Consider the following 72,089-nt stretch of genomic DNA (forward strand, 5'->3'; position numbering starts at 1 on the left):
ATACATATGGATAATCATATGAAGATGCACTGAACAGCTCTCCCTCGAATTGTCAAAGTAGTTATCACTTAACGAGTGGAATATTCCTCGGTTATGATTGTTCACTATTAGTCATTTGACCCGGACAAAGCAGAAGCTCTACGTACTAGCATTTACTTTGATATGTTTACAAACTCCATTGAGTATCATCAGGTGACGAGGTTGGGTGTAGTTTCGAAATACGTAGGAGTCAATACATTGTAGTCGGCGATTCACCGTTTGTCTATGGGTGAAGATATCTTATGTGATCTGATGAGTTAATAGTGCAAGAAATCACTAGTCGGACTAAGACATTTGCATTTCGGAAAAGTGTTTCCTCAGTTACACTTACCATTTCACTATGCCAATGCTTATTCGATAAGGATAATGAGTTGAAGGGACCATATTTTACGCTAACCATAACTTAAGATTTTTGCAAGTCCTATCAGTGATACACAGAGGATCATGGGGCGATACTACTAGATGCTCGTACCATGATCCGATGGGTGCAATCAGACTTAAGTTCTGATATTCTTGATCACGAGGTTGATGAAAAGAATGTGGCTAATTAGAGTAAGCCCGAATAAAAATAAATATTATTTTAAATCACAATAATTTTTTAAATCACGACTAGCTGTATCTCTGAAACAATGAGGCCCACACAAGTATCGGATTTTTTGTTCCTGTTGAGATAGTCAAATTCAAGAAGTTGAATTTGATTAATGTAGCTTGATGGATTGGTTATATAGAAGTTTGTTGATTCCCTATGATGGAAGATATGAAATGGAACTGCTTTTTTTTTTTTGTAAGGGGTTCACAAAACTCGCAACTACAAAAATATATCACTAGAAATTTTGGTCTTCGAAATTTTCAATTCTCATTATCTGAACAAGATTTGTATTATCGGTACATCAACGATGTCTGATCGTCGATCGGGGTCTTAATGAGTTTACAATTGTTTATTTAAAGAATTTAGAATCTACTAATTAAATAAATTGTTAGTAGTGGTGACTACTATATGTACATTATTCTTATGGAATATTCAAGAGTAGTCTGGAATTGATTAATTAATTCTGAAGATAAATAACGATTATTTAATTTTACATATATGTCTATATATGTATATATATGTATATGTATGTATAGATGTATTAATATAAAAATATATTTTTGTAGATACTTACATATATATAATGCATTATCAATAGTTGACTTTGCATGATATATAACATGAGAATTTTAACTAATTAATGAAAATAAAAATCCTAATATGATTAGGATTATGAATCCTAATATGAGCGGGAATCTTGATGTAAACATGAGTCAAAGCTTATAAATATTTCATTAAGAGTTACATGAAATAATACATTTTTTCACACACATAAATAAACTTAGGTTGTGTCTTGAGTGCGAAAAATGGTGTTCCAACAGTGGTATCAGAGCGAAGGTTTCTCTATCATATGATTTATTCTCTAAATCGTATTCAATAATTTATTTCTAACCACATAAGAGTTTTTCAGAAAATCGCACCCCCTGAAAAATTGTATTTTGAAAATAATAAAAAATATATGTGCGCTGCTTGGAACAGTTTCGAGCAATCTCTCCACATCTGAACAGCGGCGACTGCCTAGAACCATTTTTAAAAAAATGATTTGTCCAGCGTAGCACAGACCTGGGCGTAGGAGCAGATGCCCGCAGACGGCTACCCAAAATACTAGGGCAGCAGACGGGCGGGCAGACGGAAGATGGGCAGGGTGTCTGAGAGTGTCTCGAGCAGCCGTAACCACTAAGGCTAAAATTTTTGCGCTTGAGGAGATTTTTGAATTTTTTAAAAAATTTTTGGGTCAAATTAATATTTTATAAAAATTAATCAAATTAGTCCTTGAAAAGGAAATTTTTAAAATTATGGAATTTTTCTTATAAAATAAATATTTAGAATTTTATATTAATTATTTATAGTAAAAGATGTTTTACGATAAATTTAATTATGGATGAATTCATTGAAGTTAAATAATTATGTTTATTTAACTAATTAATTTATTTCAAATTATGGTGGTTAGTGATAAATTTATAATATACATGATTTGTTGATAATACGTTATATTATGGATTTAATATAATATTTGATATTATATGGTAAAATGATAATTGAAAACAATGACCAATTTGCTAGGTGTATGTTATGATATTTTACATGTTGTGTTTTAATTATTTGATAATTATATAAAGTGGGCCTGGTTTAAGTCCAGTTCCGACCCCTAAATTTGTTTATAATGTGTCATGGAAATTTAATGTAAATATTAGATTTAATGAGAGATCAAGATTTGAAAATAGTGGACCCATATTTTCAACAGTTTTAAAGATCGAAGAAATGCAAAATATTGGAAGCGTATATAATATTATATTTGCATCTCTGCATTTACTTAGGTTTTAGACATAGATCAATATATGGCTCATATGGATCAATTAGCTCTCGATTATCGATAATCTTTTATTATTTATAATACAAGTGATATATTATAAATAATCAGTATGTGCATTAATATAGATATAATAGCAAGAGTTGCATGAATTCGGAAAACATACAAACTAATATGGTATGAGATTTTAAAACTAATAATGAGACAAATTTTTAAAATTAAAATATCTCATTTTTTATAAGATCCAAAATTTTAATCAAACCCACTAAAAATAAAAAAATAAATTTTAGTATTTATTTGTCTTCTATAAACGATGGTGGCATGATGAACGCTACCGTGATTAGACCTTGGCCTGGATAATTGGGTAGATCTTGACACCAAAAAGTTGTGACTTCTACTGATATGTTTTATGTGAATTATGTGGAACTCCCATTACTTTGACTTAGATAATTGAGGATCTCATGACGACCATCTCATGACGACCATCTACTAAGATTCAAGACTGATGGGTCGTGCTCGACAGCAAAGATAAACAACACAATATTAGTTGACCCTTATCAAACATGAGACGAAAGTTTGTAAGGATTGCAAAGTGTAGCAATTGGGCTCTACCTATTAAAAATAATGATTTGCCAATATAATTGAGATGATAATTTACTAATTGGGTCTTGCGTACTCACTAAGCAAATTGAATTTCCCATTTTTATTGGAGGTGGTGAAAATATTAAAATAGTGGGAGGAAATTCATATAAACAAAAGTTCTTATTTTTATCTTACAAAATATTTTAAATTAGTTAGCAGCGTTTATTCTGTTTCTATTTCAGTATATTTACGATATTGTCGTGAAATACGATGTCTGTTATACTCTATCAAAACAAGCTAACCGAAACCAATTACTTAGATTGGCTAAGAAATTTAAAATGTTTCAAATTCTTAGAAAATAGCATATGTGCTTAACAAAGCGCCTCCGAAAACGGTTGCTAGCAATGCCCCTGCTGAGGAATTGGCTAAGCTTGAGAAATGGTGGGATCATAAACTAAAAGCTAAGAGCTATATGATGGCTTCTATGTCAAAAGAATCGTAGATGTGGCTTGAGAAAGCTGTAAATGTTGCTGACATTCACAATCATCAGCAATAGTTGTATGGTGAACAAACATGTCTGTTAAAGCATGCTATTGTCAAGGAGCTCATGATATCACACCTACGAGAACGATCCATGAACATGATGTGAAGATGATTGGGCTCATCGAAAAGCTAGTGGGCATTGACCTTGTTATTCCAAACAAATTGTATTTGGAAATTCTACTACTGTCTCTAGCACCATCGTTTGATGTGTTTGTTGTAAACATCAATAGGAACAAGTTGGAGGCCAGCCTTGAGAGTTGGTCAACATGTTTATTGGCTATGAAGCAACCATCAAGACGGAAAACATGTTTTCCTAGTGGACTCCTCATATGGAACGAAAAAAGGCCCAAAAGAAAAGGGAAAGAAACGTTCTGCATCTTCCAAGAAAAACAAACCAAGTAAGAATGAAGCTTCAAACATTTATAAAGGGCCCACAAAGCCCGATAAAGTAGAATATATTTACTTCCACTGCAAAAATCTTTGACATTGGAAGCGTAATGGCAAGGAATATCTAGAACAGAAGAGTTCTGGAAATGGTGTGTTTTATATTGAAGTAAATGTCTCAATTAATTCAACTTCCTGGGTATTAGATATTTGATATGAATCTCATAAATGCAATGATTTGTAGGTGATGACAAGAATTAAAAGATTAAGAAATGTTGAGACCTTCTCGAGGATGGGGCAATGGATCACGAGTTACCAGGAAGGCCGTAGGAGACATTTACTTAGTATTAAAAAATAATTTACTTTAAAAGACATTTTATATGTTCCTAACTTAGTTTTCCATTTCTATACTTGATAAAGATGGATTTTCTTGTTTATTTGCTAAAGGTGTTTACAATATTTACAAGAATGAATGTTTAGTTAAAACGGGCGAATTACAAAACAATATTTATAACTTAAAATAAAAGATATTCCAATTAACGATTTTCTAATAAACATGATATCAACAACAAAGAAGAAAAAACAAGATAGTCTAAATCAAGCACACTTGTAGCACGCTAGGTTAGGACATACTTCTCAAAGAAGTATGCACAAGCTAGTGGGAGATGGAATATTTGACATATCAGAGATTAACTCTCCTGAAACATACGAGTCTTTTCTGAAAGAAAAGATTACCAAAACATTTTTCTAGGGAAAGTGCAATGTGCACATGATCTATTGGATTTGATCTATTCAGATATGTCTGGCCCGCTAAGTGTTAGCAAGATATATGACCAATCCTACTTCATTACCTTTACTGATAAATTCTCGAGGTATGTGTATGCATATTTAATGAAATACAAGTTTTAAGTCTTTGAAAGATTCAAAGAATTCAGAGCTGAAGACGAGAAACAATTAGGAAAGAGTATTAAAACACTTTGATCTAATTGAAGTGGAGAATACTTAAGTACTGAGTTTCAAAACTACCTTATGAAGAATGATATTCTCTTACAGTGCACTTACCTTGCCACACCCCAGTTAAATGGAGTGTCATAACGACGTTATAGAACATTGAGGCACATGGTTCGATTTAAGATGAGATTCACTGAATTATCGCCATCCTTTTGGCCATGTGTGCTTGAAACTGCAACAATGTTATTGAACCAAGTCCATATAAAAGAAGTGGATAAAACTTCATATGAGATATGGATAGGAAAACCACCCATATATTCTTTCTTAAGAATATAGGGATGTCCTGCTTATGTGAAGTTGGCAATGAGATACAAATTGGATAGTAGAGCCAATTTGTGCTACTTTGTGGGATATCCAAAGAATTTCATTGGATATCATTTTTTTAATCCCAATAAAAAAAAGATGTTTGTTTCTAGGAATGCCATCTTCTTGGAGAATGAGTTTCTATTGGATAAAAAAGGCGGAATGATAGAACTTTAAGAGATTCGAGATCCACCCACTTCTGAAATAGTAGAACTTGCACCCTCAACATCCAGTTTAAGAAACCCTAGCTCCTAGGTTATCTGAAAGGGTTTTAAGGCTATTTAAGAGGATGAGCCTACTTCTTGAATGAGCTCCTTCCTAGATATGATCCAAGTAACTTCAAAGAAGCATTGTCTGATGCCGATTCATCTAAATGTCTTGAATCCATGCAGTACGATATGAATCCTTGTATTCAAACAAAGTATTGTGCTTAGTAGATCAACCTTAGGGAATTGTTCCTATAGGAAGCAAATGGATTTACAAAAGGAAACTTGGAGTGGATGGGAAGGTAATGACCTTCAAAGAAAGATTGGTAGCAAAAAAATATAGTCAAAGGCAATGTATTGACTATGAGGAAACTTTTTCTCCAGTTGTAATGTTTAAGTCCATTAGGATATTGCTAGTCATGTAAGAATGTTATGACTGTGAAATATGGAAGATAGATGTGAATTCATCATTCCTTAATGGTCACATTAAGTAATAGATTCATATGTCTCATCCTGAACAATTTACATCAATAAGAAGTGAGCATAAAGTATGCAAATTTCAGAGGTTCTTCTATGGATTCAAACAGACATCAAAGAGCTGGAACCTCATATTTTACGACACTATCAAAGAGTTTGATTTTGTTGAGAACCCTGAGGAACCTTTTATATAAAAAAATGTTAGTGGGAGTGCAGTGACATTCCTAGTACTTTATGTTGATGACATATCTACTCATTGGGAATGATTTAAGGATGTTGCAGTCAACTGAAGTACGGTTAATTAATAAATTCTCAATGAAGGATATGGGTGAAACATCCTATATATTAGGAATATTGATCTATAGGGATAGATCAAAGAGGATGCTAGGGTTCACCCATTCCATTTATATTAATACTACACTGAGGAGATTCTCTATGAAAGATTCCAAGAGATTATATCTCTAAATGTGTCATGGTGTGACTCTATCTAATTCTATGTGCCCTAAGACCGACGATGAGATAGAAACCATGAGCTATATCCCTTATGTTTCTGTCATAGGCAGTATAATGTATGTTATCATATATACTCGAACTGATATAGCCTTTACACTGAGAGTTGCAAGCAGATATCAGTCGAATCTCAGACCATTGCATTGGAAGATCGTGAAGGACATTCTTAAGTACTTTAGAAAAACTAAATTTTTTTCTTGGTTTACGTGAGTGGATAGATAAATTGAAAGTTTATATTGATTCTAGCTTCCAATCAGATGTTGATTATTCGAAATCAACTTCTGGATTAATATTCAAGCTCAATAGTGGTGTTGTCTCTTTGAAGATTTCAAAGAAAGACACAACAGTTGATCCATGAGGTCTGGCTCTAAACGTAAGATCATGAAACTCATTATGAAGTATACCATATATTCTAAATATGTTTCTAGTCGAATCAACCACATAAAATAATGATAAATGTTTCTTGAGGTTGAGAATAACATATGTGATGTAAAACTTTATGTTTCATTAGTAACAACATGAAGATGTCCTTTCATACAGATGGATGATCATATGATGATGCACTGAACAACCCTCCCTCAGATTGTCAAAGTGGTGATCACTTATCGAGTTGAATAGTCTACGGTTATGGTTGTAAACCATTAGTCATTTGACTTGGGACAGCCTAAAAGCTCTATATAGTAGCATGTACTTTAATCCGTTTACCGACTCCATTGAAGGTGATCAGGTGTCGAGGTTGGCTGTAGTTTCAAAATACATAGGAGTCAATAGATTGTAGGGGGGATTCACCTTTTGCCTACGGGTGAAGATATCTTATGGCCGGATTAAGACATGTGCAATTTGGAAAGGTGTTTTCTCGGTTACACATATTATGTCATTATTATTACTCAAAGATATATCATATCGTTATTGAATTTATTTGCAACTCTTTATATACAAATGGTTGCAGATTCGATTGGAATATATGAGCTTAAGGGGTCGTATTGTACATTAACCATAACTTATAGTTCTTACACGCACTATTATTGATACCTACGGGATCATGGGGCGCTGCTACTAGACGTTCTTACTATGATCCGATGGGTGCAATCAGACTTGAGTTATTATATTTTTGATTAAGAATTTGATGAAAAGAATGAGACTAATTAGGATAAGCCCGAATTAGAATGAATATTATTCTGTATCACAAGAAGTGGTGAACTCACGGTTAGCTATATCTCTAAATCATTGAGGGTCACACAAGTATCGAATTCTATTTTTCCATTGAGATAGTCAAATTCAAGGAGTTGAATATGATGACTGTAGTTTGATTGAGATCAAACAGATTTCTTTTAAAGGAGTTTATAAGTTGATTACATATGATGAAAGATGTGGAAGTTAGCATAATTGTTGATTAAGTTAGGAGAGTGTGACTGTCTATTTTGATGAAATAGTTCACAAAATTGGTAGCTACCAAAAATGAATCAATGAAAACTTTGATCTTCGAAATTTTCATTATTTGAACAAGATTTGTAATCTCGATACATCGACGTTGTCTGATCGTCGATCGAGGTTGTAACGAGTTTACAATTATTTATTTAATGAATTTAGAATCTACTAATTATATAATAATAATGTTAGTTGTAGTAGTGACTACTATATGTACATGATTCTCGTGNGATTATGAATCTTAATATGAGCGGGATTATTGATATGATCATGAATCAAACCTAATAAATATTTCATTAAGGGTTACATGAAATAAGACAAGTTTTCACACCCAGATTTTGACAGAGAAAATTTTTCCATCCCTCTCCATTAAGGAAAAATTCAGCCACCCCTATAATTAATTCACAAGAAATTTTCGGCGATCCAGTCTTGACGCAATGTTTGTTTTGATCTCTAATACGTTATAAGCGAGGAAATCTAGTCTCCAATCTTGGACTTGATTGGGCGATCAAAGGAGGGAGATCCGTTCCTAGAGATTTACAAGAATGACTAATCCGCTAATCTCGGATTGGTTTGGTATCAAGCGTCAAATACCCAAAGGCAAACAAATATAAACACCCTGTTAATTTTTAAATCATATGATGCCCAAAGAATGTTTAGAACATCAAAACTAAAATTTTTTAACTTCCTCTGCATTTTGGGAGCGAGAAAACGGTACTACAACAACATTAGCATTTGAAAGGAACAAATTGTAAAGTGCAATCACTTGGTAACCAAATTTAGTATATGTACTTAAAATAACTGTATTAAAATTTAATGTGTAGATACGAATCACACGTGAAACATAGCATATATAAAATAAACAAATAAATAAATAAATAAAAACACAAACTTTTCTTCCTTCAATTTATTCACGTTTCTACAGCCACTTTTAATCACGACTTATGTTCTTAAAAACATAACCAACAACAGAAATCAACACTAGATTTTTTATTTTTGTCGGTCGGGATTCAATATAAATACATAGCCAAAACTTCGATTCTATACAAAATATCAACATTCGATCGTTTTTCTTCTCTCTTTTCTTTTGCTTAGGTCAAAAATGGTGGAATTACTTTTGATTGTTGGTGTCATAGGTACATATAAATACACACATGATCTCCAACCTGCATATATANAACATAATCTCAGTTCTTATGTTTCTTTCTCCAGTGTAAGTTTTTTTTTATGATTATACATACAAATTTGATTTAAGTACTAATTGGTGTGTGTGAAATGGATGGATTGATATATATGTTGTTTCAGGAAGACATTTTGGAGAATAGTGAAGAACAGATCAACAGAGGAATTTGAGAGCCTTGCATACATTTGCACGCTGTTGAATTCATCTCTCTGGACATACTATGGAATCATAAAGCCTGGAAGTTATCTTGTGGCCACCGTTAATGGATTCGGCGTGGTGGTTGAGACTGTATATGTCTTTTTGTTTCTTTTATGTGCTCCTCCATTTCAAAAGGTGAGTATTATTATATATATAAATTAACATTTATTAATCTTTCATCCATGCTATCTATTTTATATTTTTTTTAAAAAAATCATTATCTATTTTATAATAGAATAAATTTATTATGAAACATCTCACGTGTCTATATTCATTATACTGACCAACCCAATTTAAACCTACAGTGAAAAGTAATATTTTTTACATAAAAAATGATATTTTTTCACGGGTCGTTTCGTATAAGATATCTGTCTCACAAATTTGGCCTATGAGAAATTCTCACAAGAGTTTTTTTGTTTATATATATAGCGAACTATTTTGGTTATTTCAAGTAATTGCAGATAATAACGTTCTTTTTTCCGTTTTCATAAAAAAATTATAATTTTGTATAGGTACCATATTTTCTATACTCGTATTTGCCATAATTTTCAAAAAGTACAGGATATATTATTTTAAATTTAATTTTCTATACTCTTATTATCCGTAATTTTCAAAAAGTATAGGATATAGCATTTTTGATTTTAATCATGATAAATAATTAATTATAAAAAATATTTAATTCAATTGAAAAATATGTACAAGAAGCGATATGAAATTTACAAATTGTACGAATGAATAACTATGTGATTGTTAGTGGCTTTATTATAGTTAACGTTAATTATGTAATCATTTTTTTTATAAATAAAAATAAACACCACATTTCGATAATAATGATTTATTATAAAAAAATTTAAAATTATTTTGATGGTCAATTTTATTTTTAAACAGGGTAAAACAGCAATTTTGTTTGGGATTCTCAATGTTGGATTTTTAGCAGCTGTATTATGCGTGACATATTTGCTGTTGAATGGGGAAATGAGGATTAATGCGACTGGCTACATGGCTTCTGGACTAAATATTGTTATGTATGGTTCTCCTCTTGCAGGCATGGTAAGTGTGTGTGTGTGTCTATATANTTTTTTCCCCTAAAAAATATTATCGAACAAGTAAACAACACAATTATATATAAATTTTTTAGGGGTTTTTATGATTTTATTTTAAAATTATCTTCTGATTGATATTATACCTTTTAAATTTTAACTCGAGAGTGTTTTAACTAAAATAATATGGAGGGAATTATGACAAACGGATTTACTGTGAGTTTTTTTTTAAAAATAATATTGGCATCTATATAGAAAGTACAAAAGAGATTATTAGTTGTTGGCTGTAATAATTTTTTTAGTGAGTAAAACAATAAAAACGTGGTGTTTTAAGTTTATGTTGATGTTTTTCGGACCCAAAGCACAGCGAAAGTTTGAAATTTTTAGTTTCGACGCTCGAAACTTTCTTTGGGTTTCGTATCAATTTAAACACCTCGGACTGGTTCGATACGCTAAACACCGAACCAGTCTGAAGATTAGCGCAGTTGGCACTTCTTTTATATCTCTTCGAACGGATCTCTCTTTGATCGTCAAATTTAGTCAATGATCGGAAACTTTGTTACTTGTTTGGATTGTACTAAAAATCACAAACATTTTATGCGTTGAGACTATGACACACAAATTTAAAAAATTCGAAATCGTTGCGGCGGCAACGGTGGAAGAAACTCACGGCCGAAATATCTTATTTCAAAAAGCTTATGATGAAAATTCACTAAATGAATAATTGTAAACTCATTATATCTACGATCGACGATTTGACATCGATGATATATGAAGGATACAAATCTTGTTAATATAATGAAAATTGAAAATTTCGAATATCAAAATTTTCATTTTCCAATTTTGTGAGTCGATTATCAGTTAAGCTAATTTTCATTTTTTCCATCCTATGGAATCAACTTATAAACTCTTTTATAGGCATTCTGTTTGATCTTAATCAAACAACAATTGCCAAATTTATCTCCTTGAACTTTGACTTTCTCAACGGAAACACATAATCTGATACATATGTGACGCTCAATGGTTTAGGGATATAACTATCTCTGGGCTCACATGTACATGTGATTCAGAATAACATTTATTTTTATTCAGGTTTATCCTAATTAGCCCTATTCTTTTCATCAACGCCTTGATCAAGAATGTCAGAACTCATTTGTATTGCACCCATCGGATCATGGTAAGAGTGTCTAGTAGAATTTTCCCATGATCTCCTAGGTATCGCTGATAATGCCTACAAGAACCTTAAGTTATGGTTAGCGTATAGTAGGATTTCTTCTACTCATATATCTCGATCGAATCTGCAACCATTGATATATCGAGATTCCTCCCTTGGTATGTAAAACTTAGGAAACACCTTTCTAAAATGCACATGTTTTACTATATCCAGAGAGCTGTACCATTAACTCATCAGATCATAAAGATATCTTCACCTGTAGGCAAATGATGAATCCCCTAATACAACGGATTTGCTTTTATGTATTTCAAAACCACACCCAACTTCATCATTTGATGACCCTCAAGGGAGTCGTAAACGAATCAAAATAAATGCTAGTACGTAGAGCCTCTACGTTGTCTCATATCAAAGGACTAATTATATACAATCATAACCGCAGACTATTCCATTCAACAAGATATAACCACTTGGACAGTTCGTGATCACTCATCTGTATGAATGGAAATCTCAATGCACTTACCAATGAAAACATGACGTTTACATCACAGATGCTAGTCTCAAAATCGACCTTTATCCTTATTTTAAGGGGTGACTGATTCGACTAGGAACATGTTTAGAATATTTGATGCAATTAATTCCTAATGAGTTTCATTATTTTATGTTGAGAGGCAGACCTCATGCTGCTCCATTTTATATATTCAAGGATTTTATCTATACAGTTTACATGGTATCTAAGTAAATGTCATTTTTGGATAAAATCGTAAAATATTATTAAAATATAAAACGTTTTTATATTAGAGTCAATGAAGCTCAAACCACAAGTTGGCTCGCTGGACAAGTACACTAACAATCTCTCACTTGTCCTATAGCCAACTACCCATTGATCTTAGACACATTGCTTAATGATGTTTCTCAAACAATGGTCTTGGCAGGGTGTTCGTCCGTGGATCAACAACGTTACCTGTAGGGACGACTTTCTCTATTAATAGGTCTCTTTTTTTCAACATCTGACAGATTATGTGGAACTTCTCCTGTGACGAACCGTGCCTTAAAATACTAATATTTTAATATTTGAGGAAAAATATTAAAATTTCTTTTTAACCAATTTATTATAAATATAAGTCGTAAAATAAATAACGGTCATCAATCGTACTTAAATAAAATTTATTATTAAAACTCCATTATTTAAATACAAAAACTATAAAATCCTTAGTTTAAAAACATCCATCATAACTTTAAAAAGCCTAATAAAAATCTCAACTGACCAGTGTATAAAATTATAGTAGATATTTTAAAAATGTGCATAATAAAATATCTAAAGCAACAAGGTTCTCGGGTTTGCACTGCCACTGGCCCGAGCTTGGTCACTAGTCACCACCCCCGGCCAGCCTCTTCAACTAAATCATCTGAATCGATCAAGTCTAGTGAGTCTAATGACTCAGCATGCCTAACCATAAACAACAAGTAATACGTAATAAAAATCCATGCAATTTGAAAATTGCTCGTACATAGCATAATATAAGCATAAATATGTATAACACGACTTTCTTGTATAAAAAATTTCGTAAAATAATATTTTTGTGCATGTCATCGTAATCATAATCGTAAATAATTTTGGGTAGAATTTTGTTCAATGCAAGTGGCCCATAACATAATTCTTTTGATCAAACTAAACCATAGTAATGGGCCGACAGAGATCACTACATCCCTTGGACTGGATGTATGCTCCCTAACATAACATAATTCCTCCGAAGAGATTGCAGAGGTCTCCGGACACGTTCTCCGACTTTTAAATCAGTAACATAATTTGGCCACAAGACAAATCGCATATCTCAAAAATAATTATTTTGCACTTCATACATACTTATGAACATCTTGAACCTCGTGAGATTGTCCTTGGATATGCTGCCCCTATATACTAAAATTTATACCCAAAACAGCCTACAAGGTTCATTTTGACACATACAACTCTCGAATTAAATAGAACCACTTAGGACGTACCATTCGACTCGGGACTCAACCTATAAATAAAATACATTCTAACCTACTGCCAAAGGCCCTAAATCAGCCCCGAACCATGCCCGAACCTCGTACCATGCACAACAAACCATATAGACACAAGATGTCCCAAAAGTGAAGCCATAGCACCCATGCATTCCGTACTACTTCCTATTGATTCCAACTTGTAACAGAACCCGAACCAAACCCCAGACTCGACCCTTAGACATAACCTAAGCCTCGGGTCCATCCCGTTTGAGCCCATAATGCACTAGAACCCATTGAATCCACACAAAATCGTGCACCCCTGTCACGCCTCTCCATATGCGCGCAAGCTGATGTTCTCGACTCCAGCAGTTATTTCCAACCAATCGGGCCCTAACCAACCAATACATGCCTAACCCGGGACCCTAAGACCCCGCATAGACCTACGCACCCTGGTCCAGCTTAATCACCAACCCGAAGCCAAACCCGCGGTCGTCACCCTATGCGAAGATCTTACAATTTATATTACTAATTAAGTCTTTCAATTTTTAATAAAGAGTCCTACAATTTTAAAATTCTAACCATAATTAAATATCACCTAATTAGATTAATTAATCCATAAAAATAATTATTAAAATATTTTATTTCAAGTGGATGTATTTAAATTCCTTATTTTTGAATTTTTGTTAAATAAAATGCTTAACATACTTTTATCTAACTCGATAAATTAAATTTAGTCCTAAAATGCAAAAATTTATAAATCCTTTAAAATACTATTTTCTTGACTTAAAATAAAAATATAAATTTAAAATTTTAACATCTTAATCATCTCTGTTCTCCTTTCCTGGTTCGGTATCGAACATTCTTATGAAAAACTAAAGCTCGTGAAAACATCATAAATATAATAAAATTGCATAATAAAATAAATATATATTTTAAAAATAATTTAACACATAGCATGCATTGCTTAAATTATTAACTAAATAAAAAAACTAATTCAATCATGCATGGGGTTTACGTGTACTAGTTTTGGGCACTATATCCTCAGTATATGTTTGGATCGCTGATGAGATCTCGGTTCCTTTGCTTGCGCAACGGCACCGGTGTCGTCGCAGTAGACTGGGACTATCTCAACTGTTTGAGGAATGATATTCAACTCTTGAATGAAATTTCTCATCCAACCCCGTTCCTTTGCTATAGACGATGCAACTATGTATTTGACCTCAATGGTTGAATCCGATGTGGTGTCTTTCTTGGAAATCTTTCAAGAGACAGCATAACCATTGAGCTTGAATACAAATCCGGAGGTTGATTTAGAATCATCCACATATTATTGGAAGCTAGAATCATTATTGCCTTTGAGTTTAAATTCACCACTCATGTAAACCAAGAACAAATTCTTAGTTTTTTTCAAGTACTTAAGAATGTCCTTCACGGCTTTCCAATGCAATGGACTGGGATTCGATTAATATTTGATTGAAACACTAAGTGAAAATGCAATATCAGATCAAATAGATATCATACCCTACATTATACTGTCTATTGTAGACGCATATGGAATGCAACTCATGGTTTCTATCTCTTCATCAATCTTAGGGTACATCAACTTGGATAAAGTCACACCATGACACATTGGAAGATATCTTAGATTGGACTACTTAATAGAGAATCTCCTCAGTATGATATCGATATATGTGGACTGGGTGAGACCTAGCATCCTCTTTGATCTATCCCTATAGATTTATAATCCCAATACATATGATGCTTCACCCATATCCTTCATGAAGAATTTACTAGCTAACCATACTTTGGTTGGTTGCAACATTCCAATATCATTCCCAATGAGTAGCATGTCATCATCATAAAGTACTAGTAATGTCAATGTACTCCCAATAACCTATTTGTATACACAAAGTTCCTCAGAGTTCTTGAAAAAATCAAACTCTTTGATAGTGTTGTCAAATCTGAGGTTCCAGCTCCTAGATGTCTGCTTGAGTCCATAAATGGATCTCTTAAGTTTGCATACTTTATGCTCACTTCCTATTGATGTGAATCTTTCGGGTTGAGACATGTAAATCTCTTCCTCAAACTCACCATTAAGGAACGGTTTCTTCACATCCATATGTCATATTTCATAGTCATACCATGCTGTTATATCTAGCAGTAACCTAATGGACTTAAACATCCCGGCTAGAGAAAATGTTTTCTAATAGTCAACACCTTGCCTTTGAGTATATAATTATGCTACCAATCTCGCTTTGAAGATCACTACCTTCTCATTCGCCCCAAGTTTCCTTCTATAAATCCATTTGCATCTTATGGGTATAATTCCTTAAGGTGAATTTACTAAGGACCATATTTGGTTCGAATAGATAGAGTCCATCTCGGACTGCATGGATTTAAGCCATTTAGAAGAACTGACATCATACAATGCTTCTTTGAAGTTTCTTGGATCACATCCAAGAATGGAGGGCTTAAGACCCTTTCGGATCTTCTAGGAGCTTGTGTTTCTTCAACTAGCTGTTGGAGTATGGATTCTTCTATTTCATAAGTGGGTGGTTCTCGAATATATTCAAGTTCTGTCATCCCGAGTTTTCAATCTAATAGAAACTCCTTCTCTAAATAGATGATATTCATTGAAACAAACACATGTGTGTCATTGGGTTTATAGAAGTAATATCCAACAGAATTTTTTGTGTATCCTACAAAATAGTACAAATTGACTCTACTATCCAATTTGTCTCCCACTGTCCGCTTCACGTTATCATGACATCCCCATATTCCTAAGAAAGAAGATTTGGGTGGCTTTTCTATTCATATCTTATATGTTGTTTTATCCACTACTTTTGTATAGACTTGGTTCAACAACTTTGCCGCTATTTCAATCGCAAATCCCTAAAAAGATTGCGGAAATTCGATGAATCTCATAATAGATCGAACCATAGTCATCAAAGTCCTATTACGACGTCCTGACATACCATTCAACTGAAGCGTGGAAGGGGGAGCCCACTGTGAGATAATATCATTCTTTTTATGGTAGTCTTAAAACTCAGTATTTAATTATTCTCCACCTCGATCAGTTCAAAGTGTTTTAGTAATCTTTCCTAATTGTTTCTCTACTTCAGCTCTGAATTCTTTGAAATTTTCTAAGGTTTCAGACTTTTATTTTATTAAATACACGTTCTCATACTTCGAATAGTCACCACTAAAGGTAATGAAGAAAGATTTGTCACATCTCGCGTTAAAACTTAGCGAGTCACACACATCTGTATGGATCAAATCCAACAGATCATGTACATGTTCCACTTTCCCTAGGAAAGGGGCTTTGGTCATATTTCTTTTAAGATAGAACTCACATGTCTATAGAGATTTTATGTCTGACGAGTCAAACATGCTCTCTCCTACTAGCTTATTTATCCTTCTTCAAAAATATGTCCTAGCTTAGCGTATCACAAGTGTGTTTGATTTAGACTATCTCACTTTCTTTTGGTTGTTGTTGATATCGTGTTTACTTGGACATGGTTGTTCGAAATATATTTTATTTTTAAGTTATAGAGATCGTTTTGTATTTCACATGTTCCAAATAAATACATTCTTGTAAATATTATAAACACCTTTATTAAATAAACAAGAAAATACATATTTATCAAGCATAGAAATGGAAATAATGTTTTTATACAAATATGGAACATATAAAACATATCTTAAAAAATTACTTAAAATTATTGTTTAATATTAAATAAATATCTCTTATGGCCTTTGCAGCAACTCTTGCTCCATTGTCTCACCTTCCTTAGCCTTCTACTTCTTGTCATCGCCTTCAATTCATTATATAGATAAGATCCACATCCAGTATCTGATACCCAAGAGGTTCATTAATTGAGACATTTATTTCAATATAAACATATCGTTTCTAAAACCCTTCTGGGCAAGTTATTCCTTGCAATTGTGCTTCTAATGTTCAGGCTTCTTGTAGTAGAAGAAAACATTTTACACTTTATTGAGATTTTTAGGCTCTTTAGAAATACTCGAAGTGTGCTTCTTATTGGTTTTTTTTTTTTCCGAAGGAGCAGAACGTTTATTCCATTTCAATTTTGGGCCTTTCTTTGTCCCTGAAGAAGAGCCCACGAGGAAAATAGATTTTTCCTTTTTGATGGTGGTTTCATAACTAGTAAACATGTTGACCAACTCTTCAATTCTAGCCTCCAACTTGTTTATATTGAAGTTCATCACAAACCCATCAAACGACAATGGCAATGACAGCAGTAGAATGTACGTGGACAGTTCATCCGGAATAACATAATCGAGGCCCACTAACTTATCAATGAGCTCATTCATCCTCACACCATGATCATGAAGCGGACCTTTTCTCGTAGGCATGATGTTATGAGAACTTTGACAGTAACGTGCCTTAGTAGACGTGTTTGTTCACCATACAACTCTTGCAAGTGGCCATAAATGTTATTAGCATTCACAGCTTCCTCAAACAACATCTGCAATTCGTTTGACATAGAAGCCAGCACATAGCTCTTAGCTTGTAGATCATGGTCCCACTATTTCTCAAGCTTAGCCAATTCTTCAGGAGAGGCATTAGCAGCAGCCTCTTTTGGAGAAGCTTTCTTGAGCACATATGCTATTTTCTCGGAATTTAAAACGATTTTTAAGTTTCTCAACCAGATGTGATAGTTAGGTCAAGTTAACTTGTTTTGATTGAATATCACAGTATATTTACGATTTCGTGAAGAAATCGTAAATATACTGAAAATGAAGCACAATAAAATATTTTGTAAAACATAAACATGTAATTTTTCTTTTATGAATTTCCTTCCATTATTTTGATCTATGTAAGGCCCAATTGCTAATTATGATCCCGAACAATATTATTCAATCACAACTTCCAAAACATAGAGCTCAGTAACAACTCTTTGCAACTCTCACGTAATTTTGCCTCACGTTTGAGGAGGGTCCAATAATATGATCCACTTTCTCTTCACGTGTCAAGCCCAACCCATGAATGTCGAACCTTAGTGGACTGACGCCATGTGATCTCCCAATAGTATGAGCCGAAGTCATGGGAGTTCCACGTAGTTCATATCAAATATGTCACTAGAAGTCACATCTTTTCGGCGTCTAGGTCTCTACAATAATATGAGCCAAACACTGACCGTGCGTAGCATTCATCATTCAACTACCGTTAAATGGAAGGCAAGTAAATATTAAACTTTCTTTTAAATTTCTTTTTAAGGGGCTTGATTTAAATTTTAGATCTTATCAAGATCCAAAATGAGAGATTTTATTTTAAAACATTTTCTCATCATTAATTTTAAAATCTTGTGCCATGATTGTTTCTATGTATGCCGGATTCATGAAATTCGTGTTATTATATTAATAATAACACACATACTGCTTATTTATAATATATCACATGTGTTATAAATAACGAAGGATGATCGATAAACGAGAGTTAATTGATCCATATTAACCATATATGGATCCTTGTCCAAACCTTGGTAATGTATTATAAATAATGAAGGATAATCGATAACTGAGAGTTAATTGATTCATATTAGCCATATATGGATCCTTGTCCAAACTTAGGTAAATGTAGGAATGCAAATGCAATGTAACATAAACTTCTAATATTTTACATGTCTTCGATATTCAAAATTCTTTTCGAGGATCTGGCGCACCATGTTCAAATCTTGATCTCCCACTAAATATAATATTTACATTAAATTTTCATGGTACGTTGGGAGACAAATTTACGGAGTGGGAACGGTCCATAAACTAGACCCATATTTAATAATTAAAAATAAAATGTAAAATATCTTAACATACACTTAGTAAATTGTTCATGGTTCTCGATCATCTTTTTATCATATAATATTAACTATTAATGAAATGTCTGCCTTTCTTTTTTCTTAAAAAGTATTAGAATAATTTTTTTTTCAAAACCTCACTTAGAATCGGTCGAACCATAAAAATTACATAAAATATTTTGGACATCATTTTAAAATAAAACAACCAACTATATATTTGAGAAATAAAGCCCATACTATAATCTCTCAATAACCTCTCAAAACATATATAAAAAGTCGTAAAAATCTTTAACATATATCATAATCATAAATGCGGAAAGCTAGAAGCGCTGGTCCTCGGGTCGTGCGCACCTTCAGTCCAGTCAGGTCAACCATCAAGACCTCCCATAACATTTTTATCATAAACACCTGCATCAATCACACCTAGTGAGTCTAAAGACTCAACACACCATAATCTTGATAACAAATAATACGTATAAAATCACATGCAACAGTGAAAAATGCTTGTACTTAAAATATCGTTTTCATGAAGATGCATAAACTTTAAACATGAACATTTTCTTGAACATTTTTATGATGCATAACTTAAACCTTAGCCTCTTCCTTCTCCTCAAAACATAACCTAAAACCTTTTAACATGATCATAAACATTTTTCCTTTTCCTTTTCCTTTTCTTTTATCGAATTCAGATCGTTAATTGTGACTTTCCTCAAACCTCAAAAGTCGATGGATCCATCTACATGTAACCACAGTACTGGGCGGCGGGGACATCAGCGACACTTTCATTCATCAACTGAGCCTTGGTCTATCCTTATTGAATAGAAATACGATCTTCGGGGCTCTCTCTGGTGCCTTTTCCCATAAATGGGATCCATCTTGGGCCTTTTCCCCTCACGATATTCTCATTCTTACCGTTACCTCATATTCGTAATAATGGAAATACGATCGTCGGGATCCCACTGGGACCGTCACCCTCACGATATCTCCAACATTATCGAATTAGTCACAATTACTTCATTTCCTTCAACGTTTTACATTCTCATCACTTTATAAAATCATGCATAACATAATATTTTTGTTTTTGAAACCAAGCATGCAACATGTCTTTTAAATGTCTTCCTTAAATAATAAAATAAACATTTAGAAATCATAATTTAATCATGAATATTTCATAAACATTTAAAAATATTCATAATATCATAAAAACAGCATTTAGAGCACTGCCATGATGTTTACTAATTTTTAGGTGTAAAAAGATCGTTTTACCCCTAGACGTAAAATTTTACGTTTTTGACTTTTTCTTAATTTCTTTGACTCTAACATGTCTCAAATAATTATTTAAGTCTACATGAATTTTATCATATTTTTATTTCGCTTAAATCGATAACTTTTAAATTAATCTTTAAACATAACGTATTAACGCGTTTTAATCCCGAATTAAACCGAAACTTAATATAAAATTCCCAATTTTAAAACTTAGACTTATAATAATTATTTGAGCTTAAATATAATTTTCCATTATTTTATAAAGCTTAAAAATAGGCGTTTCTATTAATTCGTTAATTAGTGTTTTTGTACGGAGATTAAATTCCGAATAAATCCAAAACTCGTTATTTTGATTCCAAATTTTTAACATAACTTTTTTATGATTTATTATACCCTTCAAAGTCATGAGCCGCACCCGTGGACCCATGGATTCAATTTTTAGTTCTTAAATCTCGTTTTTGATCCTTAACCGAACACACCGAGCCATCTCCTAATTTACTCAAGCCACGCCCGAGCCACCTTGAGCCAAAACATAGCCAAACCACCTAAGGACCCTACAGACCAAGCCCAGTCTGAAAAACCAGCCCTGGCCCACTCAAAAACTTTGTGGAACTTGACCCCAAAATCTGCTTGTGTGCGTGTGTTAGTATCCTTGGTGTATTAGGTTCCCTTGTCAACTGGGACACCCCCAGGCCTTAACCACTCGACCCCACACGACACTAACCCTCCCTTGACAACGCCAAGACAAAGCCCAGACCAACCCAGCCACCAGAACCCCAAGCCCGAAGCACCTAAATCAGGAAGCAACCTGCGCGCACAAGCTGCACTCATGGTGCCTCTTTTTCTGATGCTAGGCCTCTAACCATCGTGCCAACCCTTGAACTATCCCCTCAAGCACCCTCCTAGGACCCTAAGGACCTAACCTAGCCCAGCCCATAGCCCTCTGGCCGAGTCTTTCTTCCCTGCACAAGCAGCAACACCCTGCGCATGATCTCCCTTGGCTCTCGGGTGGAGTCCTTCTTGGCAAGGACTCCTCAAAGCCCCTGGTTTTCGAGTCCTAGCATGGCTAGGACACTTCCCTTGACCTAATCATGACCCTAGCCAAGCTCTGGTCCCAACCGAACCCAAGCCCAGCCACCACATCCTTAAACCGAGCCCCTCAATTATTGTACAAAAAGTTGGCCCCAGCTGCTGTTCTCCCTCATGTACAGTATTTTAATGTGTTCTCAATGAAACGTGTAAAAACGTGTTTGATCATAGCCTAATTCATGGCAGCCCCTTAAACAATACAAATACATGATTTTGGTAAACAAAAACTCAAGTTTAGAACCCATGTGCATGAAATTTCGAAAATAATTATCATGGCCCTTGATTTTTAATTCAAAACATGCAATAAATCATAATATGGTGTGATGATGTCTGAAGAAAAGAACAGGTATGCCTTTGCATTTTAAACGCACGATTTATTCGTTGACGATGACGAAGAACGGGGCAAAACCTTGGCTTGAACTTTTCCCTTAAACTTTTCGAAATTTTCTTCTCAATTTGTTGTGTGTGAGCCGTGTGATTATGGAGAGCTTTGGTGTGCCAAAATTCTGAAAAATTGAGGCGTGTGTGTTGTGTGGAGTTTGGGGTGATTTACATAATATATACAATTAATTTCCTTAATCAAGCTTAAGCCCACTAAGCCCTCAAATTAAGCCCACTAGTGCTTGATTTAGGAATTAATTAAAATATTATCATAATTTTGTTCAAAATAAGTTTGTGAATTTAATAGCCGGGTTGCCAAAACGCTCACATTTTTGTTAAAAATCCAACACCGATAAAAATTACGTCCCGGCGTATAAAATCAACTCCAAACCTCTTATTTTCAAAAATATGAAAATGCATCACCCATATTTAAAATAATTAAAAACAATTATTTAATAAAAATATTTTCTATTTTTCAGCCCTCGGTCTACGTTCCTCGATCGCAACTCGAATAACGTTTAAAAATACATTTTAATGCAACCATATAGAAAAATATATTTTAAACATGCAAATATGCACAACATTATTAATTCACGCAATTAAAAAAATTACTTAAAATACAAAGGAATTTAATAATTTGTATGCATATGGTTCGCGTGGACCCTCAAATTTTCGGAGCATTACAATTATATTAATTTCACAATATCACATATTATCAGCAATTCATGTATCTTGTAAATTATCACTAACCACCATAATTATTGAGTTAAACAAATTATTTTATTTAACTTCAATTAATTAAATTTATTGTAAAAACATCTTTTACCAAAAATAAATAAATTTCAATTCTAATTAATTATTTCGTGAAAAAATTTAAAATTTAATCAAAATTTATTTTATCGGGTTGATTTGATCGATTTTAATAAAATATCAATTTTGACAAAAATATTTCTAAAATTTTTGAAAGATACCCCGGGACAGCCGAGACCATCTCGAGCAGCTTGTACGAGCCCTTATGCGCTGTCTGAAGAGTTCGAGCAGAGTGATTGCCCGCTGCCCAAACCGTACAAGAAATGACCGCGCGGCAACTAAAAAAATTGAAAAATTTGGGTACGCAGTTGCGAGGAAATTTTCCAGCCAGCCGTGAGAAATTTTTTTTCTTTTTGTTTTGAAAGATTAATTTTAGAAGCGGTTATTTTTCAGGAACTTCAAGCATGTTTAGAACTAACAATCTCAACATGATTTTAAACAAAACATACGATTGATATACTTTGAATCTGATACCACTGTTGATGTACCGTTTTCTATCACTCAAGGTATATCAGAAGTTTAAAATTTTTAGTTTCGACGCTCGAACCTTCCATATATGTCGTATGAATTTAAACATCCATTGGGTGTTTGGAATTATTACGTTTGAATTTATTTTGCTGCACACTGAACCACTCCTGGATTAGCGGAGTTGGCCTTTCTTGTATATCATTTGAACGGATTTCTCTCCTTTGATTGTCAAAATTTCTATTTTTGTCAATTTTGTGAACTTCTTCACAAAAATAGTCAGTTACACTTTTTCTTTTTTTTTTCAATTTGTAGTTAAGCTAACTTCCATTTCTTTCATCCTATGGAATCAACGTATAAACTCCTTTATACGCATTCTGATTGATTTTCATCAAATTACAGTTGTCAAATTCAATTCCTTGAACTTCGACTATCTCAACGGCAACACAAATTAAAATCCGATACTTGTGTAACCCTCAGTGGTTCAAGAATACAACTTTCCACGAGTTAACATCTCCATGTGATTCAGAATGAAACTAATTCTTATTCGAGCTTATCTTAGATAGCCATATTCTTTTTATCAACTCCTTCATAAATACATTATGACAAATGGATTTACAGTGAGCTTTTAAAAAAAAATTATTGTCAACTATATTGAAAATACATAAGATATAATTATTTGTTGGCTGCAATAACTTCTCTAGTGAGTAGAGCAATCAAAAAGTAGTCTTTGAGCTTTATAGTTTAAAATATTTGAATTATACCGTTACCACCAGATATAAATTTTTATAAATCTGCAAGTGCTTGGTCCTACAATTGGTAACGAGATTGATTCTCTTTGATTGCAAGAAATGCAATTATTGGAGAGAGAGATTGTTGGTGCTAAAATTATCTGTGTTGGGTAAAGCAATCAAAACGTGACGCTTGAGATGTTATTATTTAAAAGATTTGAGTTACACCGTTACTTTTAACTATAGCTTTTGATAAAGCGAGAAACGTTCGATCCTGTACTTTTTTTATATAAAAAAAGACGAGCATACTTCCCCTAAAATATTATTTCTTGTGAACAAACACCATGTAGTTTAAGAATGTGTGCGTGATATTCTTTTTAGAGGTCACGTATGCATGATATTCTTTTTAGAGGTCGCGTATGCATGATATTTTTGATATCATATGAAGTATTTTAAAATTACTTTTTAGAAAATAAATAGAAAGAGTTTCCAAAAAAAATTAAAAAATCATTATATCGTAGCATATTTTAGAATCTCTGAATTTATTTCAAGAAATAATATAAGATATATAAAACATGGTAATGTGTCATAATGGGAGCCAAATAACTACTCAATTTTATTGAATTACCATTATTCAAGTTTAGCATAAAAAAGAAGAAATTTGATTTTCAAGGGACAAGTACTACTGTTTGTTATGAATTGTAATCATGTTGCAATTGTTTGTTCGATACAGTGAAAATGAAATTAGTCATATTCCTTAAAGATTGAGCATTTAGATGAGGCTAAAATTTTAGGTTCCATCACTCATTTTCTGATTTTTTTTTCAATTTTAGTCAATTTTTATTGAGATTATTGATATGACAATACACATGTCACCGTCACATCAGCTCTGCATTGGTGCTACATCATATTGTTAATATAATATATTATATTACTTTTGCAGAAGAGGGTGGTGATGACGAAAAGTGTGGAATACATGCCCTTTTTTCTCTCGTTTTTCTTTTTCTTGAATGGAGGGATTTGGACTTTTTATGCCGTTCTTGCGCAAGATTGGTTTCTTGGAGTAAGTTTTCTTTTATGTTTTCTACATGCAGATGAATAATATATGGTCAAAATGGCATAGAAATCTTTGGATACATATGTAGGGACCTTGAGTTGTCTCGTATGATCATATTGCTAGCTAGGATTAAAACTTGATTCCGAGTTCTCCAAAATGATAATAATTAGCTAGGCCAGCTTAAAACAAAGCAGTAACATTTACAATATGGCATAATCTCAGAAAATGATCCCACATTTTTATTTGAACTAAATATTTTTATTTTACCTATACCATATTTATCCAATCAAAACAAGTAAAAATGATAAATTATCACTTTTTTCTTCCGTAGGATCCTCTCAAATAGAAATAGAGAACAAAGTAACTAACTATAAAGATTATTAAAATGATCTTCTAGAAGGATGATATAGAAAGCGATTCGTTTTGTTTATTGATGTGATCCCGATGAATCGGGTGAGCTGGGTCTGGACAATCCACCGAATCTGATAAAAAATTTGTTTGAATGGAAAAATGAGCAAGGAAATATATCTTGAGGAAAATATTTCTATAATATGACTGCAACTATGTCCTGCAAACAAGAAGATGAATTCGTGAATAAGTGCCGGAGAGGTGTCCGGCGTGGTCACTCCGATGTTTAAGTCAGCAGGCGAAGTGTAAAAGGAACCAATGTAGAGAAAATAAATGCTACTGGTGTGCAAATTCTGATATATCTCACTGAAATAAATGCAAAGCAAACCTGCTATTTATAGGAAGGAAGATGATATTTTTCTTTGTTTTCAGTGTCTAATTACCACTAGTAACTACCACCTACTTGCTGTCACGTCGTCTTTGACTTTTTCATCACGTCAAATCAGCAAGATTTGGTTAGGTACGCTTATCGAGAGCAGATATTACCTGATTTCGTACTCGAGTGCAATGCTATTATCGAGGCATCTCGGGTAGAGATTCATCACCCGAGAATTTGCCCGATAGCTCGGGTCTTCTGATTGCTCGGTGAGTGATATCCCGAGCATTCTCCTACCCGATTACTCATGAGCCCCTTCTGTAAGCTTACCCTAATCAGGATTATCTATTTACTATCCCGAGTCATCCATGACCCGTGTCCTTCTAGGGGTATCATTTATATTTAAAAAAAAATTGACATAGGTGTTATGGGTAGAATTTTGTTCATTTTGAACACATTAGATCTACGAATTGATTTATCTTCCATAAAAAAACACTTAAAGTTTCCAAGTATGTTTCCGAGTTTAGTTACATATTATCACTTGGTTTTATGTTTAATTCATCGGCGGGCTCAACATATAGAAATGTTTTGAAAATTGATATTGCGGAGAGTTTTTTCATTTATAATTTTTTTAAATGGAGGAAAGCTTTTTCTTTTTTCAATGTATATATAACTTAATTTATTGATTTTTGTTTAAGCTACCCCGAGCGAGTTGAGGCCGATCGACATATTACGAGGGAGCTCCCAGCCCCTCTGATTTTAAAATAAATCAAACTTTTTTCTGGTTGGTTTTTGGGTGTGAGAAGAGTGGTTTTCAATGGGCTAAGTAAAATATGGCAATTGCAAAAAAATTGAGGTAGAGACTAAAGATCGGTCCATTAACATACAGTTGAAATATGCAAGATTTATATATCATATACAAAATTATTTTTTGACACGTCTTGAAAACAAAAAAAAAAAAAAAGGAGATATTATTTTGTTTGTAGACAGCTGGGTAGGGTCGTAGAGGTCAGATGAGCAACCTTTAGTGCCAATGGAGAGTCTGTTTAATTTGAGAGAAATCAAGACGATATTTATGAGAGCTTTGGTAAGCATTTCACGCATTATGGTTGAGTGGAAGTATTTTGTGGTGTTCTTGAAAATCAACTTTTACTTCAAGTTCTATAACTTTTATTCAAAAGCTAGACGGAAAGTCGAGATATATTTTTTTTTTCTATTTTATAAATATTTTTAGAGATTTTTTAAAATATTAATTTTTTTTATATATGAGTTTTTAAAAATTTCAAATGAAAATCATAAAATTCAAAATCATAATTTATTATAAGAATTTTATATTTTAAAAATCTTTTTTATAATTTACAATTTCAGATTTATTTTTTTTACATATTTTGGACATCTATACAAATTTTTTCATTTGTTTTTTTTTAATTAAATCTTAAATAAATTTTCAAGCACTCATCTTATAAAAAGTGTTAGGTTAAACATGAATGAGTGATAGTAGTACCGAGAAGAGTGTCCTCTTGGAAATTTCTCATGCATCAAGTTGACGACATTGCACCGCTTGATCTGGCTGGTTAGGTGGGCCCGTAAAGAGTGATATTAGATCTTAACGGATAATATTATCTCTGCTGGGGACAAGGTCGATGGTAGAGAAAGGGCTTAGCTAATCTCAAGGAAACATGAGACAACACCAGCAGATAGACAACAACCTGACCTATTAGCACACAAGTAGATGCACTATGAACTGCCACAAAAAAAGGAAATAAAATAACACCTTGGCAAACATCTATATCTTTTGACCTTGTGGTAAGCATTTGATCCTAACAATTGGTATCAGAGCGAGGTCATATGTTCAAGTCTCCCAAGAAGCATATTTATATACTTTTTAGGAAGAATCTTGGGTTAAGCGTGCATTAGTGAGACTAGTACTGAGATGAGTGACTTCCTAGGAAGTTCTCATGCGTCAAGATACTGACGTTGCACCGCTTAATCTGGTTGGCTAGACGGGTCGTGAAAGAGTGGTGCCATATCTTAACTGTTAATACTATCTCTGCTGGGATAGAGCCAACGGTAGGAAAATGATAAAATTGATTTCTAAGGGATATGAGACAACACAACAGATAGACATCCACCTCCCCGGATTCATGGGCTTAACAACACAACTCATTAGCATTTAAGTATGTGCATTCTGCGGTGCCACAAGTATAAGAAAATAAAGTTATTCCTTGGCTAACAACTATAGTTTCTGGTCTTGTGGTAAGTGATTGATCCTAACAAAAAGATAAATTAATTTTAATACAAAATATTCAAAACTTAATAATAATTTTATAAATATATTGATGATGGTGTGAATACCAAATTTAGATAATTATAAAAGAAAAATATTATGTACTTCAAAGATATTGTTATAATTTTATAAAAAAAATTAAGCTTCGAATCAATTTTTTTCAAGCATTCAAACTTTTGCTTGTATCTAATTTAGGATTTTATTTCCAAATACTCTATACTTTTTCTTCTCACCTATTTTCAATAAATCACTTTTTAATAAACAAAATCTCTCACAAACACACATTAAAACCCATAAAAATTAAAGCCAACAACCCCACATTTTTTTTTTAAACATATATGATAAATATGAGTGCTGCTGAGTCTGTCAAGGCCAAGATTGATAGTTGCTGATCTGATCGTATATCTAGATTAATAATTGATCTGACATGCATTCTACTAGCCACGAATAAAACGTTGAAGTCATTGTTCCTTGATTCAGGTCGTTTAGTGAGACATCTGATCGGACGATTGGAAACTCAAAATTATAATGAATAGTTTATATGAGTTAAAAGTTCAACTTATACGAGTGTTCAAGTGTTAGAGTATCACTAAAAAAAAAAAAAAAAAGCTAAAGACCACGGTTTTTCACCATTGTCGTAGGTCTTGTAAAATCGTTGTTAAATGCCTTGTGGTTAAAGGATAAGCTGTCTTGTAAAACCGTTGTTAAAGGTCCTGTGGTTAAATGATAAGCTCAAAGACAACGGTGAAAAACCGTTGTCGTAGACGTCTAAAGACGACGGTGAAAAACCGTTGTCGTATGTCTTGAAAAACCATTGTTAAAGACCCCGTGGTTAAAGAGTGTGCTCGAAGACAACGGTGAGAACTGATGTCGTTGTTACAATTTGCGACGGATTTTCAAATTAATTAGCGACGGTTTATGAAAAACTGAAATCATGCAAAACCGTCGCTAACATTAGCGACGATTTTCTTATAAAGTTCGTAGCTAATTTTAGCGACGGTTTTGCATGATTTCCGTCGCTAATTTTTTCAGTAAGACAAAAAAAATTACTTTTAATAATTTAATGAATATAAAAAAAACTTACAATCTTACTATGTTAATAATATTTCTGATCTTAACTAAAACTTAAAAAATTACCAAAAATATAAAGCGAAAATATTTCCCCATAAATCGAAACTAAAATCGTGTAAAAGATAAAAATTTTAGGTGTTGTGAAGTGGTAAAATTGTGTAAGAGAGAAAAATTTAAAGTGTTGTGGAGTGAGGTGGTGGAAAAATGGATCGAAAATGCGGGTATTTATAGACAGTTTGCGACGGTTTTTGGAAAAATCTTCGCTATTGGTAAAACCATCGCTAATAGTGACGGTATTTTCAAAGCTGTCGCATGTTTAAATTTTGCGACGGTTTTGCTTACAGCCATCACTATATTTCAAACCCGTCGCTAATTTAAAAAGTGCGACGGTTTTGCTTGAAACTGTCGCTAAAATTAGGAGTAATTTTAGTCAAATTGTCGCTAATTAAAAAAATACGATAGTTTTACTTAAACCGTCGCTAAATTTAGCGACAGTTTTAATCAAAACCGTCACAATTTTTAAATTAGCGACGGTTTGCTATAACCGTCGCTAATTTTAGAGACGGTTTTAGCAAAATCGTCGCTAAATATGACAACAATTTACACAAACAGTTATTGTTTGTCCAAAAAACACGCTAATCGACAACGATTTTAGAAAAAACACGCTAATATGAACTGTTGTCATAAACGCTCAATGAAAACGGTTCTATAGAACCGTTGTCATTGACCATAAAAACCGTTGTCTTTGACCCCTAGACGACAACGATTTTTATTAAAAAAAAACTGTTGTGTTTGACCCCCAAACGACACCGGTTTTATAAAACCGTTGTCTTTTGCTTAAAAAAACGTAAAGCCTCTACGTTATCTCGGATAAATTTGATTAATGATGTACAAACATAACCACAAACTATTTTACTCTATAAGTGATAACCAATTGGACAGTTCGATGGAGGGTTGTTTAGTGTATCATCAAATGGTCAGCCATCTTAATGAAATGACTTCTCTATGTCCTTACCAATGCATGACATTTATATCACTGATGCTTCTCTCAAGTTCAAGCGATTTTTATCCTTATTTCAGGCTGCTGAATCAACTAGGAACCTATTTAAAATATATGGTATGCTTCTTAATGAGTTTCATGATCTTAATTTGAGAGACAGACCTCACAATACCTATAGTATATTTATGAACTTTATTTATGCAACTTACATAAGTGTCCAGATAAATTAAATGCCATTACTGGAACATTTATATTTTAGTGTTAACAAATGATTTAAGGTAAAACTGATGTAAGGTAAACTGAATTAGACTATCTGAGTTATCTGAACAAAACGGAGCTAATTATTTCCATGAGCTAAAACTAGTTTAACTAATCTAGACTGATTCGGACCAAAACTGAATTATATCAAACCAAGTTTTGGAAATTTACCAGTTTAGAGATCTTTATTATTTCTCAAGGACATTAGTTACACTAGATGGCTAAACTGATTACTAGATATGTTTTTCCGTACTTTGCTGACATAGTTTAATCAGACCACACTACAAATTTGTACGGATGTAAGAGAATGATGACATGGACAAAACATCAACAACTATCATTATTTGGAACAGATCTTTTTTGAAGTTTGTGACCGTTGTAGCTTGAGTTATATAAATAGAGTTGCAGATCAGTTGAACGAAAAAAAGGGAAAAACCTACAGAACAACAGATTACATAGACAAACATTTGATTCAAGCTTACAAGCAAAACTAATCATACACTCAAGCACACTTTACATAGTTGCATATGATCATTAAGGGTCATCAAGTGCTAGGAAGATTCTTTGTAATTAATTCCATTCGAGAACAGTTTGTATACTATTTCTTCGTTCAGCTGAGTAGACGAGGGGTTTCAAATTGACAGTGTTTTGTCCAAACCGAATTGGTTTTTTGTAAATTTCTCGTAAAGATCAAAGCCTTCTAGCGTGAGCCTTCCAAAAAGGAAAAAGGGGGAGTGACGTAGGAGTTTGACTTCTCCGAATATTCAGAAACAAAATTGCATACATTTTATTTTAAGTTTACCATTCAATCTACATAGTCAGACCATTACTTGAACTGTTCTAATATGTTAGTATAGCTTCTTTCTGCATATATTTGTTAGCAAACTGACACTGACAATCGAGAATACCAAGTTAAGTTTCTAACTAGATAGAATTATTATTGAAGAAAGAAATTTTAGGAAGTGTTTAGTCAATCCCCTTTTAAACATTTCAATCGACCCTATCAAGTGGTATCAGAGACGACTTATTATCTTCTCTGAAAATTTTCTAAAATGGCTTCAATCAACAAGATCTCATTGTTCTCACAGAAGAATTTGATGATTGGAAGATAAGGATATAGGCTCATTTAGTTTCACAAAACGATGATATGTGGTACGTCATTACTGATTGATCACTGACAATTGTGAAAGCAAAATTTTTTTTATTGATTTAACTGACTGGGAACTTCAGAAAATTGAAAAGCCTAGGGATGACTCTAGGATGATCGACAAACAATAATAAAAGCCAACCTCGATAATATGGCTAAAGACATGATGTAGAGAACTCTTGACAAGAATATTTTCTTCAAGATCAAGATGTGCAAAACAACAAAGGAAATTTGAGAAAAACTGATTTAGTTGTGCGAGGGTAATGAACAAACAAAAGAAAACAAAATTTATGTTGCTACACAGAAGTTTGATAGCATCAAGATTAAATAAGGAGAATCATTAAGGAGAATCAATGTCTGAATTTGATGAATGAATAAAAAATATTATCATTGAACTGAGTGCACTTGGAAAAGTGTACAACAACCGAGAAGTTATTTTGAAAGTAATGCGTGGATTGCCTAAAGAGTGAGATTTGAATACAATGACAATGAGAGAATCAAAAGATTTAAAGAAGCTGGAACTACATGATCTATTCACATATCTAAAAGCTTATGAATTTGAGTTGCAAACTAGAGAGGATGATTAATCTACCTCTGAATTATCCAAGGCCTTAACTGTAGAGAATCTAGAACCATCAATTTCGAATGAGAAAGGAACCGAGAAGTTGAGTACTGATGCCATGTCACTGTTTGTGAAGAAATTTTGCAAGTTTCTAAGGAAGAATCATGGCAATTTTCAAAGATCTCACCAAAAATCTTATCTGAAGAGGGAATCAACTGATGATTCCAACGCTTGTTTCAACTGTGACAAAACTGTATATTTTATAGCTGACAATACCAAACCAAAGAAGAACTACAAGAGATTGGTTGAGAAGGACAATAAGTTCTTAGACAGAAGTGAATCCAAAGATGAAAAAAAAGTCTTTAACAAAAAACATAAGGTGTTGGTGGTAGAGCCAAGCGTGAGATGACTCTGACAGTGAATCATCTGATTCAGAAAGCTCAAGTAGTTCGAGTGATAATGAGAAAGTGAAGTGCTTGATGGAAAATGATGCTGAGCTTGAATCTACCAGTGAACATGTATTCGATTTTAGCTCAACTGATTTCACAAGAGATGATCTTGTCTCTACACTTCATGAGATGGTAAATGAGTACCAAAAACTCTCTCTCTCATTTGAGGAAGTTAAAGCTAAGCAAAATGATCTCTTAGACAACGAAACTGAACCTGACTTGGAACAATTTAGTGAGATGTTGAGTCTAAAAGCAGAGATTGTCAAGCTTAAAACTGAGAATAACATGGCCCTAGAAAAAATCAGAAGTTAAAATCTGATAATATGAAGTTAATTGAACTAGTTTCATCTTGGAACAAGTCATCAGTTTCCTTAACTGAAATTCAAGAGTCGCAAAAATAATTTGGAGACAAAACTTGTATTGGTTTTAACAACAATGAAAGAATTTATAACTCTATTAATCAACTGAAGCTAAACATGTGAAAAAGGAAATACATTCACTTTGTGAGATCTAGTTTGGTATATGAACATCATGAACCAATTCCTCAAGTTGCAAAGCTTGATGGTGTTTTGAGTAAAGGTAGAAAAATTGGTGTTGATTACGTTCATGAAAGTTCCAATGCTAAGCCAAACTGATAGCCTAACCAACCCAGTCTAGCTAGGCATAACTCGATGAAAGCTGAGCCTAACTAATAACTTAACAACAAACCTGTTCAGAAAAAATGCAAGCAAATAAATGAAGTTTGAAGGGCTAAACAACATTTTGTATCTAAGCTACACAAAACACATCACATACATGCATATGCACAACCTCTTTGGAACACAAAGAGTGGTCGATCTGTTAGACTGATCAAAGTTTGTGCTCCAAAAGAACTAATCTCGTGTGGACCCAAGTAGGTATGAGTACCAATAGCTATTCCTCATTTGTGAATAGAACATAGAAACTGAACTAATCAAGAAGTCAGTCTGGTACTTGGATAATGGATGTTCAAGGCACATGGCTGGTGAAGCTAAACTGTTATCTAAACTAAGTTTACTGGACCTAAGATCAATTTTGGAGATGCTTCTAAAGGTAAAACCGTGGATAAGGTTAAGCTTATCCATTGTTATATTATTAATGAAGATATACTAATTGTTGAAAATATTAAATACAATTTGATTAGCATAAGTCAACCGTGTAATAATGGCTATTCAATTGAGTTCCATAAACATATTTATATTGTCAAAGATATTTTGGATGCGTTAAAATGACAGATAATAAATGTGGAAATACATACAAAATCAGTTGGACTATACAACCTAGTGAACCAATGTGCTTCATTGCTTCTAACTTACCAAAAAACTATTTGTGGCACAAGAGGTTAAACCATTTAAATTTCAAAGCCATTGCGAATCCGAGTAAGAATGATTTGGTCACTGTTTTGACCAAAATTGAATTTTTCATGGATAAAGTTTGTTCGTCTTGTCAGTCTGGGAAGCAAGTTAGGTCATCTTTTAAGAACAAATGGTGTAACTCTAGTTATTGTTGATGACTTTTCAAGGTTTACATTTGTAGTATTTTTAAAATCAATAGATGAAACTGCTGTTCAACTGATCAAAATTTTCAAAAACCTTTTAAATGAAAAATAAAAAAAGATTGACAAAATCAGATCTGATAAAGAAACTAAAAGTTTCAACATTTTTCGAAAGTAATGGAATCAGGCATGAGTTCTCTGCGACTAGAAAACCTCAACAAAATGGACTTGCTGAGAGCAGGAATGGAAATCTTAAATAGGCTACTAAAACAATGCTTGCTGATTATGATATTTCTCAAAAGTTTTGGCGAGAGGCAGTGAACACTTCATGTTATACTAAGAACATATCAATGATTAAAAAGAAACAAGGCAAGACACCATATAAGATCTGACATGGCAAGCAACATGTGGCATCTTATTTCAAAATCTTTGTTTGCAAATATTATATCCAAAATAATGATAAAAATCATCTGACTGGTTTTGACGCTAAGTTAGATGAGGGTATATTTCTTTATTATTCTTAAATTAGCAAAGCTTATCGAGTTTTTAACAAAAAAACTTTAAATGTTGAAGAATCAATGCAAATTATTTTTGATGAACAGTTTCAACTGTCTAGTCAACTAGATCCAGTTGAATTCAACAATCGATTTGAAGATATCAATATCTAAGATGAGAGTGAAGATGAGGTCCATATTAACAAAAAGACACTTCAATCTCCATAGCTTGAGCTGTTTGATCAACAGTTGAACAAGACGGTGTTCCAGTTGACAAGTTTGTAGATACACAAAGAAAAATTTAAAATAAAATTGATGAGAACTAAAATGAAGTCAACTTAACTGATGCCAACCAAACTGAGCACAAACAAACTGATTCAGTTCAGCATAACAACATTGATGAACCCAATTATAGATGGAACAAGAATCACCTACCTGGCTTAGTAGAAGGTAGCACATCTGCTCCAATGACAGCTAGAGGACAAATGCTCAATCTATTTTTACACTATCTTTCATTTATAACATTGAACCTAAAAAGATTGATGAAGTTTTAACTGAAAATAGTTGGATTGATGCTATTCAAGAAGAGCTAACTCAGTTTACTAGAAATTCTATTTGGAACTTAGTTCCAAAACCTTCTCATCAATCAGTTATATGTACAAGATGAGTGTACATGAACAAACTCAATGAATATTGCATAGTGGTAACGAACAAATCAAGATTAATTGCTCAAGGATTAGATTGAAAGCTATGAGGACATTCCTTGCATTTTCCTCTTACCGTAATTTCAAAGTTTATCAAATGGATGGAAAGAGAACATTCTTGAATGGACAACTATATGAAGAAGTTTATGTTGAAAAACCATCAGGTTTATCAACCATTTATTTTTTTATCATGTTTATAAACTGAACAAATCTTTATATTGTCTGAAACAGGCTCCAAGAGCTTGGTATGATACGCTATCTAGGTATCTTATTGAACATGTTTTTATTATAGTCACCGCTGATAAGACTCTATTTAATTTTAGTGAAAATTTAAGTCGATGACATTATTTTTGGGTCAACTAAACTCAAACTTTGTGAAAAGTTTTCTAAGATAATGCAGGAAAAATTTGAAATGAGCATGATGGGTGAACTGACATTCTTTTTTGGTCTGCAAGTGAAACAATTGGATAATGATATTTACATCAGTCAAACTAAGTACACAAATTAACTAATCAAGAAATATGGAATGGAAATATGTATACAACATCAACCCCAATGAGCTCATCAGTTAAACTAGACAACGATGAAGGGGGGATATCAGTTAAAGTAAGCATGTATCGAGGCTTAATCGGTCCTTTATTGTACCTAATTGTCAGTCAACCTGATATTATATTTTTCTTCTGTATGTTTTTCAGTCTGAACCTTATCAATCTCTTTATTTAGCTGCCAAAACGAATTCTTAAATATCTTAAAGGCACAAAAAATGTGGGACAATGGTATGGTAAAGACTATTATTTCAATTTAGTTGGTTATTCAGATGCAGATTATGCTAGGTGCAAGCTTGATAGAAAACGTAACGGTGGATCATGTCAGTGTCTAGGAGACATGCTGATTTATTAGTTTGGCAAGAAGCAAACTTTTGTAGCAACATACACAACCGAAGCAGAGTACTTAGCTGGTGACAGCTACTGTGCCCACTGCTCTTGATTCAACAACAGTTGAGAGATTATGAGATTATTGCACAAGAGTCATCAATATTTTGTTACAATACAAGTACCATAGCAATCAACTATAATCCAATTCTACACTCTAGGACCAAACACATTGTTGTCATACATCACTTCATCAGAGATCGTACATTGAAGAAATACATAAGGCTATAATATATCTCAACTGATCAACAAGCAGCGGATATTTTCACAAAACCACTACCGAGGACCAAGTTTTCTTACTTTTGAAATATTTTAGGGCTTATTGATTTATCTTGATGCTTAAGTTATGAGGAATATTGAGTTTTAAGAAGGTTAACTAATAAGACAAAAGTTAATTTACCGTGAACTCAACTGAAAGTCAGTTTAGTTCACTAAACTGAACATTTGTAATTTTGGACAAACTGATATTATCATTTAATAGAATGATTGTTAACTTAGTTAAATTCCTTATCAAATTTAAGTGACGCTTGAATAATCAGTTTTCATAAAATCAGTATATCAATATTTCAAAAATAATTTTTTTGTTCCAATGACACTTGTCTTGTTAAAGGAAATTCAAAAAGTCATCGTACATAAGTTCCTCAGTTTAACTCCTTATGTTCCTTCACTGTTCAAAGTGTTTTCTGCATTTCTTTGTGCTTTGTGCTTCTTGATTCTCATATAGCAATTTTTTTAAAATCTGTTAGGATTTTCTTTCGAAATGACATCAACTTCACTAGATTAATATTAAATTCCATTATTGTAGATTTCGATTCAATTTATTCCAAGAGAGACAAAGAAATCTCATGATTTTCTGATTGTTAGAGTCATTTGGACTCCGAAGATTTCTTTCTGCTTCTTCCTTGGATATCTTTGTGACAAAGTTGCACTATGAGAATAGTTCAGTCAATGAAGATGGAAATATTGTTATGAATATCAAAGGTCATTCCCTGCTAATTGAGGAGGGATTTTTCGCAGCCTTGTTTCAGTTACCTTCAGAAGGAATCACTAACTTCTATGGTATATCTACTGTTGATTTGAAGAAATGCAACTGAAGTTCTTTGCGTCGAGGATTCTGGAATTCTTTTAAGTGCAGTAAAAACTCTCCACAAACTTAGGATGCTCAATACATAGAGAATTTAGGCTTTGAGGCCAAAGGGCTAAGCCCTGACTACTTTACCTGCTGGTCTGTTAAAGGTAATGTAGAAGATTGGAGAAGAAATGGCTCAAGCTAATAAATCTAAGTCTGAGATGAGCAAAGTCGGTTTAACCCCCAGGCCAAAAGCCAAGAGTAAGTTAATCACCTATGAAAGTGATTATGATAAAGTACCATTTCCACCAATTAAGAAGGCAAGGACAACAAAGACTAAAGCAGTTTCTACTCCAAGAAAACTAGCACCTTTGCCCATTGATAATGCAAGTGAGAAGAAGAAGAAAGAAAAGAAGGATGAGAGGGAGAAAATCGATCCGAAATTGAACAAAACTGATGTCAAGGCAGCTACTGCTAAGGCAACTAACTAGAAAGTTTCTACTAAACGTGTATATAATTTTACCTTGGTTGGGATAGCTTCTCCTCTGCGAACAATTGTTCCACTTAGCATTTTACTGGCATCAAGGCCTAAAGGCGTGATTATCATGGATTCAATTGAGTACAACTGATTTGGATAGGACTTAAGATTCTCTTCTAAAGGGACGAAAGGGAAAGGAAAGGAAATATGGTTGAAATTGATGATTCCAAACCACTATCTACAGTCCAAACTCAGATTGATCTGTTAATGGAAGAGGTGAATGAGTACAAAACACCAAAACTGAATATTATGATGAATGGTATCATTTTATAACAATCATTACTGCTCGAAAACTGAAGAGGAACGAGACTTTAAAGAAGTTCATTGCTCTTGAGAAAATGGTGAGGAAGGCTGTGAAAGCAGTATCGATGATTCATGCGTCGGAGAGGAAGGAATATTTCTTTAATATAATGAAAATTAACAAACTGATAGCTATTTGTAAAGAATTGAAGAGAAATTATGATCCGACCTATTCTACTGCTCACGATGATCAAGCTATGTTCACTCAGTTGAACGTAGATTTGTGCTCACTGCAAATGAAAGTCATGTTCTGGGAGATTAACCAACAATTGTTCATTCCAATTGACAACAAGAGTAATATATCTACCAAGGACTCTATTCATCTAGATTCTACCAAACCTGAACTGAATCAAGCGAAACAACAAAAAATATATTAATCAGTTCCAACTCAAAAGAAAATAAGATCAATCAGAAACAAGCCAAGCTGGAACATCATCCAGATCAGATGAGCAGATTACTATTGATGACATTTTGAAGACAGTAACTAAAAGCATTCTAGAAGGTCATGAGAAAGAAGTTTTAAAAATTAATTCATTTGTGATGAAAACTGAGGAACTTGCAATGGAAGAATCTTTTGAAATTCAAGAAGAGCCTATGGATAAGGAGATTTTTTGTCACATTGAATGATTTATTGCTGAAACTACTTCTACTCCATATGGGGAAGTAATTGGCTTGCTAAGAACTGGAAAACAGTTGGAATTAGAGACTAAAGAAGTGGAATTTGTGAGAGAAGATTTTACTCTTGTTCAACCAGTTCCTTCTCTATTTAATCTGAAAAAAATTTCATGTCTGAAACTGTGAAGAAACATTGGCTCCGAACTCATCAGTAGTTGAAGAGTCAGTTAAAGTAGTAAACCAAACTGAAATCAAAGAAACTGGAACTGAAGTTGTTGAGTTAGTTGAGCAAATCGCAAACACTTCAGTTGTACAAATTACTTCAGTTGAGCACGTTGATGTTGCTGAACCGAGAAGTCAGTTGATCCTTTTCCTAATCGAAAAGCTCATATTAATGCTGAATCACAAGAAATGGAGCTTGGATATGATCTTGAAGCGGATGATATTCTTTCAATGTTGAGAATCTCAAAGATAAATGTTCAAGGACCTCTCAGGTCTATCTAAACATGTCAACACGTTGTTTATTCAACTAGATTCCAAGAGAAAGAACCGTGTTTCAACTTTACAACTTTCAAGTTCTCATGATGCTCTTACACAAAAGATGGACCTTGTACATGAAAACTTAAACTCAAAGACTGATTCATTTCACACCCAATTCTCTGCCAAATTCGAAACTATGTCAGTCTGATGAATTCAATCGTACACATTGTAAAACGATATGTGGCTGCCTTTGTTGTTGAAAAAAAGGGGAAGACAGAAAGAAAGACAAGTCTGTTAAGTTTAAGGATAAATTTGCTTCAAATGAGTTGAAGACAAAAGAGTGAGCTTTTCCAAAAGAAAAGAGGTGACGTAGGAGTTTGATTTATCCAAACATCCAGAAACAAACTTGCGTACATTTTAATTCCATTTTACCTTTCAGCTTACATAGCCAGTCCATTATTTGAACTGTTCTAATATGTCAGTTTGGCTTCTTTCCCTATATATTTTGTAGCTAATTTACATTGGCAATCGAGAATACCAAGTTCTGTTTCTAACAAGACTGATTTATTATTGAAGAAAGAAATTTTAGGGAGCGTTTATTCAACCCCCTGCTAATAACTTCAACCGATCCTATCAGCCATAATTTGATAAAACCATAAAATATCATTAAATTAAATATTGTATTTACAAAAGTGTCAACAAAGCTCTAGCTACAAGTTTGTTCACTGGGCACCTACTCTAACAATCTTCAACTTGCCCTGTGACCAACTACCCATATATTTCAAACTCATTGGTTCACGATTCTTTTCAAACAATGATCCTGGTAAGGGCTTCGTCGGTGGATCAACAACGTTATCTGCAGAGGCTACTCTCTCTACTGATATGTCTCCTCTTCCCATCCATTATACTGCCTATTGCAGACACGTATGGGATGCGGCTCATGGTTTCAATCTCATCGTCAGTCTTAGGGCACGTTGAGATAAAGTCACACCATGACACATTGGGAAATATCCTCTCTTTGACTCCTCCACAAATAATCTTCAGTATTATATCCATACATCCTTATATAATTGTATTCTTGATATATAAGATATTTCACCCATATCTTTCTTAGAGAATTTACTAGCTAACAATGCTTTAGTTGACATCAACATCTTTACATCATGGTTCCTCAGGGTTTTTAACAAAATCTAACTCCCAATAACCTTTTTGTGTACAAATCTTTCCTCAGGGTTTTGAACAAAATCAAACTCTTTAGTAGTATTGTCAAATATGAGGTTCCAGCTCCTTGATTCCTATTTGAGTCCATAGATGGATATCTGAAGTTTGCATAATTTATGCTCACTTCATACTGATGTGAATTCTTCAAGTTGAGACATGTAAATTTCTTTCTAAATGTCACCATTAAAGAATGTTGTTTTCACATTCATCTACCATATTTAATAGGCATACCCTGCTTCTATGACTAGCAATATCCTAATGGACTTGAACATTGCGAATGGAGAAAATGTTTCATCATAGTAAATACCTTGCCTTTAGGTATATCCTTTTGCTACCAATCTTGCTATGAAAGTTATTTCTTTCCCATCCGTCCCAAGTTTTCTTTTGGATCACCTAGGAACTTGTGTTTCTTCAATTGGCCATTGGGGTGTGGTTTCTATGATTTATGAGTGGGTGGTTCACGAATCTCTTCGAGTTATATCATTTCTTCTTTTTTATCCAATAGAAACTCCTTCTAAGAAGGTGAAATTCCTTAAAACAAACACTTTTGTTTCTTTGGAATCGTATAAATAATATCCATCAATATTCTTTGGATATCCCACAAAGTATGACAAATTGGCTCTACTATCCAATTTATCTCGCATTGTCTGTTTCACGTAAGTAAGATATCCTCATATTCTTCTTAAGAAAGAATATTTGGATGGATTTCTCATCCATATCTCATATGAAGTTAGTCTCATCATTGATCGAACCATGTCCATCAACGTCTGATTAATACTTCTGACACACCAGTCATCTGTGGTGTAGAAAGTGAGCCCACTGTGAGAGAATCTGATTCTCTTTAAGGTAGTCTTGAAATTCAATACTTAAGTATCTCCATATCGATCAGATCAAAGTGTATTAACATTATTTTCTAACTGTTTCTCTACACTAATTTTGAATTCTTAAAACTTTTCAAAGACTTCAAACTTGTATTTCATTAATACACAAAACATACTTTAAGAAGGCATTAATAAAGTATTACTAGCCATATCTTAACACTTAGCGAGCTACACACATCTATATGGATCAATTCCAATAGTTCATATGCACGTTCTAATTTCCCTAGGAAAGGGGCTTTGGTCATCTTTTATTTCAGACATGACTCACATGTTTCAAAAGATTTTATCTATGAAGTTTCAAACATGCTCTCTCCCACTAGTTTGTGCATCATTCTTTGAGAAATATGTCATAGCCTAGCATGTCACAAGTGTGCTTGATTTAGACTATCTTGTTTTTTTTTTGTTTGTTGTTGAAATAATTTGGACATTCACTTATCATTGTTAAAACATTTATGACTCACATATTTTCTTAAATCTAGAATTCTTGCAGTGAAACAAAAATGTTCTGAGTTATCGGACTGTGTGGGTCCATTAATTATCCTTTGGAACTTGCCTCTTATTGAGAGTGTTATTCTTGTAAGGGGCATAACGTTTTTTTTCTTTTTTTTTTAACCTTGAGGGCCATTTTTCGTCCCTATGAAAAGCCCACTTAGAAAACATCATTTTTCTTCTTTGTGGCGGCCTCATGAGTCGTAAGCATATTGAGTAGCCCTTCAAGGCTAGTCTATTTTATTCATTGTGAAGTTCACCGCGAACCAGTCAAATGAGTAAGAGATTGACAAAAAGATGATGTCATCATGTAACTCATTGGGAATCATTAATTCCAAGCCTACCACCTTCACAATAAGCCCCGATATGCATGGTGTACATATGACAACAAGATGATGTTATCATTTAACTTGTTGGGAATCATCAATTCCAAGCCCACCACCTTCTAAATAAGCCCAATCATATGTACACCATGCTCATCGGCCGGAGCTCCATCTTGAATGCGTGTAGTCACGAGCTCTTTGAAAGTAGTGTGCATCACTGTACAAGTTTCAGCACCATCTAAATCTTATATATGCATTCAAATGTCAACGACATTCATTATTTCCTCAAACTATCCCCATAATTTATTTGATATAGAAGCGAGCATATTATACTTTACCTTGTATACCATGTCCCACCATCTCGAATACTTCTCCAATTCAACAAGACTGACATTAGTGTATATGTCATTTTCTTCGAATTCTGAACAATTTTTCTCAGTCGATCTTGAAAATTAGAGTTCAGTTAACTTGTTTTAATCAAGAATAACATAAATGGATTACGTGACGAAATCGTAAATATACTGAATATGAAAGAGATAATCATTGCCGACTAGTTTAAAATATTTTATGAGACATAAAAAATGAACTTTTGTAATCGTCTCCCACTATTTTGAAATTTTCACCACTCTTTGATGAAAACTGAAAATTCAATTCCTTAGTAAATACATAAGGTCCAATTTCTAAATTATGATCTTGAATAATTTCAGTTAATCATAATTTCTAAAAGATAGACCCCAATTGTAACCCCTTGCAACCCTCACATATTGTTGCTTCACGTTTGATGAGGACCCATTTTTTTGAATTAATATCTTTTTGGGCCTGCAATTTCGGATTTTTGATGCAGTTAGAAACAATTCGTTAAACACGATTTAAAAAAAAAGTCACGCGATTGAGAAACATTTGCTCTGATACCACTGTTGGAATATCTTTTTCTCATACCCAAGATAGTACTACTACAAGAAAAAAGGCCTACGACAACGGTTTTTCCCCGTTGTCGCAGGCCTTTTAAAACCGTTGTTAGAAGTCCTGTGGTTAAAAGGTGTGCTCAAAGACAACGGTGCAAAACCGTTGTCGTAGACGTCTAAAGACGACGGTGAAAAACCGTTGTCGTAGGTATATAAAACCGTTGTTAAAGGTCCTGTGGTTAAAGAATTTGTTAAAAGACAACGGTTGTGGAGTGTTGTGGTAGTTACAATTTGCGACGGTTTTTAAAAAACCGTCGCAAATTAATTGGCGACGGACATCATCGTTAACCGTCGCGAAAATTAGCGACGGTCGTAATTTAAACTGTCGCTAAATAGCGGCGGTTTAATACACCGTCGCTACATTTAGCGACAGTGTTTGCTTTCCGTCGCTAATTTATTCAGTAAAATAAAAAAAAAAATTCACTTTTAATATTTTAATAAATATAAAAAAACTCACAATCTAATATGCAAATTATATTTTTGATTTATCGTCGAAAATACTATATTTTTTATTTTCAAAATTTATTAAATTTTGAAGAGAAAATCGAAACTAAAATTGTGTAAGGGAGAAAAATTTTAAGTGTTGTGAAGTGGTATGGTAGAAAATTGACCGGGATATTTATAGACAGTTTGCGACAGTTTTGACTTTAACCGTCACAATTTACGACGGTTAATTTTCTAACTGTCGCCGATTAAAATTAGCGACGCTTTAACATAAACTGTCGCTATATTTAGCGACGGATATTAGAAACCGTCGCTAAATATAGCGACGGTTTGGTATAAACCGTCGTTGATTTTAGATCAGCGACGGTATTACCAAAACTGTCGCTAAAATTAGCGACGGTTTAAAAACACCGTTTCTAAATTTAGCGACAGTTCTTGTAAAACCGTTGCTATATTTACATCGGCGACGGTTTTAATTCAAACCGTCGCTGAATTCTGCGACGGTTATACTTTAACCGTCGCAAGATTTAAATTAGTGACGGTATAGTATAACCGTCGCTAATTTTGTAATATTGACAACAAATTTATAGAAAAACCAGTTGAAAGACAACGGTTTTTTATAAACTGTTGTCGTAGCTTGAAGAAAAACGCTAATAGACAACAGTTTTAAAACCGTTGTCGTAGCTCAAAAAAAAAACGCTCATAGACAACAGTTTTTAAAAACCGTTGTCGTAGCCCAAAAAAAAACGCTCATAGACAACGGTTTTTAAAAACCGTTGTCGTAGATATATCAAAGACAACGGTTTTAAAGAAACTGTTGTTTTTGAGCGGATTTTTTTAGGCTACGACAACGGTTTTTGTTAAANCCTACGAACGGATCTACTCCTTTATTCGATCGTCTAATCAAGTCCACAATAAAATATTGAATTCTTCGTATAGATTGCATTAGAGATCTAAACGAAATTTGTGTCGAGATTGGATCGAGCGGAATTTCAGAAATCCAGTGGCAATATAGTAAAAGAAGTAGCCGAAAATTTTCTCCACCAAAAATAGGAGTGACCAAAATTTTCTTAGTAAGAGAGGGGGGGGGGGGGGGGGTTTGGAATAGAGAGAAATTTTGTTTGCCAAAAGTTATGTTATTTCATACAACCCTTAATAACATATTTATAGGTTTTAATTCCTATTGAGTTTCATGATCTTACATTAAGTAGAAGACCTTATGGTACCTATAAAAGTCAATAAAGCTCAAGTCAAAAATTGACTCGCTGAATACCTTCTTTAATATCGTACTCGAGTTAGATTCGATGATTATCATCGATTCATAAAAAATTTATGAGGAGTCAAAGGTGACCCCCATATATTTTGACAAAGATCATCATAAGATCTATTGAGAGGCTATTTGAAGGATAGAGTGTGCTAGTGCCTTTGAAGGCATTTCAAACACTATATTCTCCAATGAGCTACAATAGCTTGTGTTCTAATAATATTAACACCGATGAATTAAATCGAGTTTGGTTTAAAATCAAGCGGAAGAAACTCGAAGTAATCCTTCATGAAGAAGAGTGTTATATTAGAAAACATTTTAACTTATGTAAACTGAATAACTAGATAAAAGTAGATTAGTTTTTGCATTCATTAGTTCAGTTATGGTGACAAATGAATTGACGGATATTCTAACTGATCCAAACAGTTTGAAAACAACAGTTAATCAGTTAAATACACAAGATATGTTTATGGATGTTCGGAGACTTCAACTGCTCCTACGTCACCCCTTCTACCTCCACGGGTAGGATCCATCAGAAGACTTTGATTTATACAACTACTTGTACAAACCCACTCAGCTAGGACTTCCACTACTTCCTAAACTGAACTTCTAACTATGATTGAAGGCAGCACCTTCCAGCCAACACTTCTTTAACGTCTATCTGTCAAAGACTACATACACAATTTTAACGTCTTTGTGCAATACTGTATTTGAATGGTGGTGAGAGTGTTTGTGTATGAGAACTGAACAAGGATGTTCTCACACACTGAGAAAGATAAGCTTCTACACTAAGCTGATAACATGTTGAAGTGTCCCTCTAGGCCGATTGCTTCTGAAAGCTGTGCGTGTCCTTTCTTTTCTCTCGTGTTTGCGATGAAGCTTCTTATCTCTGTATATTGAGTCTTCACTGATCTTCTCTTTATATAGGCGGGAAAACTGATCGTACAGTGAGACTCAATTATTGTATCTGTTGCATCTTGAATTCATTTCTTGGACTTTGTGTCTCGGCTTTCCGACTGCCCTTCTGAAACGTTTTGTCTTTACTGCTCTGATGCAACGTCCATTATTGTCCTTTGACTGGACAATGGCTTTGTACCCTTGTGTATAGCTGGAATCCACTAGAAAGAGCTTGTCTTGATCTACAACTGAAAGATTCTGACTGATGCTTCGAACTGGTCAGCTGAACTGATCTTCAGTTGGGCTAGTGAAATCAGTTGACTCGTCAGTTGAACTGATTTCACCCTCGTTCAGTTAAACTGATCAGTTGGGTTTCTTCATCAGTTGAACACTCCTTCGGCTGGCAAGGCTTCCGAGGTTCTCCTGCTGAACCACCTATCAACTGGACAATCAGCTAGACTGCTCAATTGACGTAACAGTTATACTGATTCAGTTCGTGCGATCAGTTGGGTCTTCAGTTTGCGATTTAAACAGCTCGTGACTGATCCTAGCTTCTGCACACTAAGGTAGATTATTAGTAACACAAAATAACAAGTTTTGTTAACATCAAAATCAAGATTTTGAACTTGAAAGTTCTAACACAATTTTATCAATCGTACGATCTCATTGACCCGTGGCATGACATATATAGCTTGATAAATATATCAAGTTTTTCTTCCTTACATATACAGTATGATGTGATTTTTTCAAGGTGTTGTGCTCCTAAACCTTTTTCCTTACTGACCTAATGAAATTTGATAGTTTTTAATAACTTGTCAAATAGGTAAGGCTCGTCGAGTTATCCCGTCTGACCAAATAGACTGATTGATTTGTCAATTTTCTAACCCATCCAAATGGTGGGCAGTACACCTCGGCCCGCCAAATGGTTGGTTTTGATGAGTTGCTAGCTAACCTGCCCAACCGTCAAATATAATTAAAAATTGGCGGATTGGTCTGTCCAGCCCTGCCAAATAGGTGGTTGAGTTGGTGATATCACAAGAAGCCCAAATGACGGGTCGACCTACCCAAGTTGGGATGGGTTGTTGGCTGGTCCGTCCCACTTATCCATTTTAACAATTCTGGTTTTTAACATATATAATTATGTCTAATTAAAATTTAAATAAATATACTAAAAAACTAATTATATTTTTCTTTCAATGTATATTTTCTTAAAAGTATTTCCTTTTCTTTCCTTTTATTTTATAGCATATGAGATTTTTTGATTAGGTAACATTAAAATTATCAATTTTTACTTTATATTTCGAAAATATTACATATATGTGTGTGTGGTACTTTTCCTTCATACTTCGAAAAAATTTAAAATTTCTGATTAATAAATACATTAGATTGAATGAAATGAATTAGGTACCAAATGTGATTGGATTTTTACTTGGAGCCCTGCAATTGTTTCTCTATGCAATTTACAAGAATCGGAGACCATCAAAAGATAAAGGATGGATTACACAGCGCCTGCTTCCATCTACTTCAGACCACAATACCATTGTCGAGCCATAAAGAAACCCCCATATTCTTCAAATTTTGATTTGATATCAAGAAATAAAAGGAAATTATGAAAATAGGTAGCAAATATTTAATATATTTGATTTTGTATTTTCTTATATTATGTTGTATATATTTACGAAGATGACATAGGTAATGGTGTTTTATAATTGTTAAAAACATGAATTTTACGTTTGAAATTTGGATTTCTGAAAAATTCAAATAATTAATAGATCACGCTAGCTAGTGATACAATTAAAATTTTAACCATGTATTGTGGCAAATGTGACATTAAAAAAAGGAATGGATTCGATCGTTTATGAATTAATTATTTTAAATAATCGGTTTGGCAATTTTTTACATTCGTTTATTTAAATATTCACATTAATAAACTTGCTACTTCAAATATTAAGATATATTTTAGACTATATAATCTTAACTAGCTTGTATGAGTTAGTAGCAAGATTTGGTTGCGTATTTGTGTAATATGTAGAGAAATCGATTTTCTCGTGTCCAAAACGCAGCGAAAGTTTTAAAATTTTTATTTTGACGTTTAAATAATATCTTTGAACACTTGTATGGTTTAAACGAGTTAAATCATTTATATGATGTTAATGATTATACCTTTAATGAATTAACCACTTGACACCATTTATACCGAGATTAGCGAAGATAGCACTTTTAGTATTCTCTACGAACAATCTTCTTGAATATTTTCTTCAATTCTCCTGTCAAGTCTACGACTACAACGTTTGCTGTTCTTCTAAATTGCACTCTTCTAAATTTCAATAGAAAATTTAGAAAAGATTTGACATTTCATATAAAAAAATTATTTGACGGCTCAAACCATAAAAAAAAGGAGGTGACCGAAATTTTCGAATGTTTTGAGAGTGTATTTTCGAAAATTTGCATATAGTGGAGGCTAGGGTTTGTGATCTCCTTACTAAATATTGAATTCTTAACCCAGTTTCCTTAATTATAGGTTTAGATTTATTTAATTAAATTTAATGGACTGAGTTAATTAATTTGACTAGTTCAATTAGTTTAATTAATTAATACATTAAAGTCCATTAAAAAATTTAATTATTTAGTATGTTATACTTGTACTTCTACAAGCCCATTATACATATTTCCCATTACATTTAATTTAATTTTTAATAAACTCAATCTTTGAGTTTAATATTTCTAAACACTTTATGTTCATAGTCCTTGAATTTATTCTATAAACACTGTATGTTCAAAGTCCTTTAATTTTGTAAATACTCTATGTTCAAAGTCCTTGAATTTATTCTCTCCAAATTTTAATTATCATAAATTCATCTTCTTTCATTTAGTATCATAATTTTATATATAAATTCAACTCCTTCAATTTCGGGAACAAATGATCCAGTGCTTGTGTGATTTTTAATAGTTCAAGGATACAGCTAGTCGTGGGTTCATAATTCTTTGTGATTCTGGACATTTTCTTTTATTCGAGCTTACTCTAATTTGCCACATTCCATGCACTAACATTTTATCATGAGAATGTCAGAAATCATTTTCTGATTAAACCCATTGAATCATGGTAAGAGCTTCTAGTAGCATCGTCCCATGATTTTCTAGGTATCAATGATAGTGCCTACAAGAACCAATTGGTTTTGATTAACACACAGTACAGTTCTTTCATCTCATATATCGCGGTCGAATCTGTAACGATTGGTTCATCGAGTCTTGCATATTAGATTCAATAGCTATGTGATACATTCATGAAATATTCATAGTGTCATCGCATGCACAACTGGAAAACCCTTGTCCCTAATGTACATCTTACACTCTGGCCAGAGATTTCATGCACTACTATTTCGTTAGATCACATATGATATCCACACCCGTAGGTGAACGGTGAATTCTCGACTACAATGCGTTGGCTCTTACACATGTCGCAATTGCATCCAACCACGCAAACTTGTGACCCGCACGGAGTTGGCAAACGAGTCAAAGCACAATCCTAGTATGTTGAGACTCAGTGTTGTCCCGAGTCGTAAGGACTAATGATATACAGTCATAACCACAGACTTTTTCTCTCGATGAATGATAACCACTTGAAAAGTCCGAGGGAGGGTTGTTCGGCACACTCATCTTATGATTGTCCAAAATACGATGACGTAATCTAACCAAATGCAAATCTAGGGAAAATAGAAATAGACTAATTAAATGGTTTCAATGGCATGAATTAATTATGATATGCATGTTAAGATGTTTAAAATGTAGTTTTATTTTAGAATGCTTAAACCTGTGTTTTAAAGGTATTCGAAACGCGATCGTGTAACGGAGACCGATTGCTGAAAAATGGAAAATCTTTTTATTAAATGATTACTTTTAATTATTTAAAATATGGTATATGTTATATGGTATTTTTGAAAATGGGGTGTTTTGAGGTGTTTTTATGTGTCGAGTCGTATTTTTAAACGGTGTTCGATTTTCGACAAAAATATAAACTTTTCGAGAACTAGACTAATATTTTCACAAACCTTCCTAAACAAAGTATAATAAATATTAACTAATTGGCTTAGTATACCATGTTAATGGGCCTAAGATTATACTATGAGTTTTAATTAATAAATAAAAGCCTAAACCCTTCCACCCACACCTCATAACTCACGCCCCACCCCTTCAAATAAAAAACTAGGACTCTTCCTACCAAAACACACGCACACACAAAGCTTGGAAGGAAGAAGGCACGTTTTCTTGGAAGAAAATTCAGCAAGGTTCTCCGTCGACGTCCCTCGAATCGCCAAGTCGTTTTCGTTCGTAATAAACGCAAATGCACGCCTTAATCTTCTCTTTTCTAATCTATCAGATCATAGTATTTTTTTAATGTCAGTTTGCATGAAAAATAGGTTACCCTTTGGTTTATTTTCGTTTTAATGCCATGGCTTGCCTAAAACTCATGTTTTTATGTTCTAAAACTTGTGTTAATGATGCATAAAGGGGCAATTATCATAGGGCTATGGGAAGGGACGAGTTTAAGAGAGTTTAAGGGCCTAGACAAGCTGACACAAGGGCTGGACATGAAGGATGAAGGGGTTGCTCGAAAATAGAACTCTTGTGGGACTAGGACTCTTCGGCTAGTGCATCCTTGATGATCACGTCTTCTAGCTATGGTTAGGGTGTGTCTAGGAGACCAAAAATGGGCTGAAGGGGGGGGTTCAAGGGGGCTGCACGATGATAGGCTCAAAGGGATAGGTTATCGCGTTAGGGAAAGGAGCCGCACGCATGCATGAGATCGGGTTTGAGGGCTAGGGCTTCTAGGTCCTTTAGGCTCGGTCCAGTAGGGTAAATAGGGGTCCAATAGGGTCCTAGGTGAAAGGGAATTGGTTACGGGTGCCCAAATGCGCAACGGAAGTTTCGAAAATCATAATTTGAAATGCAAAAACCGAGCACCCCACTATATGTGTAGCAAATAAAAAATAAACACAAAATCATACATAGTTTGTTTATAATATTTCCCTATCAATCACAAGGATTGATTATTGGCTCCAACTAAGTTGTAAACAACTTAGCACTTGAATGATAGACAATCTACAAGCTTCCAAGAGCACACCTTGCTCAAATGGATTCTCTCCTTCAAATTAGGTCCACCACTAACTAGGAAGATCCACTCTACACTTGCACTAGAAAAAGAAGAGTATTTTTCATTGAGAAGTGTATGTTTTTTCAACAAATTGAAGAAGCAAAAATATCTAAGAAAATGGGATGGAAGTTTCGGCCATGGGTGGAGAAGAGAGAAGAAAAATTTTCTCGGTGCTTGAAAAAGTTAAAGTGTATGTGAGAGACATGTCTTGTTTATTGAAAAAGTTGTCTCCCAACTCTTCACCTCTCCATGCATGCTATTTGGGTTTGTAACATGTAGAAAGCCCGTGGACTATTTTAATATCTCAAACACATATGAGATAAATAAAATCTTACTTGAATTTACTCAAGCCCACTAGTTGAATAATTATTTCCAATTGGGCTCTACAAAACCCAATGTTATTTAATTAATTCAACACTTGAATTAATTAAATTATTTAGACTCTACTAGGTCCACTAGTGTTTAATTAATTCAACACTTGAATTAATTTAATTTAGTCCATAACAATATTTATGAAAATCACAATTTCCAAATACATTATTTATTTGAGCCAACTTTTAATTTAGGAACACTTCAACAAATTAAAATTTACATTCCCCATAATCCTCTTATAGAATTCATACTTCTATTTTTCTTTGCGCTTATAAACTCCTTTATAAGCTGTTCAACATATTGAACTATTTTTCTTCTCAACGGGATCTAGAAAGTTAGTACTTGTGTGACCCTCAATGATACAATTAGCAGTGAGTTCACATCTCTATATGATTCGCGACTAAACATGTCCTTATATGAGCATAACCCAGTTGCTCCATTCTTAATTATCAACTCCTTGATAATAAGAACGTCAGACTCAAGTCTTATAGTACCCAACCAATCATGTTAAATGCCTAGCATCATCACTTACATAATTCTCTAGGTATCAAATGATAGTGCCTGCAAGAACCATTCCATTATGGTTAGCGTATAGTACGGTCCCTTCATCTCATATATCCCGACCGATTCGACAACTTTTATTATATCGAGAGTTGTCAAAGAATCGATACTATGTGTCATGTCGTAGTTGCATCGATTGTGTAATCTAAGAAACTCCTTTTTTAATTACCACCAACACTCTGATAAGAGATTTCAAACTGCATACACATGAGATCACATAGGATATCCATACCCGAAGGTAAGCGGTGAATCCCCGACTACAATCATCGACTCCTATATGTTTCGACAAAACACCCAACCTTGCCACCTGATGACCGCATAAGAGTCGGTAAACAAGTCAAAATGCAATGCTAGCATATAGAGTCTCAATGTTGTCCCGGGTCATAAGGACTAATGGTGTACAACCATAAACTAAGACGTTTTCATTCGATAAGTGAGAACCACTTGGAAAGTCCTTTATGGAGGGTTGTTCAGTACACTCTACAAGGAGCACCTATCTGCATGATCGGACATCACAATGTCCCCTACCAATGAAACATGGTACTCACATCGTAGATACTAGTCTCAAACTCAAGCGGCTTTTATCCTTCTAAACAGCGGCTGAATCGACTAGGAACTGTTTAGAATATACAGTATTCCAAATACGAGTATCATGATACTCATCATATGAGCATCTCATCTTCTTTCTACTATTTGTATATTCAAGTACTTTATCTATGCAACTAGCATGAGTATACAGATAAATGTGTGCCAAAACAATAATTCAGAATATAATTAATTAAAGATTGTTTATAAATAGAGTTTCAATGTGAACCCTCGGCCAACAATTGGCTCGACGGGCACCTACTCTAACACTAGGGTGGTCAACAAGGGGCGGGTCGAGTTGCTTCATGGCTAGGGTCGAAGATTGCATGGCTTGATCCAACTAGGGTTTTTCGAAAATTAAGGACAAGGTTCAGCTGATATAGGCTTGATCGAGGGTGCTAGTTGGCTTGGTTTGGGTTGAATTTGGTTTATTTAGGTGTTATTAAGCTTTGGTTCAAGTTTGGCTAAGTTTCGAGTCAATATGAGTCAAAATCGGGATGTACGTCTAAGTTTAAAAACGAATCAAGGAAATTGTTGAAATCCTAAATTTTAAGCCTAAAGAATGTTTAAGTGAGTGTTTTAAGGTGATAAGTTAAGTTTGGAATGATTTGGGACGTCGTTTTGAGGTCTAGAGATAAATATGGAAAGTTATGCTTCTAGGGGTAAAACAGTCATTTTACATCTAAAATTGTTAGACTTCCTGTCAGTGCTCTGAATGCTGTAAATAATGTTAATATGTTTATTTTAAATGTTTATGAAATTTTATGATGAAATGTTAATGCTAAAAGATATGTTGCATGCTTGGTTTAAAAGAAAATTGATTTATATAAGCTTGAATTTTTTATAAGTGATGGAAATATGAAAAGTTGAAGGAGATGAAGTGATTGTGACTAGTATGATGCTATGATGATTATGATGATACAATGATATATAATGCCAAGGCTCAGTTGACGGGTGATAGTGTCGTTGATGTCCCCGCACCCCAGTACTGTGCTTATACATATATGGATCTATCGACCTTTATCTGATACGAAAGTCACAATTAACAATCCTAATTCGATAAAAGAAAAACATATACGTATATGATGAAAGGAAATATGATATGATATGATGAAAGGAAAAAAATGTTTATGCATGTTCATGAAAATCTATTTTAAGTTAAAATATTTTCACTATTACATTAGGATGTATATGTATCACTTGTTATTATGATTAAGGTTTGTTGAGTCAATAGGCTCACTAGATGTGATCGATGTAGGTGAGCATGAGTTTGATATTAATGGAGGCCTTGATGGTTGATCTTATTGGACTTAAGGTGCACACAACCTGATGACCGACGCTAGTTTTTCCGCACTTATGTTTTTATGACTTATGCTAATTATTTAAGTTACTTTTAAGATTTTAATGCTTATGATGCTTTTGAGAGGTTTTGAGAGAATTTTAGAGTTAAATTTATTTTTAAAATGTTAAAATTAAGTTTGGTTGACGATTTACGATTTTATGTTTCGAATTACTTTCCTTTGAATTTTCAAATGATAGTTGGTTGGTTTATTTTTAAATGGTGCAAAGTATTTTAAAGTATATTTATATATATATGTGTATGGGTTCACCCGATTAGATGGATGAGGGGAAACAAAAATTTTTAGTATATTTTAAAGAAAAACAAGTAGTGGACGTTTCAATACCTTTATCATGAAACATGGTACACAACATTATGGATTCTAGTCTCAAACTCCAACATCCTTTATCCTTGTGTTTAGGTTGCTGAATTGACGAGAAACGAATTTTGAACATACAGTGTTTGCAAATGAGTTCCAAGATCGAATTATGATTCATTTGTATTAAAGTATAATGAAGGTCTTTATCTATGTCGATTGCATGGGTATACAGATAAATCAAAACGAAACCATGAAATGTAAACTATATAAAAAAAGACAATTTATTACAACTGATTCAATATATTCTTTAACCAACCGTTGGTTTACAGGGCTTCTGCTCTAACATAATCTGGGTAATAAACAAACTGAATAGAATCCTATATTATTTTACCTAATTTGCAAATTCAAATCAAATTTGGATTTTCTTGGCTATCGAAAAATCAACAGTCTCGAACTCAAGTTTCACTCAGCTACACTAGAGAGGAAGGAGTTCGAATGAAGGATCCATTTGATTCAAACTTGACCATCAAGCTTTACTAAGAAATAACCTAAATGCACAATTGAGCTCTCCAATTTGGGATCTCAATAATGTTTTAATTTTAAATAATTAAAATATTAAAGGTTTTAATTTCATGCGTACACTCAAAACACTATATCTAAATGAAGACAAAAACTTGTGTGAGACGGTTTCACGGGTCGTATTTTGTGAGACGGATCTCTTATTTGGGTCATCCATGAAAAAGTATTACTTTTGATGAAACGTCTGCCCTTTTTATTGATTTACAAGTGCTAGAAAATTTTTTTTTCCACTCAATTTTCGTACATGATATTTAACACATGAAAATATTTTTATAAAATATTTTACCCGCTAAAATAAAACCTCACCACTAGTATTTCAAAAATCAAAGAGATAGTCATAAAAATGAAATCGTCGCATGTTTTACCAAACCTAAAAAATAATAAATTTGAAAAGTATAGCTCATACTAAACCTCTCAAAAATCTCTCAAAAGCATAAATAAATAGTCTTAAAATCTTTAACATAAATCATGAATCATAAATCGTAAATGCGGAAAAAGTAGAAGCGCTGGTCCTCGTGTTGTGTGCACCTTCAGTCCAGTCAAATCATCCGTCAAGCCCTCCCTCAACCTCACCTACATCCATCACACCTAGTGAGTCTAAAGACTCAACACACCATAATCTTTGTAATAAATAATACATATAAAACCACATACAACAGTGAAAATAATTTTACGTAAAAATAACATTTCATGACATGTAAACATAAACTTTAACTTTTCCTTTTTCCTCAACGTGACATAAAACATTTTTCGTGATCATAAACATTTTTCCTTTTCTGTTTCCTTTTGTTGAATTCAGATCGTTAATTGTGACTTTCCTCATCATGACATAAACCTCAAAAGTTGATGGATCCATCTACATGAATTGTTTTGACGGTGTTTTAATCAAATTAATTTTTCCATAATTTTATTTAGCTTAAATATTAGACTTTTTCATTTATCTTTAATTAATTGTTTTGACGGTGTTTTAATCCCGAAAAATCTCAAACTTTAATATAAAATTCCTAAATTAAAAATTTAGTCTTTTTATATTATTTTAGCCCTTATGAACCATGACTCGACCCCCCGTGAGCCGTATTTTCAATTTTTGTTAGTTAAAAACCCTAATTTGACACCTAAACTTCGACCCCGAGCCAACTTTCGATTTTCCCGAGTCACCCCCGAGCCAAGTTGATCCAAAACCTGACCAACACCCTAGAGTACCATATTGGACCCTAAGTTCACTTAGAAACTTTTCCCAAGGCAAAAAACGTGACCCCCAAACCGACCCATACAGTGGCCGAGAGTTGCACTTGGTGTGAACTCTAGCTTTGTGCACCTAGGGACCTAGCCGTCTGCCCAGCACCCAAACCAACCCCTATTGCACCTTCCTAGGACCCTAATGAGTCACCCTAACCTAGCCTACGAGCCCTGGACCGAACCTTCATTCCTCTGCAAGCCACGCCAATTGCTGCGCAGCCTGCACCACTTCTCGGGTAGGAGTCCTTGATTGCATGGACTCCTCCCAACCCTTCTAATCCATGTCCTAGCTTGGCTAGGACTCTCCCCTTGACACAACCAGGCCCTAGGCCAGACCTGAACCTAGCCCCGGCCAGCCCTCTCCTTGGACACCTGAAAGCCGAACCCCATAGCTTTAGGACAGCAAAAAGATTTTTTTCTTGTTTCCTTGTTTCTGTCGTGAGTTTTGTGACTGTGTGGGACTCTAATTCACATAAAATCTTTGCTTGATCATCACATACTATCATGGCAGCCCCTTTACATGCATGAACAATTTATTGGATCCAAAAATCATGAATTTAACACTTATAAGTGCAATATTTCGAAAATACAGAAAATTTGCTTCATGTTCTTCATGCATACGATATTTAAACAATATTATGATATGATGGATGAGAAAAGGAGATGTATGGCGTGCCTTTGCGTTTTATACGCACGGATTAACGTTGACGACGAAGAACAGAGTGAAACCTTTGGCTTGTTCTACCTTGAACCCTTCGAATTTCCTTCTACCTTGCTGTGTACGTGTATATCGCGTATGGGGGTGGTGGGGAGTGTTTCAGAATTTGTGGAGCGTGTGGCCGTGAACTGATGTTGCATGTGTAGGGTTTTAGGTGCTTTAATATATTATATACTCTAATTAAATTACTAACTAGGTTTTAGGCCTATCAAGCCAATCTAATTAAGCCCATTAGTCTCAATTAAGATTTAATTAAATCATAAAAATGGTTTTGATAAAATAAGTTTGTGAATAAAATAACCGGGTTACTAAAAAGTTCGTATTTTTCTTGAAAGACCAACACTTATAAAATTTACGTCCCGGCGTATAAAATCACCTCTAAACCCCTTATTTTCAAAAATATGAAAAACCATCAACCATATTTTAAACATTTAAAATAATTATTTAAAAAAAATCATTTTATGTTTTTCAGCCATCGGTCTCCGTTCCTCGATCGCAACTTGAATATTCCTTAAAAATACAATTTTATGCATGATGATAATAAAATCATATTTAACATATAAGCATATAGGTCACATAATCAATTAGCAATTAAAATCGGTTAATTACTCATGTTTCAAGTCTCCTAGATCCGCATGAAGTTGGATTACGTCTTCTTAATTTTGGACCTTACAATTCCTCTCTTCTTTAAATAGAATTTCGTCATCGAAATTAGAACTTATCGAATAATTCTGGATAGCGACTCTTCAAGTCTCTCTCGGTTTCCCAAGTAGCTTCCTCTTCCGAGTGATTCAGCCACTTGACCTTGACCATTGGAATGACTTTGTTTCGCAATCTTCTTTCTTGTCTTCCTCAGATTTTGACAGGTCTTTCTTCATATGTCATATTTGAAGTTAGTTGGAGTGGTTCATAATTTAGCACATGTGACGGATTCGACATGTACTTCCGTAGCATTGAAATGTGGAACACATTGTGAACTCCTGAAAGTGCTGGTGGCAATGCCACTCTATAAGCTAGTGTCCCAATTCTCTCCAAAATCTCGAACGGACCAATAAATCTTGGGCTTAGCTTCTTTTTTTTGCCAAAACGCATAACACCATTCATAGGTTCTATTTTCACAAATACATGATCTCCCACTGCAAACTCTAAGCCCCTTCGTCTTTGGTCTTCATAGCTCTTTCGTCGGTTTTGCGCAGTCTTCATTCTATCACGAATTTTGACTATAAGCTCGGTAGTCTCTTCAATCACATCCGGACCAATGTCTCTTTTTTCCCCAACCTCGTCCCAATGAATACGAGGTCTACATTTCCTACCATAAAGTGCCTCAAAAGGAGCCATCCAGATTGATGATTGGAAATTATTATTGTAGGTGAACTCCACTAGAGGTAACTTAGGTTCCCAACTGCCTTGGAAGTCAATAACACAAGCTCGCAGCAGGTCTTCTAGAATCTGTATAACTTTCTCCGACTGCCCATCGGTTTGGGGATGAAATGTTGTACTGAATAATAGCTTGGTCCCCATCGCTGCATGTAGGCTCTTCCAAAACGATGACGTGAATCTCAGATCTCTGTCAGAAACAATAGATACAGGAATTCCTTGTAGACGTACTATCTCTCGAATATATAAGTTAGCATACTGAATCATGGTAAAATTCATCTTAATAGGTAGAAAATGCGCTGATTTCGTAAGACGATCCACTATTACCCATGTAGCATTGAATCCCTTAATAGTCTTTGGTAGTCCCACAACAAAGTCCATAGTGATGTTTTCCCATTTCCACTCGGGGATGGGAAGTGGCTTAAGTTTTCCCGCTGATCTTTATTGCTCTGCATTAACTTGTTTACATGACAAACACTCGGATACAAATCTCATAATGTCTCTCTTCATACGTGGCCACCAATATAACAACTGCAAATCTTTGTACATTTTCGAACTTTTCGGATGGATGGAGTATGGTGAGTCATGAGCTTCTTTCATAATAAGAGCTCTCAAAGAATCGTCACTAGGAACCCATAACCGATCTCGATAACGAACTATACCATCCACCTCTGAATATAATTTCTGACCCATGGCTTCATCTCTAGCTCTCTACTTTTGCAACTGCTCATCAGTGGACTGCCCATCACGAATTCTATCTCTCAAAGTCGACTGTACTGATAATGTGGCAAGGTTAGGGGCCTCGCCCCTAGCATACATTGTAAGCTCAAAGCGCTGTATATAGGACTGCAACGGTCTTAGGAGTGATAGATGAGTGATAACTGCTGCTTTTCTACTCAACGCGTCTGCAACCACATTAGCTTTTCCCGGATGGTAGCTAATGTCACAATCATAATCCTTTACTAGCTCAAGCCATCTGCGTTGTCTCATATTCAGTTCCTTCTGGGAGAAGAAGTATTTCAGACTTTTGTGATCGGTGAATATTTTGCACTTCTCCCCATAAAGGTAGTGTCTCCAAATCTTCAATGTAAAAACTACTGCTGCAAGCTCTAGATCATGAGTAGGGTAGTTTTTCTCGTGAATTATTAACTGTCTCGACGCATAAGCTATAACTCGGTCATTTTGCATCAGAACTGCACCCAAACCAAGTTTGGAAGCGTCTGTATAAAGAACATACTCCCCTTGCCATGATGGCATAGATAACACTGGTGCTGATATCAAGGCTTGCTTCAACTTGTCAAAACTGTCCTGACACTCGGGTCCCCAAACAAACTTTGAATTCTTCTTGGTCAAGGCGGTCATAGGTACAACTATAGATTAGAACCCCTGAATAAACTTGCGATAATAGCCAGCTAATCCCAAGAAACTGCGAATCTCGGTAACACTTTTTGGTACTGGCCATTCTTTCACTGCTTCCAATTTATTCGGGTCAACTTCCACGCCATCACTAGAAATGATGTGGCCTAAGAACGCTACTCTATCAAGCCAAAACTCACACTTGCTGAACTTTGCATATAGCTTCCTGTCTTGCAGTACCTGCAGTGCGATCCTCAAGTGACGGCTATTCTCCTTTCTGCTCTTGGAATAGATCAATATGTCGTTAATGAAGACAATAATAAACTGATCCAGATACGGCTGAAATACACGATTCATGAGATCCATGAAGATCGCTGGCGTATTGGTCAACCCAAATGGCATGACCATAAACTCATAGTGCCCATATCTCGTGCGAAATGATGTCTTGTGGACATCTGAATCTTTTACTTTCAACTGATGGTACCCAAATCGAAGATCAATCTTAGAAAATATCGATACTCCTTGCAACTGATCAAATAAATCTTCAATTCTTGGCAGTGGATACTTGTTTATGATAGTGACCCTATTAAGCTCTCGGTAATCGATTCAAAGACGCATACTACCATCTTTCTTTTTCACAAATAACACCTGTGCGTCCCATGGAGAATAACTAGAGCGAATAAAACCCTTGTCTAGAAATTCTTGGATTTGATCTTTCAATTCTTTCATTTCAGCGGGCGTTAGACGATAAGGTGCTTTAGATATAGGAACAGTGCCTGTCGTTAGATCAACAGAGAATTCCACTTCACGATCAGGTGGAATACCAGAAACGTCCTCGTGAAAGACGCTAGGAAAATCTCTGACAATATCAACATCTTCTAACTTCTGACTGATAGATGCATGTGTGGTAGTGACACATGCTAGAAAAGCTTGGCATCCATGTCTAATAAGCTTCCTCACACACAGACAAGAGATAATGTGTGGCATTTGCCTGTTTCTCGCCGCCTCAAAGACAAAAGGTTTACCACTATGCGGTCGAATAGACACTGATCTCTGACTGAAATAAATCGAAGCTCCATTTGTAGATAGCCAATCCATCCCAAGTATAATATCAAATTCGGGCATAGGAAGCACAATAAGATCTGCCCGCACAACATCTTTGAATAAACGAAGCTCCAGATCCTTGACAATCTTTGACGTGAGCATTTGATTACCGGATGGAATAGAAACTTTGAAACCCAAACCCATATCTTGAGGAGTAATATTCAGTCTTTTGATGAAGGTTTCAGATATAAAAGAATGTGTAGCTCCCGAATCTAGCAATCCATAGGTAGCTACACCTAGAATGATGATCCTCCCTGCGGTAAAAGATGTCTTTTAAATCTTTTCGTGTTGAAACTTAAGGATTTTACTATCATTAATTCCTAAAGTTATACGTAGATTGCGTGTTGAACTTAAGCATTTCTTGCAAAATTGCATTTTAGCCCTCCAATTTTTTTTCGAAATTTGCATTTTAGTCCTTAAGAATTCGGATATACGCATTATGATCCTTCTATTTTCCGAAAATTTTCATTTTAGCCCTTGAAGATTTTGAAAATTACATTCATGGCCATTAAGAATTCGGTAATTGCATTTTGGTCCCTTAATTTTTTTGAAAATTACAATTTAAATCCCAAAATTTTGAAATTCTCCCAATCCCCTTTATTGTGATTTTCTTTTAATTTTGGCCCTAAACTTTATATTTGGAATTAAGTCATCCTTTACATAAAATAAGGCACAAAATCAATATCATTTTCCATGGTTTCTAAAATCATAACTTAAATTCAACTAAGTAGGACATGCAACCTAATTTCCACTAGGTTAGATCTTGTTCCGAAATCAATTCTAATAACCAATTTAACATTTCATGCAATAATAAGCTATATAAAAATGCTAAATGACTAGGTAACCTGTGATGAGTGTAGTGTCTGCCTCTTCCTCAGCTTCCTCAGCATTCATAACATAAGCTCGTGCCGTGGTATCTGCTTTCCTCTTTGGGCAATCAATAGCCTTGTGTCCAGCCTCCTTGCAGTAAAAACATTTAAATGATCCCCATTCACATTTACCAAGATGAAGGCGGTTGCACTCCTTGCATGGTTGCCTTTCAGCAAGCTTTGGTGCTCCAGGATTCTGTGGCTTTTGTGGTGCTTGTTTCTTGAATTGACCTTGGGGCTTTTGAGGCCCTTGAGGTCTAGGAGGTCCTGTGTAAGGCTTTTTATTTGGCTGACTATTGTTCTGATACTGTTGCCTCTTGCGCTGTAACTCGAACTCGATGTCTTTCAAGGATTGCTCAGACTGGTATGCATAAGTAACTGCAGTAGCATATTCCAAAGGACGCATCATCATAACATTATTTCTTATAGTAGGTCGTAGACCATCCATGAAGTGTCTAACCTTTTCTTCGGCATCCCTGGCAATAAGGGGTACAAAGTGACAACCCCTATCAAACTTCTTCACAAATTCAGCAACAGTAGCGTCTCCCTGACGGAGAGTCATAAATTCCCTCTTTAAACGGCTTCCCACATCAACAGTAAAATATTTCTCGTAGAACATTGTCTTGATTTGAGCCCAAGTGATAGTCGCGAGGTTAACACCGTGCTCGGCTCCTTCCCACCATAGAGAAGCGTCGTCCCTAAATAGATAAGTAGTACACCTCACTCGATCCGCATCCCCCATATCCAGATAACGGAAGTGTACCTCAAGTGAACGTATCCAACTCTCAGCAGCAAAGGGATCGGTGGTGTCTGAAAACTCCTTCGGCCCTAGCCTCCGGAACTGATCATAAACGTCATGCTGTGGCCTAGGTGCCTGTTGCATCTGCTGTAACTGCTGCTGCAATTGCTGCTGTTGTAACTGCTGTCGCTGTATCTGCTGCTCGAAAAGACGAGCCATCCCCTCTAAAGCGCGAGTAGCAGCATCCCCTGGTGGTGGTGGTGGAGGTGTATTTCCTTGATGATTCACACTATTTTCTGCTTGGTTCTCAATAGCGGGAGCACGTCTAGGAGGCATTTTATCTGAACATTTTCCAGATTTCAACATAACCAACATGCATTTAAATCTAAGTTCTCTAATCATGTGACATATCCTATCTCATTTTAGCAATTTAAGCATGCAAAGCATAAATACTCAAAAAGCTAATAAACATGTAGCGTAAACATAACTTTCATATTGTCATGCAGGTAACAATATATTAAATCACATAAAGTATGTAAATCTTTCAACTTGAGGCTTGACGACTGATCATCCTGGCGCTGATGGTGGCACAACCCTTAAATGACCTTTGCTCTGATACCAACTGAAACGTCTGCCCTTTTTATTGCTTTAAAAGTGCTAGAAATTTTTTTTTCCACTCAATTTTCGTCCATGACATTTAACACATGATAAAATATTTTACCCGCTAAAATAAAACATCAACCACTAGTATTTCAATAATCAATGAGATAGTCATAAAAATGAAATCGTCGCATGTTTTACCAAACCTAAAAAGCAATAAATTTGAAAAGTATAGCCCATACTAAACCTCTCAAAAATCTCTCAAAAGCATAAATAAATAGCCTTAAAATCTTTAACATAAATCATGAATCATATAACGTAAATGCGGAAAAAGTAGAAGCGCTGGTTCTCGGGTTGTGTGCGCCAACAGTCCAGTCAAATCATCCGTCAAGCCCTCCCTCAACCTCACCTGCATCCATCACACCTAGTGAGTCTAAAGACTCAACACACCATAATCTTTGTAACAAATAATGCGTATAAAACCACATGCAACAGTGAAAATACTTTTACGTAAAAATAACATTTCATGACATGTAAACATAAACTTTAACTTTCCATTTTTCCTCAACGTGACATAAAACATTTTTCATGATCATTAACATTTTTCCTTTTCCTTTTGTTGAATTCAGATCGTTAATTGTGACTTTCCTCATCATGACATAAACCTCAAAAATGGATGGATCCATCTACATGAAACTGCAGTACTAAGCGGCGGGGGACACAAGCAACACTCTCACCGGTCAACTGGGCCCTGGCCTATCCTCTTTCGAATAGAAATACGATCGTCGGGGTTCTCTCTGGGGCCTTTTCCTATAAATGGGCTCCCTCTGGGGACTTTTCCCCTCACGTTATTCTCATTCTTACCATTATCTCATACTGTTACCTCATATTCGTAATGATGAAAATACGATCGTCGGGCTCCCACTGGGACCGTCACCGTCACGATATCTCCAACATTATCGAATTAGTCACAATTCCTTCACTTCCTTCAACGTTTACATTCTCACCACTTTATAAACTCACGCATAACATAACATTTTTGTTTTGAAACCAAGCATGCATTATGTATTTTAAATGTCAACCTTAAATCATAAAAATCCGTGGACATTTAAAAATAATAATTTATTCATGAACATTTCATAAACATTTAAAAATAGTCATAATATCATAAAAACAACATTTAGGGCACTGCCATGACATTTACTAATTTTTGGTATAAAAGACCGTTTTACCCCTGGACTTGATATTTTACGTTTTTGATTTTTTCTTGATTTCTTTCCTCTAACATGTCCCAAATAATTAATAAGCCTAAGTTAATTTTTACATAATTTTATTTAGCTTAAATATTAGACTTTTTTATTTATATTTAATTAATTGTTTTGACTGTGTTTTAATCCCGAAAAATCCCAAACTTTAATATAAAATTTCTAAATTAAAAATTTAGTTTTTTTATATTATTTTAGCCCCTATGAACATTGAGTCGACCCCCCGTAAGTCGTTTTTCAATTTTTATTTGTTAAAAACCCTAATTTGACACCTAAATTTCGACCTCGAGCCAACTTTCAATTTTCGCGAGTCACCCCCGAGCCAAGTTGATCCAAAACCTGACCAACACCCTAGAGTACCCTACGGGACCCTAAGTTCACTTAGAAACTTTTCCCAAGGCAAAAAACGTGACCCCCAAACCGACCCATACAGTGGCCGAGAGTTGCACTTGGTGTGAACTCTAGCTTTGTGCACCTAGGGACCTAGCCGTCTGCCCAGCACCCAAACCAACCCCTAGTGCACCTTCCTAGGACCCTAATGAGTCACCCTAACCCAGCCCATGAGCCCTGGACCGAACCTTCACTCCTCTGCAAGCCACGCCAATTGCTGCGCAGCCTGCACCACTTCTCGGGTAGGAGTATTTGATTGCAAGGACTCCTCACAACCCTTCTAATCCATGTCCTATCTTGGCTAGGACTCTCCCCTTGACACAACCAGGCCCTAGGCCAGCCCTGAACCCAGCCCCAGTCAGCCCTCCCCTTGGACACCTAAAAGCCGAACCCCAAAGCTTTATGACAGCAAAAAGATTTTTTTCTTGTTTCCTTGTTTCTGTCGTGAGTTTTGTGACTGTGTGGGACTCTAATTCACATAAAATCTTTGCTTGATCATCACTTACAATCATGGCAGCCCTTTTACATGCATGAACAATTTATCGGATCCAAAAATCATGAAGTTAACAATTATAAGTGCAATATTTCGAAAATACAGAAAAGTTGCTTCATGTTCTTCATGCATACGATATTTAAACAATATTATGATATGATGGATGAGAAAAGGAGATGTATGGCGTGCCTTTGCATTTTATACGCACGGATTAACGTTGACGACGAAGAATGGAGTGAAACCTTTGGCTTGTTCTACCTTGAACCCTTCGAATTTTCTTCTACCTTGCTGTGTACGTGTATATCGTGTATGGGGGTGGTGGGGAGTGTTTCAGAATTTGTGGAGCGTGTGGCCGTGAATTGATGTTGCAAGTGTAAGATTTAGGTGATTTAATATATTATATACACTAATTAAATTACTAACTAGGTTTTAGGCCTATCAAGCCAATCTAATTAAGTCCATTAGTCTCAATTAAGATTTAATTAAATCATAAAAATGGTTTTGATAAAATAAGTATGTGAATAAAATAACCGGGTTACTAAAAAGTTCGTATTTTTCTTGAAAGACCAACACATATAAAATTTACGTCCCGGCGTATAAAATCACCTCTAAACCCCTTATTTTAAAAAACATGAAAAACCATCAACCATATTTTAAACAATTAAAAATAATTATTTAAAAAAAATCATTTTACGTTTTTCAGCCCTCGGTCTCTGTTCCTCGATCGCAACTTGAATATTCCTTAAAAATACAATTTTATGCATGATGATAATAAAATCATATTTAACATATAAGCATATAGGTCACATAATCAATTAGAAATTAAAATCGATTAATTACTCATGTTTCAAGTCTCCTAGATCCGCATGCAGTTGGATTACGTCTTCTTAATTTTGGACCTTATAATTCCTCCCCTCCTTAAATAGAATTTCGTCATCGAAATTAGAACTTATCGAATAATTCTGGATAGCGACTCTTCAAGTCTCTCTCGGTTTCCCAAGTAGCTTCCTCTTCCGAGTGATTCAGCCACTTGACCTTGACCATTGGAATGACTTTGTTTCGCAATCTTCTTTCCTGTCTTCCTTAGATTTGGACATGTCTTTCTTCATATGTCATATTCGAAGTTAGTTGGAGTGGTTCATAATTTAGCACATGTGACGGATTCGACCTGTACTTCCGCAGCATTGAAATGTGGAACACATTGTGAACTCCTGAAAGTGCTGGTGGCAATGCCACTCTATAAACTAGTGTCCCAATTCTCTCCAAAATCTCGAACGGACCAATAAATCTTGGGCTTAGCTTCCCTTTTTTACCAAAACGCATAACACCCTTCATAGGTGCTATTTTCACAAATACATGATCTCCCACTGCAAACTCTAAGTCCCTTCATCTTTGGTCTGCATAGCTCTTTTCTCGGCTTTGCGCAGTCTTCATTCTATCACGAATTTTGACTATAACCACGGTTCGATCGCTCTATCAAGCAAGGACAATTATTGCACCCAACAATCTTCCTTCCAATAATTACACTCCTTGCAATCAATGAGAATCGAACCTATGACCTTGGCTCTGATTTCAATTGTAGGACCGAGTGTTTACCGCTTTACCAAAAGCTATAGCTAGTGGTAATGGTGCAACTCAAATCTTTTAAACCTCACAGCAGCTCAAGCACCACGATTCAATCGTTCTACCAAGCAGGGACAATTATTGCACCCAACAAACCTACTCCTAAATGAATATGCCATTTACATGCATATCGTATTATACTTGGTAATATATTATTATAATTTGTATATGATAGCGATTAAAAATTATTTTTACATATTGTTAATGAAGTAATAATGTAATCATTAATATATCCATATTATTCTAGGTTACATAATAATATTATTTGTAACGGTTTTATTACTACAAAATAGAAGTATACACTACAAGAAAAACGTTGATTTCGATATCTAATCTGTCTCTAAGATAGAATAGAGTATTAGAGTATATGTCCAACTAGCCAACTTGTGGCTCAGACTTTATTTACTCTTATGTAAAAACAATCTTTATTTTAATAAAATTTTTTTGTTTTATTCATGCAAACTGTATATGTAACGCGCGAAAATCAATCCACGTAGACCGCATGCATGAAAATTATTAAATTGCTAAAATATTTTAATTAAATGATTTTGGATGCATGAATGTACCATTCAAATCTTATTATGTGTGTTTAATTATGTTTGCATGGAAAATATGATTCATTTTGCATATTTTCGTTTTTATGGTATAACATGAACAAAACTTTTTGGTGTTTCTAAACTCATGGTTATGATGCATAAATGGGCTTCCATGGTAGGGCTATGGGAAGGGACGATTTTCAACATGTTTAAGGGTCCATAAGCTTGGCTAAGTGCTGGAACAAGTGAGGGCAAGGGCTGAACGAAAATTTGGTTGATAGAGGAATTAGTGTTCGGTTTTGAGGCTAGTTAAGAGCTGGCCATGTGCTGCTGTTGGGACATGTTCATGGGTCCTAGTAGGGTCTAGTCATGGTCCTAGATGGCTCGGAGGAAGGATGGTGCAAGGATTAGGGCTGTAGCTTGAAGTGTGGGTCGCATAAGGCTAGGGTTGACGGGTTGAGGCCTGTGGTCGTGCGTGGGCTGTAGGGCTTGCTCCATTAGCTAGTCTAGGATTCTTTCTAGGTCTTAGGATGGTTGGTTAGGGGCTGGACATGATGGTTAGGGCCTAGGCTTGAAGGAACGCAAGGTTGTGCAAGCTAGGGTTTTCGAAAATGAGCAGAATTTTCCATCATGGTTCTAGGCTTATTCAAGGGTTTTAATTGGCTTGATTTGAGATGAAAAATGGTTAGTAAAGTTTTAATAAGCTATGGTTCATGTTTTGTAAAGTTTGGTTAAGTTTTGAGTCGGTACATGTTAAAACCGGCACATATGGTTAAAGTTTAAAAATAATTGAGAAATTAGTCCAAGACCTAAATTTTACGTCTAAGAAATGTTTATGGTTGTAATTTAGGGTATAATGTTAAGTTTAGGAATGAAAATTTTATGTTTAAAATTTGCGAAGAAAATATTAAGTTTTGAATTTATTCGGGGTAAAAACGCCTCATGGTTCAGTCAATAAGTTATTAAATTGAAAGGCTCGGATTTACGTCTAAGAAAAACATTAGAGGACAAATTTAAGTTTATATGATGATTTGGGATAGGCTCGAGTCAATAAAAGTAAGAAAAGTTCAAAATCGAGAATTTTTGGGTCGAAGGGTAAAATGGTCATTTTGCGTGCCGGGCAGTACGAAAGGCTTGGCAGTGCCCCGAAGAATCATAATACATTCTAAATGATATTTTAAAATGTTTATGATGAAAATATGGAATTTTATTATTTATGATAAAGCTGTGCAATTTTTACTGTTAAAATGCTATTTTTCGAATGTGGAAAGGACATGATATTTTATGATTAAAAAGAAAAAAAAATATTTTGAAGGATGTGAATTGACTGTGACAAAAAGATTATGATATATGGTTTTTGGGAATATCGTGAGAGAGAAGGCTCAGAGGAAGCCAATTTACGGGACAAGGCCCCAGAGGGAGCCCAACGATTGTATTTCTATTTTACGTCGGTGCCTAGTGCCCGTCCCCATGCGCAATGGTGAGCTAAGACTGATTAGTCAACCAGAAGATAAAAGGCTAGTCACTTTCACGGATCAAATTTCACCCAAAATGATAAATGATTGAAAGCTTTACTATTGGATGATTTATATATGTTTGCAAGCTTATTTTAAGTAAAAATATGATTTTTATTGCATGTGCTTGTATAGGTATTATTTGTTACTCTTGTTTAGAACGTGCTGAGTCACTAGACTCACTAGGTTTGAATGCTGCTGGTGATGATGGTTTTGAGGGAGAGCTGATGCTTGAGTGGATCGAGTCCGAAAGTACACTCCCGAGAGACATTTATTTTCTACACTAGCTTGATCGTCAAAGTTTTAAAATATTATTTTAATGATTTTATTAGTGACTTTTATGCTTTATTTTGAAGTTAGTATGGTTCATGTTAAAAGTGGAAGTTGAAATTTGTAATTGACGATTTAGAGTTTTTTATGCACTTAAGATTTTAAATGTTAAATTATTTTGATTTATGAAAATGTTAAGTTATTTAAATTATTAATTTTTGATTTTATGCTTAAAAAAATTGTAAAATTTTAAAGATAAAAAGCGAGGGTCGTTTCAGTTGGTATCAGAGCGAAGGTTTTTCCCAAACGGTTGTGTTACTGTCACTCCGAGAAGCTCAAGAAGTCACGCCTCAAGTATGTGAGTTTTATCGCTTTAATTTTATATGCTAAAATTTTAAATGCTTTCATGATGCATGAAAACGAGGTTAGGTGCATGATATTTTAAAAATTAAATGCATGTTGGTTACGTGGTTTGAACGGTGTATACAGTTATGCCCCCGAGTCGTGAGGAGAATTTGGTTTTGCGCATCTTGAGTTATTCACTACCTAGACTATGTTGAGGCGATTTGAACTTAGTGATTTTGGACTACTTGTTTCGAATTCTACATTGTGTAGGAAGAGAATTTCGAACTTGATAGTTATGGGTTTAATCTTTAGGAATCATGAACTTAGAGACTGAATCATAAGACATTGAGGAACTTAATTGCAAGTTTTTGGAAATATTGAGGGTGATTTAGCTATAATTCAAAAATCTAGAGGGCTTAGAGTAAGAATCGAAAAATTTTGGGATAAATTGGAGAATGCAAGAATTTTTGGGACATATTTGCAAATTTTAGGAGAATTATGGGGTCGTTTTTGAAATTTTTGAAATATATGGGAGCCGTTTTGGATTAAATTCGATAGTTTGAGGAGTTAAGAATGCGATAAGTTAGGCTTGATTTAATAATCCGAAAGCTTTGATATTTAGGTTGCAAGTTACTGAAAATAAAAGGGTCTATTTGAATGTAGTCAGCAAGCAAATTACAAATTTAGGGTTACATAAAGAATTACGATCGAGGAAATTTGATAGATATGTAAGTATGAGAATGTCTTAGGAGGAACGAGAAATATGAATATTAGCAATGTTGATGAGAAAGTAAGATTTGTCGAATTAATAATTTTTGGGTATCATAGTGGATTATAGAGATTTACGATTGTATTATAGGTGTTATAAGTTTATGACGTGAAGAACAAAAGATATAAATATTGGAAATAAGATTTAATCGACAATATTGTTATTTTTTGTTTTATCGTAAGATATAAATACATTTGGGTTCAACGATTGCTATGGTATCGGAAAGTTTGGGAGTTTTGTACTCTAGATTCAAAAATTTAAGTAAGATAATTGAGGGGACAAATGATGGAGGGAGAAAATCAGCAAACGGAATTCGTGTATATTAGGATATTAGGCAAAACTATGGAAGTAATGTTATGAAAGAATAGAAGAATGCAACCCAAGAATACCGGAGTCCGTGCAATCTTTGTAAGCTTCAGTTTATAATATTTGAGAAAAATATTGTTTGGGGAAATATTTAAAGTTATTGAGAAACAACTCGTAGTGTCATAAAATAGTAAATGTTTTTTTTTGTTGAGATTATGAGTATAGTTGAGAAAAATATTTTTTGGGAAAATCTAAGTTCTAATTGGTGATTAAGAGTATAGTTGTTATTAGGAGACAATTATTTTGGGACCAATTGGAAATATGCATTGGGATTACATAGTAAGTTTTATCAAGTAAATAATAATGATTTTATGGATGCTAGATTCTGTGGACTATGAGATTTATGGTAATAGATGAAACTGAAGCTACATGGATCAATTTTCGAGTTCCAATATTGGAAAGATTATTTTTGGGTCAATGATGTACCTTGTGAATATTAAGATTGGATTTTACGAATGCTAAACACTTAAATTGGGATATGTAGGACTTTGAATTATCTTGACTACAATAAGTTAAGGAATGAGATTTCTGGGATAAGGAAATTACTCTACCTTTTGGGATAACAATTAGATAACTATCTTATGTGAAATAAGTCACAGAATATCGATAAGCATCGAGGAAAGAGTATCACAATAAGTTTTGTATTTACATGAAGCTAAGAGTAAAAATTATATTGGAAGGTGGATAAATATTTTCTTCCATAAGTCATTAAGATTTTGTAACTGTAAGTTCATAGGACATTATCTGGAATTTCGAGGTTCATATAAATGTTAAATTGGACAGTGGGCTTTAGAATTAAATCATGATGTGTGACTAGATAGACTTGAATCGTTTAAGTACTTAGAATACTTGAGATTTAAGAAAACAAATATTTATTGATGACGGTGATAATAACAATATGTTTGGCATATACAGGAATGATGTTTTAGTAAGTACCAGTCATTAAGGTGTTCTATAATCATGGATACTATAAGATGAGTATGGCTCGAAACTGGGTTTGACAATAGGAGTATATTTTGGGGAAATTAAATTATACGATCATGACGACCTAAGTTAAAATTCGAGCAATTAATTAATCTTTGGGGAAGATAAAATAACCCTAGATAGTTTAGGATTCATAAGTAATAAAGGATGTAGAGTTAGCTAAAACTTTGAATTCTTGGAGATCAAGAAATCTGGTATAAACATATAAAAATGGCAGATGGCATATCAGAGTACGCAACGAAAGCGTGATAGAGTGCAAAATTTAAGCCAATCAGATTAAGTATGAAGTGAATGAGGAAGCCTAAGCTTTTCAATAATCAAAACTAGACAAATTTCAATGACGAAATTTTATTTAAGGAGGAGAGAATTTGTAACGTGCGAAAATCAGTCCACGTAGACCGCATGCATGAAAATTATTAAATTGCTAAATTATTTTAATTTAATGATTTTGGATGCATAAATGATATATTTTGAGTGAATAAATGATTAATTGTTTAATTTTGTTTGATTTCATGATTTAAAGATTTTCAGACAAATATCGGTGGTTGGTCCGGAACGGAGGACCGGAGACGATTAAGGTGTTAAAGAATTAAAAGCTAAATTTTTATTTATTTGTTAAAAAAATATTTATTTCAAATAATTTAAAAATTATGACATTTTTAAGGTCAAATTTAAATTAAATAGTTGTATCAAGAGAATTATATATTTTATAATGGATTTTTTTTTGAAATAGATATTTTTAAATCTTTTAATTTTATGATTTATAATTTTATAAAGCTTAATGAGCTTAATTTATTAATTAAAAATTTGGGTTGATTAAGCTCATTAATTAAGTCATTAAGCCTTTTTTATTTTATATAATTAACCCTAAACACACACACCCCCCCTAAACACACTTACACGCGCACACACGCGATTCA

At 34.2% G+C, this 72,089-nt stretch overlaps 1 protein-coding gene across 1 annotated transcript; it reads left to right on the forward strand.

Annotated features, from left to right (window-relative positions):
- Nucleotides 1-8,839: 8,839 nt before the first annotated feature.
- On the forward strand, nt 8,840-47,467 carry LOC140972181 (bidirectional sugar transporter SWEET17-like). Its single transcript, XM_073434645.1, has 6 exons — nt 8,840-9,019; nt 9,060-9,095; nt 9,188-9,398; nt 10,152-10,313; nt 24,965-25,084; nt 47,110-47,467. Exons 1-6 carry the CDS (start codon nt 8,985-8,987, stop codon nt 47,257-47,259), a joined length of 714 nt encoding a protein of 237 aa, XP_073290746.1. The 5' UTR covers nt 8,840-8,984; the 3' UTR covers nt 47,260-47,467.
- The last annotated feature ends 24,622 nt before the right edge of the window (nt 47,468-72,089 follow it).

Source organism: Primulina huaijiensis, chromosome 3 (genome assembly GCF_012295235.1).
Source record: "Primulina huaijiensis isolate GDHJ02 chromosome 3, ASM1229523v2, whole genome shotgun sequence".
Taxonomy (NCBI): Eukaryota; Viridiplantae; Streptophyta; class Magnoliopsida; order Lamiales; family Gesneriaceae; genus Primulina; species Primulina huaijiensis.